This window comes from Centruroides vittatus, unplaced genomic scaffold (genome assembly GCF_030686945.1).
Source record: "Centruroides vittatus isolate TY-2023 unplaced genomic scaffold, ASM3068694v2 contig_1074, whole genome shotgun sequence".
Taxonomy (NCBI): Eukaryota; Metazoa; Arthropoda; class Arachnida; order Scorpiones; family Buthidae; genus Centruroides; species Centruroides vittatus.
Window position 1 is genome coordinate 453,654 of NW_027120692.1, and position 51,626 is coordinate 505,279.

The 51,626-nt window shown below is 30.8% G+C and overlaps 3 protein-coding genes across 3 annotated transcripts; 1 reads left to right on the forward strand and 2 right to left on the reverse strand.

Moving 5' to 3' along the window:
• Positions 1 to 9,815: 9,815 nt before the first annotated feature.
• On the forward strand, positions 9,816 to 21,943 carry LOC136973130 (beta-1,4-glucuronyltransferase 1-like). Its single transcript, XM_067267832.1, has 3 exons — positions 9,816 to 9,937; positions 19,613 to 20,739; positions 21,278 to 21,943. Exons 2-3 carry the CDS (start codon positions 19,645 to 19,647, stop codon positions 21,476 to 21,478), a joined length of 1,296 nt encoding a protein of 431 aa, XP_067123933.1. The 5' UTR covers positions 9,816 to 9,937; positions 19,613 to 19,644; the 3' UTR covers positions 21,479 to 21,943.
• Positions 21,944 to 29,446: 7,503 nt separating this feature from the next.
• Positions 29,447 to 31,168, reverse strand: LOC136973595 (structural maintenance of chromosomes protein 2-like). The gene has a single exon (XM_067268331.1). It carries the CDS (start codon positions 31,166 to 31,168, stop codon positions 29,447 to 29,449), a length of 1,722 nt encoding a protein of 573 aa, XP_067124432.1.
• A 12,424-nt stretch (positions 31,169 to 43,592) lies between these two features.
• Positions 43,593 to 51,227, reverse strand: LOC136973141 (neuferricin). The gene is made up of 4 exons (XM_067267840.1): positions 50,807 to 51,227; positions 50,537 to 50,677; positions 44,157 to 44,343; positions 43,593 to 44,068 (listed from the first exon to the last, which is right to left on the reverse strand). The coding sequence occupies exons 1-4, from the start codon at positions 51,120 to 51,122 to the stop codon at positions 43,864 to 43,866; spliced, it is 849 nt and encodes a 282-aa protein (XP_067123941.1). The 5' UTR covers positions 51,123 to 51,227; the 3' UTR covers positions 43,593 to 43,863.
• Positions 51,228 to 51,626: the final 399 nt, after the last annotated feature.

The window sequence follows — 51,626 nt, forward strand, 5'->3', positions numbered from 1 at the left end:
TACTTTTTGATCTCAGTTTATTGGATATTTTAATAATGATGTTTTTACTTACCATTTATAAGTTATAAGTTTTACATTAATACACAGTATATTACATTAAGTTATACATAAGTTAAAGTTGACAGCGAAGAAATGTGTTTAAGCTTGACTTTAACTACGGTGGTCGCCGTCTTTAATCTGTGAAGACTCGAATATAAGAATAACGAGATTCGATTTAAATTCTTTATTTATTCGCCAACCGATTTTCGAAAGTTAGGGTTAAATCAAACACAGAAACAAAAAACGGAAAAACACCCGACAAATTTTCTCGTAAAAATTAATCATAAACCTTCGTTCCCACCGTAATACTTCCTTGTAGAAGATGAGTTAACTGTTAAAAAATAATTATATCATGTAATTCATCATTGGTCAAAAAGGACTTCCACCCTTGACGTGCATCGTGAAATCTCGAACCCGAGATCCCGAAATAAAAGGAAAACGAACGATGACGCAAGAGAGAGATAAAAGTTTCAACAACTGTCAAGTGAGTGTGTGCGCCGTGGATTATCGTCTCCCGCCGTTGAAGCCGTCCATCTCATCCATCCTAATCCTTCGATTTGAACTTCAGTCAATTTGACTCTTATATTCAAACGAACTCTCGTTCTTCGGACTTTGTCAACAATCTCAGGATTACTAAGGTATTTATCCTACTCGCGATGTTTTATAAACTCTCTCTCTCCAGTCAATCGAGACGTGGTTCAATAATTCGATTCGATGATATAAATAATACCAATTATGTTAATTGATGTATTTCATATCAATCCCAAAATAAACTGGTATTTTTATTTAACTATAGAAGAGTGTGCGTTTCTTTTTCCATTATCATCATCCGGCATCCCACGATTCCGAAAATTACGCGTATCTATCCGCGAGACATTTGATAGATTGGTGTCAGTTCCTGACGTGAACAGGATCCTACGATCCTCATCCGTAAATAAACATTGACCGCTCGATCCCTGATGTGGGCCCGCAGGTTTTGAGGGCATAAATTTGAGAGTTAAAAGGGGGTTCATGACCCGCAAGTTCGATAGGAAATCGATCGGATGTTGATTACACTTCCGATCCGATCAGAAAGAGAAAACAAAAATCCAAGTCATCGCGATCAGATCAGAAAGAGAAAACAGAAGTCCCAGTCATCGCGAGTCAACAAAGTAGTCACCGAACAGTGAATAATAGACTGGCTCAATGCCAACAACGATTGGATAAAAACCTGATCGACTCTGGAAAGGACGCGATCATCCAGGAAGGTCTGAATCCAGTGTCTCCAGTCCTGGACATAAGACTGATTCCAGCTTACATAGTCCAGGAGGTCGTCGCATAGTGTCGCATACCACATATTGAGGTATATTGACTTTGTAAACTCTCTCCCACTAGAAGTTAGGCACGTGACCGCTTTATTGGTTAGAGCGCGATTAGCGATAGGGATATTTTATCCGCATTTTAGCAGTAATTATCTGTACATCTTTATTGTATGTGTATCTTTATTGTATGTTCGCTTTTGTTGTTTAATAAACCTTCATTGTTATTTGTCAAACCTGTCTCCTGTCAAAGTAAGGACGCCTGTCGACTTACTGACGCACCTCCCCACTCACTTTTTGCCCTCCTAGCCATCCAAAGACAACGAGGTCGGGTTTTACCAACCCGTGCAGCGTAAGTGGTCAGCGAGGTTTTTCCCTGACCCTCTGCTTATCTCACACTAGACTCATCGTCCTTTCGACAAACGAGGTCGGACCTCAAGGTCTTGTGCCGTTAAGAGGTAGAGAAGGTAAGAATTATCTTCCATCTCCTACCCTCGGTTAACCTCACAAATCTTTTTTATCCGATCTAAACGATCTTACCCTCCGTTCGGATTAATTTGATCGCGATCCAGTTGATCCTAGATACGCGGAACTATAGCGATTGATCAGATCGCTATAGTTCGTTTGTATACACTGTTTGAACTATCAGAGTAATCTTGGATCAGTTTGATTCAAAAAGTATGGGAGTCCCATGCACCCTAGTTGTGTGATTCATGGAACTCCCATTGTACGGAAGCTCGACAGTTTTTGCTGTTTTTCCCAAAGTGTGATTTGTGATTCAATGTCACGCTGAATTTCGTAACAAGTGAACTAGGGTTTTTATCGCCACTTTAATAATAAATATCTCCAAGTGGCGATTTTGGCACTATGCAAAGCGATTCCTGTATCTATACAAGCTGTTTAAAATAGAAAAGTAAACAATATATTAAAATTTGGCTATTCTATTTTGTATTAAGAAATGAATTAACAATATTTTAATTATCTTGAGTTATAAAATTACGTATTTTCTATGAAAATAAAATTTATTCCGCGGCGTAAAAATCTAAAACTCTGCGAAAAATGTTTTAAAATGATATACAGGTATACCTCGACTTACGTCCCTCTCGAGTTACGTCGTTCCCGATTTTACGTCGTTTGTCAAAAAAGTATATGGAAAAATAAAAATCAAGTTTAAGTCATTTTATTCGACTTTAAATCCGTTCGCCACAAATATTGAAGTCATAATATCACTATAGAAGCGTTAAAAGCATATAAAATCATGTTACTGTACAATAAATAAGAATAAAAGTATATAAAATCATATTAAAATACGTACAATTACAGTAAATGTTAAAATAATCATCATAAATCCTAGAGAACAAAATATGAAAACATCTGTGACTCTGTGTTGTCTTATTTAGCAGTCTTCAATAGCTCAATATTAGTGAGGTTGCAGTCGACGTTTACAACGCGAAAACGTGTACAACGGACGTTTATCGCTGCCTTCCCGTAAGCCTAGAAGTTTCACAATGACGTTTGGAACGTCGAGCACAATGATTCCACTGACGTTCTAATTACCATTGTCAAACTTCTAGGCTTATGGAAAGGCAGCGACGTACACGTTTTCGTGTTGATAACGTCAGTCGCAACCTTGCTATTAGCGTTTTTCACAGTAGTTCCGATATCTACTGTTTGGCGTCGTTGTCAGCGCCATCGTGATTCCCGCCAAATTGAAAACGTTTAGTTTACGCATACGCACGGTATACGTCTGCTTATCGCCTACTCTCTCATTCTCATTCATTTGAGACTTTATATTTTACTCCCAATGGTTCCTAAGAAACTTCCTAGTGCATGTGCTAAGCGTCATGCTATAACGCTGGACGATAAACTGGCTATGATAAAACGCCATGAAAAAGGTGAAAAGATTATATCGATTGCTCGATCTTTTGGAAGGAGTTGAACAACTGTATCGACGATTGTTAACAATAAGGATAAGATTTTGGCCACCAGTATCAAATCTGATCCCCAGGGATGAAGAATACTGTTATCAATAAGAAAAGAGGAAAAATCTTTGAAGAGATGGAACAACTTCTTTCTCTTTGGATTGATAGGTTGAATCATCAGCATGCTGCTGTTAGTCAAGAAGTCATTCAAGCGAAAGCATTATCTTTGTTTAAGGACCTGAAGAAAAAATACCCAGATGAGAAAGATGTAGAGTTTAAAGCGAGTCAAGGCTGGTTTACTGAGCTTTAAAGAACGAAGAAGTTATCACTCTATTAAAAAGCAAGGTGAAAGTGCATCAGCTGACGAACAAGCAGCAGCCGAATTTTTTAAAGCATTGGCTAAGATAATCGAAGAAAACGGGTTTCTTCCTGAACAGATTTTTAATGTCGACGAAACTGGATTATATTGGAATAAATTGCCAGATCGTTCTTTCATTTCCAAAGAAGAAAAATCAATTCCAGGCTACAAGGTCTCAAAAGAACGTGTGACAGTTATGTTAGGAGGTAATTGTGCTGGAGATTTTAAATTAAAACCATTGCTGGTGTATCATGCACACAACACCCGTGTCATGAAAAATGTAATGAAGTCATCTCTTTTTGTTATATGGATGGCTAATCCAAAAGCTTGGGTTACTGTTGTTATTTTTGAAGATTGGTTTTTTAATCATTTTATCCCGGCAACAGAGCACTATTGCAAGAAGAAGGGGATTCCTTTTAAGATATTATTAATAATTGATAATGCTCCTGGCCACCCAAAAAACATTGTAGATTTTCACCTCAACGTTACTGTCGTGTACCTGCCTCCGAACACAACGTCTCTTATACAACCAATGGATCAAGGAGTCATCGCAATCTTCAAGCGTTATTACATGAAGCGTACGTTGCGACAAGCAATAGCTGCAATTGATCTTGATAAGTCATGCACACTTCGTTACTTTTGGAAGCAGTATGTCATATATAAGGCTTGTAGAGAACATAGCAGCGGCATGGAAGGATGTTCAGAACACAGCTATGAATGGTGTGTAGAAAAATCTATGCCCGCAATTCGTGAATGATTTCAAGGAGATTGCTAATGTTGAAAAAAACAAAACGTTGGTGACCATGAGCAAAAAGCTGGAAATGGATTTGGAGGAGGAGATTTCATAGATTTATTTGAAAAAGATAAGCAGCCCCTAACGAACGAGGATTTGATAAAGCTCAACGAACAGCAAAAAAAAAAAAAAAAACAAGTAGTAGTCGAACCTGAGCCACGTAACTTTTCCCTAAAGAAAATGCAGGAAGCATTTGCTTTTATTGAATAAGGACTTCAAATCTTCGAAGATATGGACCCAAATGGTCAACGCTTTTCAAAAGTTATGCACGCTTGTCAGGAAGCTTTTGTTTCTTATCATTTAATCTTTGAAGAAAAGAAGAAGAACACAGCTCAAGGAACTCTTGACCAATTTCTAATTAAAAAGTGTATCGAACAACAGCCAGAATCAGCTGTTGATGCTGACGATTCACAGCCATCTACGTCCGCGATGTAAATAAACAAATTGAATGTAAATAAACTAATTTATGTTAAATTTGTCAATACTGTATTTTCTACTATCGCAAAATAATTTTAATAACAGCATTTGTTATTTAACCTTAAAAAATCATCTTATTTTATAATGTCTTGGAGCAAACCACATTTACAAATAAAGAGACCGCGATGTATTTTAAACATCGCCAAATTGTAAACATTTATATTTACAAGTATGTACGTACTGTACATGTATTCGTAAATTTAGATTACTTTTTTTCTGTAAAGTATATACTATATTAAAAACTAAAATTTATTTGTTTGCAAGCTCAAAATAGATTCTTATTAACCATATATTATTAAAAATGCATTTATAAATAAAATACAGAACTGGGAATGGTAATTTGTGGTTAGCCTAGTGACAAGTAAATTCGACTTACGTCGCCTCTCCTGGAACCAATTACCGACGTAAGTCGAGGTATACCTGTAATTCTAAAACTAAAAAATTGTCGTAGAGATCAATATAAACTGGAAATCATTTCAATTTGGAAGTATAGCTGTCGACGGACAGACACCGAGATGTCAGTTTCTGTGTCCGCGGACTCGATCTCTCGCTAGTTCACATTTCCACATCTGCAACTTATCGTAATAAGTTTGGTTATTAACTTATGGTAAAATTTGATAGAAAATTACTTTATTCTTTGCAGCACTGTACTTATTTTTTTAATACATTATGCCCCACTAGAGAGCATTCGTAAATTTTGGAGCAAGGACATTCACTTCTTCATATGGAAGCCCCATGCTGCATTCTGAAATCATGAGAAAGTAATGTGACTGACATGTAGCCTATACTATATTATTCGATAAAACGATAAAATTTATGATATAAATACAGTAAAATTTATATAATACTTGGAAACATTAAAATTCATTATGTTATGTTATAAAATTCTTATGATATGAAGGGGTGAAGAGATTCGAATACCATAGTCAATCTCCTGAGTTATCTTGTGACTCCAGATAAGGGAACAGAGATGATTCAGGCCGGACGAGGCGACTGCCTAAAGCGGCAAAATAAGCAGTCAAAAATGATAAAAGCAAAATAAATAAGAATAATAAGCTTCGACCAGTTTGCTTCGATATTGCCTAATTTTTGCCGGCCTTAACAGGCAAGCGACTTACATGGTGGCAGTGGGTGGTTATTCGCGTGGCGACAGGCTGGGTACTTATCTATAATGTGTTTTTTGAAATAATAGACTCATTGATTCTTCTCCAACAGACCTAGTCATCCACTACCCATCATCGATGTTCCCTCTAATTTCTTTTGTAAATGAACGGAACAGATACTTCTCTGAGCAAAAAAGAAATTTGCTGAGCAGATTCTGAGCAAAAAATTTTTCTGAGCATGTATATATAAAATCTTATTTTTTCCTATAAAGATTAAAATACAGTGGAACCGCGCTTAACGAGCATAATTCGTTCTATAGTCTTACTCGTAATGCGAAACATTCGTTAAGCGAAATAATTTTTTCCATAGAGATTGTAAAATACGATAATGTGTTCCACGCCAAAAAATGCTCAAATGTTTTATGTATAACGTTTATTCAAAAAAATAAATATCAATACATAAAAATTGTATAATATACACTGTAAGAAGCGTGAATCATCATCATCTTTTCTTCTAGCGCAGAATGAACTATCCTGGAATGAGAATTCGGTTTGAAGAAACAAAAAAAGAAAAAAAATCACAGCTAATATGTTTGATAAACACTCCAAACGATATACCAAATTCTTGGGTTATGTAAAGTCTATAATTAAATATTGGAAATTAATTAATTTGACTAGAGGTAGGCAGTTATGTTTCCATCTCGTATTAAATTTAATAATTATAAATAGTTAATTTTTAATTCAGACATTTCTAAAATTTAATTTGGAATCGGTCATTAAATTTAATGACCCAAGAATTTGGCATATCGTTGGGCGTGTTTATTATATAACAAGCTATGGTTGTTGATGTTTATAATGTGTGTGAACACAAGTTTGGAAAAATAAGTGATCACAAGCGACACTAACATACTAGCGGAACGAGTGCTAAACACAGACTGATGGAGCATGCCGCATGCGCACAATTCGGGACTTCCCCTTTCCTCATCACTCGTTAAGCGAAGCAAATTTTTACAATTTGTTTTGCTCATTAAGCGAAATACTCGTTGTGTGAGGTGCTCGTTAAGCGAGGTTTTACTGTAATTAATTATAAAGTAGAGATTAAAATTCATTTTAAAACATTCTTCCATACAAAATATTATCTTTTGTCAATGATTTAATTCATTTAATCGAAATATACGTAGCAATAATCATGTTGCAGACAGAGTGAGAAATAAGTAAACAAAAATTCAAATCAGTGTGCATGCTCGCCTGCGCGGCACATAAATTCTCGTCCGCAGCAACAATTTGAGCAGTGTGCGGCCGCGCAGCTTAGAGGGAACATTGCCCATCACGCAAACCACCAGCAGTACGGCCGAACCTTAAGGGAGCATGATGTAGCGCTCCTGAGGGTGCTGTCTTAATTAAAAGGACTCGACTTTATCATTAGTTTGCTGATGTTAGAGTTGCAAAGTTGTCGTGTAAGAATTTCTAAAGATTGTATAATAAAAATATTAAATAAGTGTTAATATTTTTAAGTGTTTACTTGTGATAAGATGCGATTAGTTGGACATGATCCTAGTCAGGGGAATTGCCTTCTTCAGTCAAGATGGCAACAGAATAGCCTAGCTAATTCTATTGTTATCCAGTTATTAGATTATTGTCCTTATGTTCTTCAATTCTTTCATGTAATGTATGAGCTATAGTACTGATGTAAAAAGTAATATTTGTTTCAGAACTTAAACAGATTTTATATAACCCGGAATTTTGTAAATATGTTAACGGATCTTTGTCGTTGCAAGAAAGTGTACGTAACTATAGCAAAGAGCATAAGGCGGTTTTTAAGCCCCCTTTTTACATGTCTTTGCGATCTTTCCTGAAAAATTGTCAAAGGAAGGTAAAGACTTGAGAAAGAAAGATGCTATTCTTCACGTTGTTGTGGAGATAATTAAACTTGCTCAGAGAAAATCTTGCATCTGAAACGACTTATTTGAGTTTATTTATTGGATCGTGTTAGTATATTTTCTGCAGAGATTTACACACAAGTGTAAACTCTAGGCAGGTGCAACAGTGTACAGGCAAAGGAGCGGGACGAAAGACCACGAAATGTAACTGAAAAAATTGTCAAACATACAGTAACAGTATTTTTGTTTACAAGTACTGTACATGTGAATGATCTTGTATATTTCTTAGGTACTCAAAATTATTTATAGAAAATTGTTTTATAATATTTATTTTGTTATTATTATTCCCCAAAATTTAAAGGACCCAAAAATAAAACCTTACACAGTGCAGATGAAAAGATAGTTATGCTACTTGCTGTATATGTGGGTGGAAAATAGTAGCGGTCTAATAAGTACCGTGTTGAAATGAGTTTGAAGGTGGTATGTGTAAAAATGCAAATGGTTTGTGGAAAACACCAGAGATCTAAGTGTCTTAGTATTAGAGCTGATAGACCAATTTTTTTCTCTTGCTTTACTATAAATTCTCTTTCATTGAAGATTGAATTGATGTAAGGAAAAAAAAAAAAAAAAAAAAAAAAAAATGAAATCTGTTTCTGATCCTGTCCACGCAATTAAAACACCATCAACATCTCGTAGATAAAGAATGGGAGGTTGATGGAAAGGTTTATAGAGTAAGTAATGTTAAATTCTCTTTATCATACATTATCACTTCAAAAAAATTGACAGAGTAGATTCCAATGGGACACCTTTAACTTATTTGTTTCTACTGTAATTTAAAGTAAGTAATTGAAACTAGATTATTTCTGAAGTATTTATTATAGTTTGTGCAGCGTAAAGATATAACCTATTTGCGATCAATAGTTGCAAAGAAGAAAGAACAGCATACTGAAGGATAAAGTGCACTTGAGCTGATTTTATAGAAAAGGATCGTCTTAAGTGTATATTTCTTATAATCTTTTTTCAATGATTAAATATTTAACGGAAAACTTAATACAAATTCAACTATAAAATTTTAATACATTGAAGTAACTTTTAAGTTTGATAATGCAAAACGCAAGTTTTATTAAAAATTCATTACACGATTTATTTATAAGTCTAATTAATCAATTAACTGTCAATTAAAGTTTATATAAGTATCGTAGGATAAAAATAAGAGATGGTTATAAAACATTGAAAAATACTTAAAATATTCTAAATATAGAATATACAATAAAAAATTACTGGAAAAAAAATTTCTTTCCAGTATCGAACTCTGAAGCGAACATTTTGATAAATAGTTTGTATTTATTTTATTAAGTAAATATGTTCTATGTTACTACCAAAATAATAACGATTTCGGTCATAAAATAAACAATTAAGAAATATGTAGTAATATTTTTATATCCAGTAGAGAAACGAATTGATAAATTGCCAAAAAGAATTTATGATCGTTAAATGGCAATACAGTATATATAGAGTATATATAATGAAAAAATTTTTCTAGAGATCTATATCTGGCACCGAATCAATATCTTTAAAAACTCTTTTAATGTATAAAAAATGTTGATTTTTATTTAAAAATTTTTATAATTAAATTTTAAAAAAAAATCATCTATTTTTCCAGCAAGTATATTAAAAAAAACAATACATTTTGTTGACGTCATCTTTGTAAAAATTCAAAATTAATTCAACTAGTTCAAGAGTTCAAAATAAACGTAGTCACTAAACCTTTTTTTCTTGTTTTTGTTTTAAGAAAAAAGCAGAATATAAAAAGTAGACGTGTTTTAAGGGATTTTTTGATATTAAAAAACGCGAATAGAATAGCCTACGTCATACTGCTTATTGTTTAGTCAGCTTCGAATTGCGCGCACGTAGGTGGCGCTGAGGGCGCGAAGGAAAACTTGTCGTCACGTGAATGATGTAGTAAAGCGGCGTGCAATGTAGCTTGCGGGTGGATGACGTTCTCTGTTATGCCAGCGGCGTGAAGCACGAGGAGTTACTACAATGTCTGAGCCGTAACAGTATAAAGTAAGCATTGTTTCTGTGCATTTTATTATATCTTTAATTATTATTTTTGTAACGACAGGAAAATTACATTTTTCGAATTTTGAAACTTGAGTTAACGCATGTATTCGTTTTCTGGTTTTGATTCTAGATAAATATAAATAAACACCGTAACTCACGTGCGTATTAAATGTTTTAATTAATTTTTAACGTGTAAAAGGATTTGTTTAAAACTGGTTTATCGATCAATTAAATTGTATCATTATTTTTTTGTATTGTGTGTGTTTTTTAGATTCGAACAATGAATTCTGTTCGTATAAATAATTATAAAACGATGTTTTAAAAATTTCTAAAATATATAGCCTTAGATAAATGATACATTTCTTGAAAAATGAAAAAAAAAAAAAAAAATGTATTTGTATAATGGAAATTCGATCTATCTTTTCTATCTCGATGCATTCTTCTAGTTAAATACATGAAAGATAGAATTATGCGAAGAATTTATTCTAGAACATTTTTATTTTAGTAAAGTTTTTCTAAAAATATATTTTTCAGAAAGAGTAAAATGATAATTTAGAATGTTATACCGTATAACGATGTACGAGACTGCTATATTTCTAAGGTCAAAGAAGTTCTTTTAATCGTTACGTAGCTATACAATAGACACATAACACTTAGCGTACCTTTGTACGCTATTAAGTACGCTAATAAAATAACGGAATTATCACGTAGTATAGATCCATTTTAAATTGAATCGTTTCTTTTTGGTTCTTTGCCAAAATATTCTGTATGCAGGCGTGACGCTTACACCCTTCCATTATGGTACCTCTCATCTTTTGTTACTCAGTTCTTCAGCTAAGCTGTATCTAATTTCACTAATAACACAACAAGGAAATAGATTTTTTAACAGTTTAAAATAGAACCGTGTGACCTATATGAAGTATCTATTCTAGTTCTGAGCGCCGGTAACCTTTAGAAAACTATTTATTAATATCTTGGTACGTTCTATTAGTTATTATTTGCTTTGTTATCTGCAGAATCCCGTTGACCCTATACGAAACTCGTTAGTTATTGGGTGTGTCTGGTAGATTTTAAACCTTTAAACTCTGTTCTATCAAGATGCTTTCTCGGTAAAGTATGGTGTAAGTAATGCTAAGAATTACTACAGTGTAAAGAACGACTCATCATTATTTTTTTATTCTTAGTTTTATATTTATCGACGTCAGGTTTAAATATTTGTTTATAGTGGTGAATGTCCGTTGATGATCACGCTCTACTTTTGTCTCGCAAACTTATTTTTTCCCCGTACGATTTATGCTGTCCACTGACTCGTTTCAAGACTTGTTTTTATAAAAACAGAAGGTCGCTCGGGTCTAATTACCCTACTGAATCAGAAACACAGCCATTTTTCTAAAAAAAGGAATCAGGTGTTTTGCGGTTAGTTTTCGTACTTAAAGGTAAAAGGTTTATTTACAAGCTTTTCTACGTGTTTAAATTTATAAGCGAGCTTCACACAATATCGAAATTAGTTTATTATTATGTTGTTTTGTTCATAACGAAATATTTATTGACGTAACAAAATATAAAAGGATCTGATTGCGGTTCTTTCGGTTAAACAAGATAAGGTTTGTTTCTAAATAATGTACGCAATCCATTGATTTACAACGTCGCGTCATCTGGAATATGTTTAAAGCATTTCCCGATCTCGTTAAAACAGCACCAGCAAATTTCTATTGATAGCTAGAGCTATCGATTTTTAGATAGCGTGTAGTAATATTATGACGAAATGTTGATCAGATACGCTCCTCCTTTCCCTCTTTTACGTTTAAAAAAATAAAAGTTTAAGTTTAAAAACTGTCATTTGTAAGTTTATAAATCAAATTTAAAATTGCTCTAGCTTGTTGAATCTGACCAATTGGACGATAGAATTGATATTTATTTTTTTATATCATCTAACGAGCTAATAAATAGTTAGAACATTATGAATTCACTGACCGTTTATACGTATGATGGCCTTGAATCTCTGTGGTATATCATTAAGTTTTGTTTAACGAGTGAAATAAAGTACAACTAACATTTCACTCTCGTTAATATGTCGTTTAGAAGTAGCACATAACATTAATCATAGCTATATCAATTATAATAAATTTTTAGTTTAGTTTTTTTTCGTACGAAAGACGTTTCTAAGAATTAAATGTGTATAATTTGAGATTCTTTGTAGTTCTTTGAACTTATTAAGAAACACTTGAGAAAATCCAACCCGATATAATACAATATACAAGTGTTGATTATCTGATTAAATAGCCATCATCTCGAAAGTTGTTAAAACGCTTATAATAGCTGCCACATCGAGGTGTTTGTTTAAACAGGACGGTGTTCTTAGCCTTGAACCTTACCACCTGTCTAAGGAAAGAAAGTGAAGTAGTCTTTCAAAGGACCTTGCTTGCTGTTACTTCGTAGCTTCTAGATGCCAATGACACATCACTACTATTTTCTAAGAAAGAACCTTGATCAAAATTGCGGTTTCATCGGCCGACATTGAAATGTCTAATTATACTTAAAAAAAAAAAAAAAAACTTGAGGTCGCATCTAACTGGATGTAACTATCCTGACTCATTACGTGGCTCTTTCACCGGTTTACTTGTAGTAAACTTGAGGTTTTCTTCTACAGAAATGGCTAATTAATCTCTTGTTTTTCGCGCTCGTCCAAGCATAAATGCGGTAGAATTAATTGCTTTTAAATTATAAAATCTATTTTATATTAACAATTCTTTGTCTCCATAGTTCACGAGAGTTTAATTAATTATATTTTTGCTGTTATTGTGTATATGATTATTTCAATGGTAGTTTTATTAATTTAATAAATAAAGGCTGAGTTTTGAATGCTTTCAAAGGATTCAAAAAGTTAATGTGAAGAGTAATAATAATTTATTGAAAATATATATTTAAAATATATATATAGAAAGTATTTTAATAATTATAATACACAGCACTTAGTTGTTTTCGAAATCATTTGTTTAATAATCTGCTCATCAATTGTTAATTATTTTCCTATCTGACAAACTCATCAAACGCCTGAATTTAATTAACATAATTAAATAAAATTAATAGAAGATAGTAAATATTCTGAAAGGGATTTCATTAAAAATATTCCTAAAAAGTGAGACAAGTGAAAGAAAAAACAACCAAGTATGAAGTATGTCTACTGTTGTAAATATATAATTTACTATAGCTTGATATCTCGAAATTGAACGTAATCATTGTTAATAAATTATGTGAATGTAAATATAATAAATGTTCGAAAATATAAATTTCAAGTTTATTTATTATATATAAAAAATCAGCATGACTTAGGGGAATAGAAGGCACTGTACCTTGACCTGATTATAAAGTTTATAGCAGTCACTCCCTTCGAAAGGTGCTTTTAAACTGATTTAATTTTTAATAGTAAAAACACATTTTAATGTAAGACGTTTTAAATTATTTCTCTGTTTAACAATTTAAGTGCGACTACGTTATAAAATTTATATATACCGGTAATTATGTAAGGTAGGGACCCCATTTTTGATCACCAAGTTTAGGTTATTATTTTGACCATAATATTAGATTTGCGGGCCATAATGAGATACCCTATTCAATTGAATAAATTCTAAGAAAAATAGAAAGATAACTTAGCAGCTCTATTTAAAATTTATTTTGTATTGTATACTAGTACTTTCTATATATTAACAGGACTTATTATACTGGAAAATATGGATCTGAATATCTGCATCCATATTTTCCAATATAATAAGTCCTGTTAATATATTGAAAGTACTAGTATACAAAATAAATTTTAAATAGAGTTAAGAAGGACACAAAGGCATAATAATTAATATCTTAGCAGCAATCACCGAATTTTTAAACAACACCCGCAGTAAAAAAACGATATGGAAAAGTTTTGTGGAAGTGAAGTATATATTTGTGTGTGAAGTGAACAGAGAACAATGTATGGGCTATGCAAATATGAGTATAAACCGTGACTATAGTATCCACGTAGATATGCAAATTTTAGAATTTTAATAAACACGTCAGTTGCGAGGATTCATCGATGACACGGATTCTATAAATAATCTACGAAATTTTGTTCTTTTGTGGTTACGTAATTATTATCCGTTCTACGTAAAAAATGTGTTTTAAATTATTACAATAATAATCGATTATACAAATCAACGTTTCGCAATCTATCTGTCATTCATATATATTTTTTACGCGAAGATTAGCATCAATATATTCAAAAATCGATAAGCAATTACACGTTAACTATTCTCACAAAACAATAAAGTAATAAAATAGTAAGCATGGAACTGTCTACGAATAAAGTAAATAAATAAAAGAAAAATAATCTGTAAAAAAAACGTGAAACATTTTTTTTTTCCGTGGAACACTTGGAGCAAGTTTGCGGAACTCCTGTGTTCCGCGAAACACTGATGTAGATAATGATTACGATATCATTTTAAGTCTTACTTGCTTCTTATAAATTATAATTCTTATTCTATAAAGTAATATTTGCTAGGTCTGTCTGACACGAAACGGAATAACAAGAGTAATTATTTAATAGGATAATTCGTTTATAAAATTATAAAGCGATGTTACAACAATTACTCTGACAGTGATGTACTTATAGTGAGAAATTAGTTGCCGGATTAGTGCTCGAAAAACACGTAAAATGAATTTTAAATGTCTGATAGTATCTGACGTAATTATCTGGGATAGGTAGAGTAAATTATTCACTGTATTCCATAAACATTAGTCCTGTTCTTGTAACTAAAAACTTTCATATTCTCCTATAACGTATGGTTATAACGCTTTAGTTTTCCAAATCGTTGAACAGAACAGTCTTTACACCCACGAGGAGACTTTATGTTGCGTTTACACAATAAATATCACTCAGATTAAATCTCTCGGTGAAATTAATTAGATCTGCGTCAGTATAAACGTGATTGTAATTGTAATGAAAATTTAAACAATGTGGTTGATCATCTTTCCACAGTTTTGTTAATTGATTTTCGTATTTAATGACATCGACTTAATCGACATTACAATTTTTATTGCGGGAAAATACAGTAGCCGTTTTGTCCTTTTTTATTTGATTCATATTATGTCGATTGTAAATAGTGTCCAAAAATTTTACATCAGTTGTTACGATAGCAGAAACAGGAACATTCTTATACCAATATTCAATAAATATTCGTATTTTTAACAATGAAGGAAAATAACTGTAATACTATTTAAATAATTAATCGTAAGCTGTGAAAGTATGTAATCGTTAGGCGAAACGGCTTTAATTTAGCCGAATAAACAAGCCAATGACATCGCCCGTTTTATTTGAAACGGACTATGCTTTTGGCTTGCTTATCCAACTGTATTAAAGCCGCTTTACCAGGCAACGTGCTCGATGTGTTAGACAATGGTATCATCCTTATTATGAGAATTTTTTTTAATTAAAAAATAAATATCGTAAGCAATAAATAACATAAAGGTTAAATATTACAAAATATTGAACGTTTATTCGATATTTTTGTTGCCAGTACAATGAAATCAACCTTCTTATTTACAACGAATCGTTATACTGTATTTCATTTACAATTTCGTACATACAAAATTATACTTTGAATGATATATTATACGTTTTTATTTTGTCACCGGATAAATGTTTATCTTCTTCAGTTCTTATATAAAGTTTCTTTTTTTTTTTTTTTTTTTTTTTGAAGTGTTTGGTGAAAGATACAATTGATAAACGATAGCATTTAACATTCTTTTTCTAGTTTTGTGATTGAAAAACGAATTTTCAAATGATAGAAGAATAACATTAGAGAAATATTATTGCTTAATTTAATTATATCAATAAATTAAGACAAATTAAGTATTAAATTGATTTTATTATTCTTTTAATGGTTATAAACCTCTGGAAGGAGGAAGTTTTTTTTTAATAAAAATCTTATCTAACGAATTAAACAGTTTATATATAAAAAAGAATTTAAAAAAAGTAGACCTATTTGTCGAATAAAAATAAATATTTAGTATTTTAATACAGAACGGTTTATTTAATGGAAAAGACATTTAATGGAAAAGCATTTGAAATAAATCTTTGTATATGGCAATTAGACGTAGTTCTATGAAGAAAAATGTCATAAATTATTAGAAATGTTTTTAGAACATTGGGAGAAATAGAGAGAAATGTATATATACTCTTACATCGTATAATATAATATTTTAAACAAATATACACAGATTATTGCATGATTTTTTAAACTATACATATAGACGTAATATAGAGCATTTGGCACGTGGGGCAGAGTTAAATATGGAGCCTTTCGGATAAGACTTTCATTAGTCTGTAACAAATTCATAAAGATCATTAAAAACACTTCTTATTAATACAATGCATATTGTATTTCAATACAGGAGAAAAAGTACTAAAATATTAAAAATTACAGCAATGTTTGATTAGTTTGTTTCGTTAAAAATATAAATATATATAGTAATTATAAATACAAAAAAATACTATAAATAATAATAGAACTTTTTATTATCCAGAATAAGTTTGACTTTTTGAGCCTTCGTTATTGCAAATTGGTGAATTATATCATTAAAATTAATAATTTTGGTAAAAATTTCCCTCAATCGATAACGAACTTAGTCTATAGTTAATCCTTCTTGCCTCATGGAAGATCTGAGGTAATTTTTTATTAACTTCAGTTTGCTAAAAGACCGCTCGCTCTCCCGATACAAGTACACGTGTAAGATAATTTTTCATACAATTTTCTATAAATTTATTGTAAAAATTTTGGAATTTTGGCGCCCCTCGTGTCCCTCTTCCCTGCTTTTCCTCAACCGTGATATTAAGTATTCTCAGTACTGTACTTAATTGCTTGCTGTTCTCACAATTAGTTGTATGTCCTTTCGTAATTAGTATAAAGTTGCTATTGAGAACAAATCACACAGGAACACTTCTTTGATGGAAAAAGTAGGTTTATTTTCTATAATTTCATTTCTGACTTAATTAATATATCTATATCCGTTCTAAATTATAGAAAATAAACCTACTTTTTCCATCAAAGAAGTGTTCCTGTGTGATTTCTCAATAGCAACTTTATGCCAATTTCAAAAGAACGTATAAATATTCACACTTTGCGTATAAAATTCAGATAAATTTATCAATATCGACTAATTGAAATACGTTTTATACAACTGTATCTGTCTAATTTGCTAGATAATTCTGAAACATTATTTTATAAATGTCAAATATTTAATCAATAATTTAAAAAAACGAAAAAATGTTTTTATAAAAGAAGTACACAGTAAAAACATTTAATAACTATCATATAAACTTCTATCGTTTTCTCATTTATAATTCTAATATTGTCTTTCCTGTCACTAAACAGGAAAATAATATGAAACGAATAATGCAAAATTTTTATAATTATATGAAAATCGACCGGTAATACCTTTAAAGAGAATAGAGTGGGAAGAGGTTAGCTCGTTGCGTGATGTCAGTTTTAGCATAAAAAGCAGAAGAATAAACCCAGTTCTAGTTTAAAATTTATATAATTTAGTCCTGTTCAATGGAATCTTTACTCCTATTCATTTCGCATAGAAAGTGTACATTGTAACATCAGTTTTAGAGTAAATAAGTTTAAAAAATGAAGTCAATTTGACATAAAAGCGTACACTTTCTGAACGAAACGAACAAGCCTTGTGATTTAGAACATTTTATACGTAAGAACCACGGTTTCGTAGTATTAAATATAAAACAATAGCATGATTTTAAACACATTTCAATTATTATTATTATTATTGAAATTACGCATGAAGTTTATTTGAGAACAGTTGAAGAAGAAATTTAAATGAAAGTCTCGAAATGCATTTTATATTGGATGAATTTTAGACAGTAAAGAAATTACACGAGTTGATAAACAAAGTAAACGATGGTTCAATTTGATATTTTAATTTGCCTTTTAAAGTCAACATTAATTAAAATACACGTTACTAACGAATCGAAGAATATTAAACACACGTAGAATTTTATATATTAAAGAAATGTTAACTTTCTCTTAAGACAATAACAAATATTCCTAATTTAGTTATCGATCGACGATAAAACAAACAATACTTCTATGTGTTACATAACCGTTACGTAACTTTCACACGGATAAACATTAATTCTAAGCATTAATGTTACGCTCTAATTCAAGAATTATTTATATTAAATTTTAAATATCTTAAATGTTCAAAATTGTAATTTTTTTTTTAATATTCAAAATTTTTAAAATATCGCTATTAAATTCTCTAAAGAGTATAGATAACTTCAAGTGTAAACCCACATTTTTAAGTATAGAGATGTCACCATTTTTTAAAATAAAATTGTACGGAAACAATAATTTTTATTAAGAAAAATAACATAAAAATGCAAGTAATAACAATTAAATAGTTGTAAATTTAATAGTAATGTTTGCCATTATTGAAATAACTTATTAAATTGTTTAAATTAACAAATTTTTGAATTTTTTGGAAATTTTTATTAAATTTTGCAGTGTTTTTTTTGTAATCTTATAAGTTATAATGTACTGAAAAATTTAATATAAAGGTTGCAGCAGATATTTTAAATTCAGAAGTAATGAATAAAGTAGCACTCTCATGCTAATACTGCAATATTTGTACACATATTTGAAATTTTGCCAAAAAGTTTCGATGCTGATTATTAGGATGTAAAAAATGGGAAAACGTTTTGGGTGTGTGAGCGTCAGAATAGTCACGATAAAAATGCGTGACGTAAAAAAAAACAACCGGGAAGTTTATTGTTGCCGATTTGAAAACGTGTATCTTTCCGTCAACTTTTTTTCTCTTTATTGGCGATTTCAAAATTCCATACCTCTACAATATTTTATTTATCCGTTTAAATTATCGATTGCACTACATTTTTAATCAAATTATCTGCTTGTAACTTAGTGTCATTGTTTATAATACACTAAAAATCTCATTCATTTACTGCTAGACAAAAAATTCTGCGTGTTTGCATTTATTTATTTTTATTAATGATTAAGCATAGAAATACTAACGAATGATCTGGTTTAAATATTAACTTAGACACTCATACAAGTATAATATAATATCAATAACTGTAACTTCAATTTAGTAAAGTTTTACTTATTAGTTTTCAATTTTATTACTATTATTTATTTGGTCGAGGTGGTTAAATCTTCGTAGTCTAATAATAAATTATATACGAATACAAAGAATTAAAAAAATTTGGGAAAATGAGATTTTTTTTTTATTACACATGAAAAAGTGGAACAGGTTCTTGTTTAGAGTTAATGTACCAGAGACGATTCGTTCGTTGAACTGGATTCAAGAAATGACGACAAATAATAGCATGCCTTCTTTTTCTAGCTTGCCTTGTATTTTTACATTAATTAAAGGTTTATTCGCTACTATGTAATTCTTTTGGATATTTCACTTAATCGATTTCGCGTATTAATTTAATACGATTCGTTATTAGACATTTCTTGTCTTGTAATTGAGAGAAACTAATAATTGTCTTCCATCGCATTTCGGTTTCGGGACGAATTTAAAATACATTGTAAATGATATTGCTTAATGTAAGTTACGTTAATGTTACATTTACACTAGTAATATACTTTTACACTTTATTTTCAGATTTTTTATGGAAAAATTTACCGAATATTCCGATGGCCTTCGAAAGACTAACACGTTGTTTTCTTCTTCTACTTTTCCTCGGCGGATTAATTCTCGTTGTAAATCTCTTTAATATGCAAACTATCCCACTTCAAATGAGCAAAAATTTCTTTAAAGGAATTTTATATTCTGATGAAGACATAATTATTCAAATGAAAAAAGATCAACCTATTTTAGATCCGGTATTGACGACGACGACGACGACGACTCCTCAACCTAATATTACTTTTTCTATTAGCAACGTAAACAACGAAAGTATAGAAACACATGGAAAATATATTGTTCTATCCAATTATATCCGTGCTATTAATCGTCCTTCCTATAATTCTACCGTTACTCTATGCACTCAAGGTACATACGACTTTTTGATTCACGTAGCCATGCTGTGTTCTCGTTGGCAAGCTCCAGTTTCCGTAGCAGTATACGCACCAGGCGAAGACTTCGTTTCGGCTCATCTCACTATAGCCTATTTATGGCAGTGTGGCCCTCCTTGCATCGCCCAAAATGTCACATGGCATATGATATACGATGTTGATTTCCCGCCAACAAATCAATCCGTGAAACCAATAAATTGTTCCGATTCGTTAAACCTGACCTCGAGCTTTAAAAAAGATAAAAAACTCTTATATCCCATCAACGTAGCTAGAAATGTAGCCAGACTAAAAGCAGAAACTCATTATGTCTTCCCTTCTGATATAGAATTATACCCGAGTATGGGGATAGTGCCTCGATTTTTGCATATGATTAAAACTTTGAACAAATCTGACTCATTGCGTGTATATGCCATTCCAGTTTTCGAAGTAAAGAAAAACTCAGAATTGCCAAGTGTCAAATCCGAACTGGTACGAATGATGTCGAATGGAAAAGCTGTGTTTTTTCATAAGTATATTTGTGACGCTTGCCAAAGATTCCCTAAAAGAGATAATTGGTTAAAGGACTTGCCACCGAATGATACGTTAGATGTGTTTTTCGTAACGAAACGAAATTCGTCTCTGTCATCGTGGGAACCGATATACATCTGTACTAATCGTGAACCACTATATGACGAAAGATTATCTTGGGAAGGAAAGAAAGACAAAATGTCACAAGTAAGTAATTATCTTTCTAGGAAAAAATTGTTTATAGTTAATGCCTTGTAGCTGAATACTAAAATACTGATTTCTTCATAACTTTTTTTTTCATTTGGCAGTAATGTATTTTCAAAACTTTTCTGTTTCCCTCGTCGCATTTGGTAATAGCATTGTATATCTGATCAAAATAATCGTAAATTGTTTCCAGAATATATAATAGTATATTTTGCAATTAGTTTATAATATAGGCGATTATGGCATGAATGGAAGTTTGGCCCACTCGAGCGGACGCGTGTGGCCAAACTTCCATTCGTGCCATAATCGCTAATTATAAACGAATTGTCATACTGTATTTTGTAGTTAGACTACACCTATAACACTATACTTATGGAAATCAAAATTATGTATAAACACAGTGTTTGTGTCAACCGTGCCACAAACACTGTGTTTATACACTATGATTTTGTGTTCCATAAGTATAGTGTTATAGGTGTAATTAACCACAAAATGTTTATATATATATATATATTTGTATATTCAATTTTCCTGTTTTCAGATGTACGAGTTGTGCCTGATGGGTTACGATGTGTACATATTAAACAATGCCTTTTTGGTTCACGCACCCGGTATTAAAATGGGAGCTTCGGTCAGAACGGATCATAAACGAAGAATAAAATACGTGAAGGAAAACAATAAAATCCACGAAACTATATTGAATACTTTAAGAAAGAAATACCAAAATCGACATCATTGTTAACGTTTTGCACTCGATTATTAATAACAATGGAAAATTAGGAATTTCAGTAATTTATTATACAAAAACTTCACGAAACTCCGACTACGATGTCTTCTGTCCTCTTGTATATATTAACTTTTATATTAAAAGACTCTATTTTTATGTTTTATCTGATACAGTTGAGAAAAGTTTGGAAGAATTTATTGTAACGTCGTATTTATATATTTATTGTATTTACTATATAAAAGGATTGTTGGCGTAAAATTGTTCGAAATGATACAAAACTAGTGTTTTTATTGGAATATATTTATTTTATGATAAAGTTTTGTCAGAAATCGACTTAGCAATTGATTTATGATAATTATGTTTTAATTTATTAATATAAGAATCAGTTGTTAAGTTGATTTGATTGCGTGTTAAAATGTTTTATTGTACATAAAAACATTTTAATATTTATGAGAATAAATTAAGAATTGAGCATGAAAACGTTTTAGTGATTTGTATTATCAGATTAATTTGCAACAATTTTTAGTGTTTTTTACACGCGTGACATTTTACTACCTTGTTTTTTTTATTTATGGCTGATTTATTTACATTTAATTAATGTTTTTCTCCTGTTATCAGCAGCAAAGTCTAAAGGAAAGTTTATAGGTTACGAGATGTCTACTCCACTAAACAATTAAATCACTAGTTTTTGTATATACTAAATTATTTTTCAGCTTCCTATAAATGTATGCTCTAAATGATGACTGTAAATAATTTTAATAAGCTATGACTCAGAAAACTAGTTACGATTTTATCGTAGAAATAAATAATTTATTGCAGTTGTTTCAATCAATGCGCTTTGTTATACGACTAGTATCGGTCTTACTTGCTGCAGATCGGTATGATCACAGGGTGTTTAATCTTTACCTAAATATAATTAATTTTATGGAACTGAAATAAATACTAATCAAATATTTTTCAATTAAATTCTTTATTTAAATAACGGTGAAGTTTTCAAACCAGCGCATTTAACTTTTGTTGGAATTTACATTTAATTAATCACCTTAAACGTTAAAAAATTGTATTTAAAAATTAAAAACATATTAAAACTTGTTATATTTATTTGAAATAATTAGTAATTAATAGTCGAAATGCATTAGTACATCGAAAGGTACACCAAAGTACAGTACATCAAGGTACAAAAGTACATCAAAAGGTGCGATAACTTCTTTTACAGAAGAAATGTTGGACTCAAGTTCAACGTCTGAATCTACAATTTTTAAGTTTTAAAATGTGTTTTCCTCGAATTAATTTTAAAATATGAAATTTTATTTATTTTAAAAAGAATACGTTTTTCACTATGACATGGTGATAATAATCATCGAAAACTAATACTTCAATCTCTATAAAAACCGATGTACGTCGTAATAATCTATTATATATTGTACCGGTGCATACAGTATCTATTGTTGGTCAGCTTTTCATTTTGATCAATAAATCGCATTTACTTTAAAAAAATATAATGAAGTTTCGTTACTTTCCCGCTGTTACTTTAACAGCCAGGTTTTAAAGGTAAACTGTGGCAATCGACTAAATTTTGTCCCTCAGTTTTTGCATTTTTTCGACTTTTTAAGGTCTCCTGATTACAGAATTGATGCTATTACATTCTAGAGACTATAAGGGCCAAAAGGGACGGGAGGACAGAGAGAGAGGGAGTCATATCTCGAGTGAGGTCAGAAGTAATGAAAATTTTATTCGTTATTGGCATTTACAATTGCCAATTGTAAATCCTCCTCCTTTTTTAAATTTTAAGAAATTATAATTGAAAATTATCAGACTTCTTTCCTGGTACCCTTAACCTCCTGTCCAACTATCAGGAAACTCGTTCAATACCCTTTTCCAACTTTTCTTGTTTACTATATTAGTTGTTTTATTTTATTTTTTACATATGAATATAGTAATAAACATTACTCAAAGAAAGTAAAAATGTAATCTCTGTGTGCCAAGACATATTTTGTATTAGACGGCGCTATGTACTGTTGGCTCGTTTTACATGTTTTTGGTCATAGGTCACGATCTTGTTTGGTCTGTTACGTCTGTGTGTGGCATGTCGTCTCCTCTCATCCAGCTTTTCTTCGTGTTACATCTAACTGTGCATTTCTGTGCCGTTAGATTCGTTTATTTGCTTCATTTCTGACGAATTTATATGATAATTGATTAATATTTAACTTCTAACTTTGTGTTTACTCTTTGTATAGAGGCTATTATTTCTGTATATGAATATTTTGAAACTAAACTAGAACATAAAGCGAGACAGTTTTGACATACATGATTACTTTATTAGATATATTTTTAATAGTTTAATACTCTTTAAATTTTAAAAATTACGAAGTTCAACTTATTTAATTACTGTATAAGAATCCGAAAACACAATAATCCGTGACTTGCTTGTAAAATTATATACTGTACAGTTTTTATTTTATAAATTTTTAGTATCTACTTACAAATAGAATTTGATTTGCTCATTGAACCAGTGTTTTTAATTTGATTTTCAATGCAGTTTTATAGATTCGTTTTCTGCTTCAACTGATTTAATGCACTAATTACACCTATTCAAATTGGTTGAATTTATCTTATTTAACTGAAAATAACTACTTTTCCCACTTACTTTTATTAATGAAAGTGAGATGTAATTAGCGTGAAAAAAAAACTTTAAACGTCGATATAATTTATTATATTATTTATTTTCTGATGAGAAAATTATTTAAAATTTTTAAAGATGCTTATTATTTATTGCTAATAAAAATATAAAAATATTCCACTTAATTTATTCGGAAAAAATTCAAAATTGACAAATATAATAATAGCATAATTCAGATTTGATTTTGGAAAATGAAGTCGGGGATTTAAAATATTATATGATATAAATTTAAACTTAAAACTAAGATGGCATTTATTAAGTGATTTTTTTTTCTGTTATTTTCCAATTTTTAAATCATTTTTCTTGATTTTCAAAGCATTATTCAGTAATGCTAATGCAATTAAAATAACATAAACGTCGTGACGGCCGGATGACCGAAGCGTTAAAGCTGTATTCAGACAGGCATAAATAATGTAATGTGTGACGTAACGTGGTTTTGTTATATCGCAGAAAGCCATTTCAGGGACGACAACGCTGTTACGTTAGAATCGATCGATTTTGACTTAAGGAATCTTACGTTCAGCCAATCAAAATTGCGCTATCATCAGGATGGAAAAAATGGCGGAACGTATGTTGAAAGAGGAAAATGTAATTATATGTTGAAGTAGAAAAATATCCCGTTTTATAGTCTTGGAGAAAAAGATCATTAAAATGTTCCTACTTGATTGGTTAACCGTAAAAGTTCGTTTGCCCATATAAACAATTGCACGTAACATAATGGAAGGGAAAGACGTACCATGATGTAATATAAGGTAAGAAGTGCCTATCACAGGGATGGCGAACCTTTTTGAGTCCGCGTGCCATATTGTAAGCATACTTAGCTTTAAAGATGTTAATGCGTGCCAAAGTCTTACATTTCGAATAATGATATTTAAAGGCCGGATGGGCGAGCGGTCAAGGTGACAGCCTACCGCTCTGGGGACCCGGGTTCGAATCCGAACGGGTCGAATAATCCCCAGGAATTTTTCGGGGGGTGGTCCGTTCGGATATGTCGGGCCCCGTCCCTCACCATCCGGTCGCCCCATTGTGGGCCTGGCCGAACCCGTAATGGGCCTACTAAAAGAGGCCCTCGTAGTACCCACAGGGCGGAAAGAGTTTAAAAAAAAGATATTTAAAGAAATTAAACAAATACGCTTTAATTCGAATAAATGTGAAAAATCTAATTGAAAAAAGGATGATCAGGTGATAAACAGAAAGGATGATTGAAAAGGACAGAAATCATATGATACATTACGTGCCACTTTGGGCATGCGTGCCATAGGTTCACCACCCCTGGCCTATCAAAACCAGCTTAAGGTGCCAGCCTGCTACTATGGGAAACCGGGATCGAATTTGAACGAGTAATCCCGGAAATTTTCACAAGGGCAGTCTTTTCCGGATAAATCAGGCTCCTTCCCTCACCACCATGCCGCCATGATAGGTCTAGAGAAAGAGCAACAGGGCAAAAAGAGTAGACGGCCGGATGACCGAGCGGTCAAGGTGGCAGCGTACCGCTCTGGGGGACCCGGGATCGAATCCGATCGGGTCGAATAATCCCCAGGAATTTTTCGGGGGGTGGTCCGTTCGGATATGTCGGGCCCCGTCCCTCACCACCCGGTCGCCCCATTGTGGGCCTGGCCGAACCCATAATGGGCCTACTAAAAGAGGCCCTCTTAGTGCCCACAGGGCGGAAAGAGTTTCTGAGAACAATTTATAAATTTCCTTTCGATTCTTTTTGTATGTCTTATGCTAGATCATCTTGGCTATATTTTATTTTAATATTACAAATTTCAGATTTCAGTTTTAAATCATCCTATAAAGAGCCAATTCAAGTTCAATTCTTCTCCATAAATGGATGAAACTGATACGGAACAGTTGCAAGTTTAGTCTGAATGTTGTTGGGCGATTTTGACAAAACGGAGGTGTGTCTCATTAAAATTTAAATATTAAAAATCACTGATAAGGTTTTTACATGTAAACATTTCTTTCGAATAGTTCACTACGTTATTAAGTTGATGCGAGGATTGCACTTAAGAAGAATGGACTGCAAGAATGTTTTAATAAGTAGTAGGAACGTTGGCAGAAGTGTGTAGCTATAAAACTGTTTATTCTGAAGGCAGTTTTCTGTAAATACTCGAACAATTAAGTTAATAAAACATATTAAACATGGACATGTAAAGAGGACGTATTTGCTAGCAATGTAATAGTTTAAATCTTAGGTAGACTGGCTGAAGGGCAGTTCTGGCGATTGCCAGAAGGGCCGGTGCCAAAATGGACCGGTACTTTAGAAATTGTATACGTGAAAGCGTTGTTTGTTGAAATTTCTAAGTATTATTTATTAGTTATATTCAAATATAAATACTTCTTGGGGGCTGTACTAGCCACTGGAGGTACGGATGAACTTTCAGTGAAGCTTGATAATTCTGTTTTGAGTGAATTCAAAACCCATAAGAAGCCGAAATATGACAATTTTAAAGAAGTGGTTATTTGTGAATAGACTTTCCTTGATTTTAATTGTGTGTTTATTAATAATTGCTGGGATTGAGTCCAATCCAGGCCCTTTCCCTCGATCTCCACAACAAATACGTCAAGAAGATATGCAAAGGGGACGAGGCAGACCTTGCAAGAATAAGCTTAAAGGAAAAGAAAGGCAATTGAGCGATACAACTAGTGAAGATTATCAATTAGAAGATGTTTTTAATAGCAAGTTCAAATGCATTTAGGGCCACAAGTTCAGGAAGAGTCACAATTTACATTGAAAGCAATATACGAGCTAATTCAAGATAAGTTCTCTCTTCTTCATACGGAACTACAAGGAATTAGAGCAGAAGCCATTGCTTTGAAAGAAGAAAATAAATATTTGAATGGAGAATTGTCAAAACTATCCCAAAAAGTAGAAGAATTAGAGGAAATATCTAATGATAATTGCCAATTGAAAGGTATGTTAGAATTTGAAATAGACCAGCTAGCTAACGTGAGAAATAATAATAACATTATAGTTATAAACTTTCCGTTCAACTCGACTGATCATGTAAAAGAAATTAATCAGTTTATAAAAAAGGACTTGGGAATAATTAATAGTCACATAGAAGGAGTGGTTAGATTAACCAACAGTGAAATCAAATCCATAGTGAAAATATTATTGGGGTCCGTATATGATAGGAATCTGATTATTAAAGAATTCTGGAAAAAGAAAGGCGACTTCATAATAAATAAAGTGAAGGAAAAGATAATAATTACTTCGGATTTATGCATGAGATCCAGAATGAGAAGAAAAAAATTATTAGCAATAATTAAAGAAGAAAAACACAATGGAAATAGAATTATTATATTAAAGACAACATAAAATATACATATGATATTAATCTAGATAAAGTAGTCCAATTGAATGATTTTCCGAGAAGGAATTGATCGTCATCATAGTTCTGATTATGGCTAGATAGAAGAAATAATAGTTAGTTTGAATGTGTAAATGCTAAAACTATGGTAATAGAAAAATTGAAACAGATTTGGCCTACATTTATTCCTTATGATAATCATTATTAAAGATTTTCTAAGTTAGGGGATCGAAAAAATATCAACTATTCCACCGAAGTCATTATATCAAGTACATAATTGATATATTTCTCCTGAATTCTGCCTATGTTAAGATTGTTCTAATCTGTCAAAATCTTGTGTGGTATAATATAATTTCAGAACCTTATATAGCAACTGATATATGTTTCAGAATTTTTTACCATTAAATTTCTCCACCTGGCTAAGATTTAATAATAAGAAGATAATTCAATAATAATAATAATTACCTTGCAGTTGGTGCTATCCTAGATGTAGGGGTTTTTATCCCCCAAAAATTATAAGTGTCGTTTTATAGCGAGGCACTAGTGTTTCGAAATAGATATAACCTCCGTGCGACGAACAAGATCAACAATGAAATACTAAGCATTTTGTATGTGGAAAAATTACAATTTGAAGATAATTTGTATAATTTAAAAATTTTTTGTAGTTATGTAATATGATATAATATATCAAATACATATGTTTGCAGTATTGCAAATATATATCAATGTTGAACAAATTAGATATCATTATAAGATGTCAATATTTTATAATTATTAAATAACAAAATCAACTATGTTGGTATCAACTGATTCTCCCCCTTGTAACAGGTATATCCTATTACAATAAACTTTACTACTACTACTACTACTACTACTACTACTACTACTACTACTACTAAATACTTCTTTATTCAAATGTAATTGATTATAGAAATGTTTTTCAGTTAATTTTATTTTACCACCCCCTTTACCGAATTTTTTAGAATATTAATATCATATACTAGTTAGTTGAGTGGGCTAGTGATCTTGATGTCAGACTGAAAAGCATGTCCCAGTTTGCTGCTATTTAAAGTATCTATTTTTTACGTGTTTCAATTGCACACTAGATGTCAAAGGTTAGCAGGTAAACAATACTGAATGAATTACATAAGTTGTTAATTAAACATTCAAGTTTTACTTATAGTGATTGTTTCGACCTTTTATTTAAACCGGAATTAACAGAACTAGAATTTCCACTTCTTTCAGTCTTTATTTCACTTCTGTCTAGAATTTCAACTTCTTTATTTACTCTGCTTTAATATTATCAATCGTCCATCCGTGGTCTTTTATAACTCTTTCCGCTTTGTGGGCACTAAGAGGGCCTCTTTCTAACAAGCCCATTATGGATGGATTCGCCCAGGCCCACAATGGGGAGGGTTGGGAGGGACGGGGCCCGACATATCCGGACGGACCACCTCGAAAAATTCCTGGAGATTTTTCGACCCAGTCCGGATTCGATTCCGGGTCCCCAAAGCGGTAGGCTGCCACCTTGACCTCTCGGTCATCCGGCCAAAATTAAAGTCTGAATGATATTTCAAATCATAATGGTATTAGGGTTACTCGCTTCTTAAAAATTACATATATTACATCTTCATTACATTTTTCTAATCAAGGAAATAATTTCAAATTTCGAATATTTTTCTCTGAAAGCTAAAATTGCCGTAAGTCCCCCTAACGTAAGAGAATTATTCTGATTTTATTTAATAATTAGTTTTGTAGTGATCAATCGCATTAAGCTTTAAGTAAACACTGAAAGTTTTATATTAAAACATTTTTATAAAACTTAATTTTGCATTAATTTATATAATTATATAAATACTGTAAATAATATGCAGTATTCTTATTTTCTAACTTATCATTTTAAATATAGTAATTTCAATATAATTTTATTCTTGTCTTTATGTGTATAATTGAACTTACATCTTTTAAATATTTTTAGAAAATGTATTATTTTTTCATACTCTTCATTGTAACCTTTTCATCAAAATTAGCATAAACTCGATCTTGTGAAGATTTGTGTCCTATATATTGATTTTGAAACATTGAAATGTTTAAAGATTTCCGCGTGTTTTGGAATTTTCCTGACGAATGTGAACTTTCGGAAAAAGTATTTCGTCCACTTAATGTATACACTTGTTCGGTTGTAGCATCGCTTTTTACGAAACATTGTGAAATTTGTAGACGTTCGTTCTCGTGGATAATTTCTTCAAATGAAGAACGTTCATAAGATTTCTGCTTCGGTTTTCTCTTCGTCCTTAAGATATTTGCCATGATTTCTTTTGTTTCCGCTATAATATCAAAAAGTCGGTCAATCTTTTTGTCCCAGATATCCCTGCGCAAATTACTGTGAGTGATGTTTCTTTCCATCTTCATTTCCGAGTTTATCCACGACTTCAAATCATTAATTTCTTTATTTGCCATTAAAACTCGTTTCTTATTTTTATTTAATGACCCAGTAATATCTTTCATCGTTATTTTCCATTCTGAAGATTTCGATTCTTTGCGTATTTTACGTTTCCTGTTATTAAAATTTCGAAGAACATCTTCGAAGTCTTCTTTTAAAACAATAAAAAAATTCAGCATTTCTTCAGTTTTTTCATATAAAACATTAATAGAATTATCAAGAATCTGTATAGATCTTTCATTATCAATATTGTTTTTATCAATTTTTAAATTATTTCGATTTTCAATTTCAAAATATATCTCTGATGTCCATCCACAAATAACGGTAAGAATAGTCTTCATTTTTTGGAAACAGATGCCAAGCTCCTTAACCTTCTTGAATGACAAGTGTAATTTATCTTCTAAAACAATTTTGCTGCAATTTGCTTTTTTCTTCAATTCGTCAATACATTCTTTCAATGATATATTTTCGTTTTTGCTATCTTTTATCACATCGTTTAGAACTCTGTCTTCTTTGTCGTAACGTTTACACGTTTCTTCAATGTTTTTCTTCAGAGAGAGAATTTGCATGATCAAATCTTCATGACGAGAATATAATGTCTTCACTTCTTTTATGAGATGATTTTTATTTGTCTTAAGTTTACTTAGATATTCGTTTGTTACATATTTAATCGTCTCTCTTTGCAAACTATCATACTTTTCAATTAATCCATTAATAATATTTTTCAAATATTTCTTTTCATTCGATAATTGCTTAATTTGTTGTAGAAGGATATTATATTCTTTCTTCCCTTTTTTATGTTCCAGAATTTTTAAATTTAACCATTTTTTGAAGTATAAAAGTTCCGATGAAAACTGCATTCCTCTTATTTTATTCATCATTTCTAAAATAGTCGATTTTGGATTATCATTGGAAGTTAGAGGAAATGATAAACCATTGTTTATTAAATTGTTCTCGCTTAACGAATCGATATTTTTAAAGCATCCTTTCGAATATTCGCCATAAATCCACACTTTTTCGCTTTTTAATAATTTGTTTTTATGTCCATAAACCATGGTAATATCTAACATTTTTTTCTGATACATTTCTTTTGGAAATATGTTTACATCTGTTTCAGTTAATGAATTTGATGGAATTTCATTAAATTTCTGTAGTGTTTGCCAGTCTTCAGTTTCGTTACAATTCGTTACAAACTCGAAATCGTCCGTAATTTTAGGAAATTTCAATGATCGTTTGCTTTCATCACTTAAGTTTGAGTTCTGCATTTCAGACCAATCGTTTAGTTCGTCTTCCGAATCGTTTAGTTCGTCTCCGAATCGGACCATGTTATACTCGAAGAATAATTCACTATCATGCTCGATGATTTTTTAATTGGACAGTTACCTGAAATATTTTTTTCATTTTCCAACTTTGCAGTTTGCTTTATTGAATCGTTTTGAAATGATTTACAGTTTATTGATAAATTGTTCGGAATAAGCAATTTCGATCTCTCAAATAATTCATTTTCAAAACCAAGTCTGCTAGGCGGATAATTAGTTAAAATACTTGCCCTTGAATCATTACGTGAAATTCTAACGCCATTTTCTAAAAATTTCGAAGATTCTCCGGGATAAATATTTAAATTCTGGTTAGAATTTGATGACTTTTCTTTTAAAGAATATGATGATTCTGTATAATTGATTCTTGTATCTGATAGATGATCAGAAAAATTTATTCCTTTTTTACCATTGTCAACTGATTCAATATTGAATGAATTGATGTTTGCATTCTCTAGCAAACTAATATTTTCCGAATCTTTCGTAAAATTTCTATTACTTATTCGATTATCATCTTTCTTCTTCGATTTTATATCAGAGATCATTTTCAAGCTGAAAAAAATCCATGAAATTATAACAACTCTAAAATAAGCTGAAGAAATATCATCATATTCTAAGTTGCCTGCATCATCTACAGTATCATATTAACCGGAGAAGCATATAATGGTCAACTAACTTCTTCAGCTAATTAATAATTGTAATTGTTTCGTAATTTAAATTGTTATTTTTGTTTTATTATGTTATTAATTGTCATATTTAATGATTTAATCATAATACTGTAGTAATATTAGTAATAGCCATTAATTAACTAATTGATTGCCTGATGAATTTCTTACAGCCATAAGGAATTCATTTTCAAATTCGGTCACGAGGCCTGTGAATTTTATATAGTCGTTCGGCTTGGCGCTTCGTTTTCTATCTCTTGCCTATCCTTGCATAAATTTGTCTATATTGTAATCCCAGGGTAAAAACGAGAACCAGATATAAGTCCATAATGCGCTGCAGCCAAATCAGTGACATATAACAGGGAATGCGACCTTTTTTTGCTTGCGTGTCATGTTTGCTACATGACACGCGAGTCCGCGTGCCATGTAGCAAGCATGCTTGTCTTTAAAAATGTTTATGAGTGCCAAAGTTTTTTACTTCGATTAACGATATTCAAAGAAATTAAACGAATATTCTTTAATTAGAATACAATTTTAGAAGATGATTGAAAAATATTTGTGATAAACCGAAATTGCATATTACGTTACGTGCCAGATGTTTTTTCCTAGATGCAACTTTGGGTACATCTGCCATAGAATCGCCACCCGACATATAAATACTAGATCACGAGTCAGATAAAAGTTAACGTAGAAACTAGCGCCGCCATCTGAAGCCAAAGAAAGTAGGCGCTGCCATGACAGTCTAAGGCAAAAAGTGCATAATCTGTGAACGGATTGTTGTGTACTGACTTATTTATTGTAGCTATTTCTGGCGTAATTGCTATTTAGACTTTGGATTTGTCACAGGAGCATAACAGGAGTACCACCGAGTTGCTGTGCAGTTAATTGTACACCAAGGTATAAAAAGGATCCGGTATCACGTTTCACCGGTTGCTCTTAGGCATAATTGCTCTGATACTATATCGTGGGTTGGCGATCAAAATCTCCTAACTCCTTCTGAAGAAATTTTTCTGGAGAAACATTAAAGTTTCTTCAGAAGTTCGTTATTACCTTGCGTTGATTATTATTATTTACATAAAAGCACACATGATAACATGAACAGCCCAGGATATCTTTAATTAAAATTGAATTATAACTATTTACAAAAATATAAACCTGAGACCTGAACCAGTAATATATTGTGCTAAAGGACAAGGTAGTTGTGATCAAAATTGTAACCATTGTTTTTAGTTTTAAAGGACGCCGAATCCTCAAATAAAAGGTCGGCGTTTCGATCAATTTTAACTTTGTGTGAAGATTTTTTGGGATACTACAGATTACCACCTATGGAATTTCGGGACTTTGAGTATATATCTGAACTGAGGGGACCGAGACGAGTTCAACGATACCCTACTTTTGGACCAGAGACGGAAAATAAGAAAGTTATCATAGCTTTTTAAGTTGTCATACTTTTTTAATGCTTTCATGCAGACGACACGGTAGTTGCTAGTGCTGCCATCTCGCGGGTAAAGTCTGCAAATAAATTTAAAAAAGTACTCTGAAAGGCAAGAAATTGCACGAACAGTCGAATGCCACTTCCTTTTTTTTCTTTTGTTCAAGAACTACTATGAATCAATAACTAGTGACGTTAAACAATCGGCGGCCTGCCGGCGGCTCCCATCCCGGGGGAGTCCGTCGGGAGCACGAACAGGCTAACGCCAGTTCCTTTTTTCAAGCATCGTGACTCCCGATCGCGATAGCGCGGTCAGCTCGTAGTACTAGCAGACCGCGAGCGATAGCGACACTGAGGAACAAGGTCGACGAGCGCGAGGGTGTGCAAAAAAAACTTAACTCAAACTGTAGACGATATGTGTGCTCGTGGATCAACATCTGCCACTGTTGAAGGTATATATGGCCGCCTTGCCGGACTGCCTGTTAAACACGCGATAGGCTTAGCGGAGAGAGCGACGCGACTCTCGACCATTGCGCGATCGCCGAAAAAAGTATGATAACTTTCTTATTTTTTTGCCTCCGGCCTAAAAGTAGGGTATTGTTGAACTCGTCTCGGTCCTCTGAGTTCAAATATATATTCAAAGTCCCGAAATTCCATAGGTGGTAATCTATAGTACAGCCGATTTGTTTATAATTTACCATTTGTTCTAATGAAGTTTATTCAAGCCAATACACTGTTACTTCTGTCGTGGAGTAAAAAAGGATGTAGGATAGACTCGAAAATTTTATGTTTTTGTAAATAGTCATAATTCAATTTTTATTATTATTTACTTATGTTTTGAACGCGGTTTGACTCGAAACCTACGAGAGTTTTACGGATCATGGGTAACGTGTTTTGTTAGTTACCAAAGCTGTAATTCAAATTTGAGCAATCTTTAATAGTAAATACCAGTAGTTGCATAAAAGTCTCTAATAGCTGGAAAGTATATAAATTAAAAACAATATACCATGCACACAAAATTTCCAGCAAATAATATGAGTTTGAATTAAATACAAAAACCAGAACGTTTTCGATCTCTTTTAGGGGCCTGCATCAAGTCAGTTTTTAATTTACCAGTAGTTAAATTAATATTCATATCCGCTGAACATTGCCAAATTAAGGAATACAAATACAAGAAATACTGTATATACCAGGCGGTCCTCGATTTACAAACACGATTAGTTTGTGGAGTTTTGTTGTAAACGGAGGAATGCCTGCACTGAATAATATACAACCGTTCATAGGGCTGTCCGTAAATGACGTTCCACGTTGGAACGGAGAGAAGGGGATTGAGCTTCAGTGGAAATCCGTATATTGCATTAAAATTTATAGAGTTTATACATTTTATATTTATTTCAAAATTTCGGGTATATTTCATTTCTACTTCGGGTATCTATCATTCATAAAGTAAAAAGGTTTAAGGAGGGTTGAGTTTTTGTTGGACGTCCGAAGAGGGAAGAGAGTTACAGAAACTGAAAAACTGGGACAAGAGGGGCAGGGGGAATAAAAATTTCAAGGAAAATGAGGATGTAATTTATGGATAGCCCATATGAATATTTTCAAATGCTGTAACCCATCAATAAACGTAATTTATTGACCTTTAAAATGAACAAGTGTGGTGTACGTTTGTCTTACAGAAACACCACGATAAGTCTGATTATCTGATGGGGTGGGTCAGGCGTTTGAGCTTCATCTTGTTGCTGAACACTCCGCTCATCGTATGTATTGTAGTGTTTTTACTGCTATTACTTTTGCTTCTCGTCACTCCGCGCGATTAAAAACGAATGAGACGAACAGTAACAAAACTAAGTTTATTTTCTGCTCGCGTAACAGTTACATGACTCGACGATGTGGCTAACAAAAGGCAACTGACTGTCCAAAAGGTCCCACAGGGTGAGTTCGGTCCCGTTCCAGGAAGTAATAACTCTTACCACCTGGAGTTCATTACGACTGTTAAGATGTGGAGGGTGACGTTCCCCACAGTATCATCAATTCGTTTGGGTATCATCATCTATGTTAGCCAAAGATGTTCGCTTTAGTGGTGTTCGTGGCAATACTAGCTGTCTCTGTAGATGCCGAGGAAAATCAATGTTTGTAGGAATTGATGTTTTATGCAAATAAGTGTATAGATTCTGTACGTAGAAAGTCAGGTTTAAAGTGCTGACTGCAAAGAACACTACCCTGTTTCCCCGAAAATAAGACAGTGTCTTATATTAATTTTTGCTCCCAAAGATGCGCTAGGTCTTATTTTCGAGGAAACACGGTACTATTGCTTGGTTTCCATTTGTCACGGCCAGAGCCGTAACTAGGGTATGGCCAACGTGGCCCCCGCCATAGGCGCCGATTTAATAAAGGCGCCAACGAGAAGGTTTCGGAATAATATGTATTCGAAATTAATAACACAAAAAAAGTCTATATTTATATTTATATAGTATTTATGATCTGTAATTTCTACAAACATATATTTCAAAAATAAACCACCATTTTTATTTTTATTTAATAACAAAAATTAAAAAGGCGCCATTTTTTTCTTTGCCATAGGCGTCCAAAATCTTAGTTACGGCACTGGTCACGGCATATCACTCTGTTAACTACCGATCGAAGCATTGCTTATTTTTAGAAAACCTGACAAGAAAATATCCATTATTTGATCATTTTATGTACAGTACAAAAAAGGATATATCATCGGTCTGTGATCAAAACCTTGTAACTCGAATATTTACTCAAATTTGAATTACAGCTTTAGTTGGATAACGAAACACGTTTCCCGTGATACGTAAAACTCTCGCAGGTCTTAAGTCCAACCTAGTTCAATGCATAAATAAATAAAAATCAACATAGGTAATAATAGACTTCTGAAGGAAGTTTAATGTTTCTCTAGAAATATTTCTTCAGGAGTTATGAGATTTTGATCGCCAACCGACGATATAGTATCAGAGCAACTAGGTCTGTGTCTAACTTATCAGTGAGACGTACCGGATCCTTTTTTATACCTTGGTGTACAATTTACTGCACAGCAACTCGGTGGTATTCTTGTTATGCTCCTGTGATAATTCCCGCACACTTCGAGTCTAAATAAATACTTATTGTAGCTATTTCTTGCGTAATCGCTAGTCAGAACACAACAATACGTTCACAGCATATGCACTTTTTGCCTTAGACTGTCATGGAGGCGCCTACTTTTTTTGGCTTCAGACGGCGGCGCTAACTTTTATCCGATTCGGGGTCTAGTAGTTATATGTCGTTGAGTCAAATGAAAAAATCGAGTTTGACCCAAATTTTTATACGTAGTACTTTACATTTAAAAATATTTATTTACATTAGATATCGCTAATATTTTCAAATAAACTTAAGTCTATTGACAATTTCTGTTTGTTAATTTGTTGTGAAACCATGTTGTATTATCTTAGAAGTGTTGAACACGAGATCGTGTTAGTAACAATCACATGTCTTTAATTTAAAGGTAAAAGTAGTAGTCAAATGACACATACGAATCACAAAAATTGTCAAGTAAATAATTTTACAAATAATTTATTAATACTTATCTTATGATTGGTGGAATTTTGATATAAATTAAATTTTAAGATATGGTAGAATTTATTTTAATACAGAATTATTAAGGCATCAACAATATGGAATTCAAAGCAAAAATCATATAGTAACAACATATCTACAAAATAAAATTTCCCTTTCTCCATTTTACGATAAAAAATTTATTTTAGATAATGGAATAGATGCACTATCATTTGGGCACTACAATTTTTACTTTTAATTTTGCAGATTCCTCATCATTTCCACAATATGGCTTTATAATAGTATAACTACATTTTCTTTTGTATACTAATACATAGTATTTGTAGTAAAACTTACTCGTGTTTAAAACAAACATGTAATAAAGCGGCATCATTAAAATTACCAAATAATAAAATATACGAATGTAAATTTTTTGTAATAAATGATAAAATAACATTACCAATATTTAACAAATATTTCATAAAATGTAATTGTATGAAATGTAATATATAATAAATGTTTATAAATGTAATAATAAATATTTTATTTTCTAGAAATTGTATATTTTAAAAAATTAAGCGAGGCTGCTAAAATTCCCACTAAAGCTTCAGAGGGAGCAGCAGGATATGACATTTTTTGTGTCAAGGGCTTTGAAATAAACTCGAATGAACAAAAAATTATTTTTATTGATCTGGCCATCGAAATACCTAATAATAAATGTTATATCAGATTGGCTCCAAAATCTTCTTTGTCACTAGATAACATAATAATAAATGCAGGCATCATCGATTCCGACTATCGTGGAAATATTGGGGTGATGATGTACAACTTTGGCCCCAAAAATATTGTTATTGAACGTGGAACTGCCATTGCACAAATTATCTTCGAAAAAATCTCACACCCAGTATTTTTAGAAATGGAATCATTAAGCGAGACAGACAGAAATGAACAAGGGTTTGGCGACTGTACCTTTTCTCAAAAAATAAATTTTGATGATTGTAAAGAAATTCTGTTGTCTGATTCTGATACTGAAGACTATAATATTACTAAAAAAGTAGTTTTTGAAGACGAAATTACTGTATCTGAAAAAAAAGAAAATTTTGGAACTCATAATGATCATAACTACTTGTAACAAAAATTAAATATTTGATATTATTTTGTAATGTACTCAAATATAATATATGTAATCCTCATTTTATACTCAAGAATGTACACTCTTATATGTATACATAATATGTACTTGAATAAAGCAGCAAATAATACAAAATGTTTTATTTCTTTATAGACGCTACACAACCCCAAATTGACTGGAAAGCTTTCTCATCTTCGGCCATAGACGAAAACGTTATTCGTCAATTTCAAAACTATGTCCACTGGGATACAATTAGTCGACGACGTAATTTATCTGAAGAGTTTATTAGGGAATTCGCGAATAAATTAAATTGGGACCACATATGGAAAAATTACAAATTTCTACCCTCATTTATTATGGACCATATTAACTATGCAAAATGGGATTTAATATGTCAATATCAGATATTAAATGATCATTTCCTTACAACTTTTTTCGACCATCTTGATTGGAATAAAGTAGCCGAACACCAAATTCTTTCGGATGCTTTTATTATTGGCTACGTACATAAATTTGATATTAAAAAACTCTTAAAATACCAACAACTTAAAAACCTCAACTTTACGTCAAATACAAGACTTCCTAAACTGGAATTTTGTTTCCCGTTATCAAAAGCTTGACCAAGAGTTCATTGACGAATTTCAATGTCAGCTTTCTTTCGGGGCGTGTTCCAGACTGCAGGTGTGTTGGTGATTTTTTTTGCAGAGTGCCTGGTTTGACTTCGGAATGGATAGATTGAGTTATATTATAAAGTTTCAAGTTACGATAAATTCTCAAGAAAATTTATTATCTGAGAAATTAATCAAGACATTACTATTAATCGCGGGAATCGAAACAAATCCCGGTCCTTTTCTTCCCCAAACTAATCAAGCAATTATGCAAAAGAGGGGGCGAGGAAGACCTCGCAAGGAAAACACTAACGTTGTTGAGGAGGATAATCAACTGGTGAAATTATCGGGAGAGGAATATCTACTAGAGGAAGAGGATAAAGGATCCTTTAGCACTGCAAGAAATTCAACTATTAAAGACTTTTTTGAACCGGCAACAAAATCTGACCTACAACGTGGCGATGAGTCTAGATATACATTAAAATCAATCTACGAATTGATCCAGGATAAGTTTTCTCTGTTAAACTTAGAAATCCAATCGATAAAATCTGAAATTAACAAGATGAAAGAAGACAACCTCAATGCTAAAGAAGAGATGAAGATAATTGGCCAAAAAATTCACGATCTGGAAGCAAGGTCAAACTCTACCAACAACTTAAAAGGTATAGTCGAATTTGAATTTGATAGATCATTAAACGAGACCACAAAAAATAACTTAATTATTTTTAATTACCCATTTCAATCTGTGGATGTACACGTACTTGATGAAGTTAAATCATTTATCAAAGAAGATCTAGGACTTAACAACGTAGAAATAGTAGGCTTAGAACATCTAAAAAATAATAAAAATAAGCAAATAATAAAAGTCATGATGGAAACAGTCAAAGCTAGAAATTTAGTACTTAAAAAATTTTGGTTACTAAGACCGAATATCGTGGATGAAACAAAGAAAAGAATAATAGTAACAGCAGACTTATGTCTAAGATCCAGAATCAGAAGAAAACAGATATTATCTAAGGTTAAGTTAGAAAAATTAGCCAACAACAAAATACTAGTTAGAGATGACTACTTTATTAAGGACGATATAATGTATACTTATGATATTAACTCTAAAGAAATAATACAACTAAACCATTTTTTAGAAATAGCCTCAAATTAATTTTAGAAATGATAGAAGATAAAAACAAAGTAAACCTGGTTTCGTGTGAGTTTGAACAGGAAATAGATAACATTAAAATTTTGGAGTTGATTTGGTTGTGTCGGATAAATTAGAGAGAGAAATAGGTTTGAGAAAGTCAAACTGTGACACCAAAAATTTATTGATTAACTTCTGAAACATTCAAGATCTTGGGGATAGACTATATAATCCCGCTGTTAGAGAATTTATAAACTCGAATTCAATTATTGGAAGTACAGAAACATGGACGACACACTTGTCTGAAGCAGAAAGTAACTATTTAGAACACGAAAATAGAATAATCATAAGTATAGCCCAGCGGAAAAGTAGGTTTGGTCGGTCTTCTCGTTGAATAAGTTTAAAATGGAATAAACTACTACCTAAATTCTACATTTTTGTGAGTGTTTCAAAGCAAAAGAAATTTCCCAAAATTTAGAAATAAGTATATTAGCTAATTTTCCAATGAAAGTGAACTATATGAGATCTTCGATAGAGCGAATAAGAATAATATATTTAAGTTATATAATTACGTGAACCAAAATTCTAAAAGTTGGAACAATTTTAATGTTTAAGTCAATACGATATGTACTAAGTGTATGTTCTAACGATCATTCCTAAAGAAAAAATATATAAACTACTAGGGATAGTAACCCAATAATATATATTAAAGGGTGAAATTATATTTGCTATACTGTACACTTTAATTAAGTTACTGTTTAATTTTATAAATCTCTGATACATAGGCAGCTGAAATAGTGCTATTTAAATTTACTCTTTGTTGGACTATTTTGTTAAGCTCCAAACCACGTCCCTTGTAACAGGCGAAAGCCTTCTACGTTAATAAAGGTTAATAATAATAATAATAAGCTTTCTTGGTGTTACATTATAAAATATCAAAAATTAGATCGTAATTACATCGTTACCCATCGTGAAAATTTATACCTATACTTAATGGCAGAATTGTGTCTTGGTTTAGAAAAACTAAAAGAAAAAGTGGACACACTTAAATTGTAAAATTTAAATGATTTCTCTGTATTAATGAAAGTAAAAATAAAAAATCTTTCTAAATACTTTCAGTGTCGCATTATTTCAAAAATTATTAATAACATAGAATAATTGCAAAAACACTAAACTTATTACTTATAAAACTTATTTACCTAAAAATTACTTATAAATACAACAAATTGAATTTACTTGACAATTTTTGTGATTCGTATGTGTCATTTGACTACTACTGTCGTGAGTTAGCGCCTCGTCAATTGGCTGGTCACGTACTTTTTCGGGTTTTCTTCACGTTTGGGCCAGTTTCTCGTAGAAAGACTGCGGGAGGCATCCCTTCGCGCGTCGTGTCGCTTTGCGGGATACAAACGTTACACAGGATATACCTTGCGGGATACAAATATATGTTACACAGTATGTTATTAATATTCCGTAATACTGCTTTCGAAAAATAAATAGGTTTTTCATCTATTTAATAAAGTATCATTACAGCTGACCAGTTTTTTCTGTTACAGGCAGCACAGCACTTAAAGAAAGAAAAAGGATCTTACTTGACTCTTTTCCCTTAATACTAAGATTACTTTGTATTAAGCTGGGCCAGAACCAAAACCGGGTAACGAGGGCCGAGACGACGTATTTAGGGAGGTTCCTCGAAAAATTTTTGGGAATTTTCGACCCGTCTAAATTCGTTTCCCGGGTTCTCATAGTAGTAGGCTGGCACCTTATACTGCTCGGCCATACGACAGCATGGATTTAAAAATCCAGCGAATTGCATAACTTTCCAGGCGAAAAAATATTAGCAAAATTAAAAAGCGTGTGGCGCCATTTATTTTGCGATTAATTATTAAAAATTAATTTTTATATAAAATTATAATACAAAAAGACTTAATTTTGAGAATAGAAACGAGTTTTATTTGGTAAAGTAAAACTGTACGAATAAACAAAATTTCATCACATCTCAAAAAGCTTCCAAGTTGTTCCACCAACTTAACATTTCCCGAACCAACGATCCGAAAATTTCTACATTTCTCCCTAACACACAAACCTTCCTGTAAAATTTCAGAAATTTTCGGCAAAAGCCACAAGCGTTATTAAGCTTCGAATTGGGTGAACAAAATCGTACCCCCAACACAGGAAAGAAACTAACTTTATTTTCGCATTTCTCGACGTTTCGAGGTCCCGAGTAAAAAAAAAAAATGTAAAAAACTTGGGGATAGTCATTTTTGGCCGATTATACACATGATAGGAAAAGTATGATAAACAACCGGAAAAGTAGAATTCCTCGGATTATTCTCCCGGATTTGATGCGATTTCTCATAGTACTATGCTAATACTTTGACCAGCTCGGCCATCAGGCCATCTTAAATTAAAAACAGTACAAATATGAGGAACTTTTAAAATTATATTTGAATTAAATTATTTAACTTCAAAAATAAAAAAAATCTACAAAATGTTTCAAATGATGAAACACTTCAGATCATGGAATTTTTCTATTATTTTTTGATATTAATTTTATGACCAAAATACTCTGTCCATTTAATATGCAACTTTAATTACATTCAAATTTATTTTTATGTTTTCCTTTAAAATAATAAAACAGAACATAAATATGTATTTAGATCTTTATTGAAAAGAGAAAAATTCATTTCATCACTTAAACTTTACAAACATTAATACAAACGAAATTTTATTGTATAAAATATAAATTCTAATAATCAACAAAACTCGGATTTAGAATTTTGTCAGAAAGTAACTAACATTTATTAAAAATCATGTCTTTAAAATAATATATATTATGAATTTTCAGACTATAAAAATATTTGGTATATGAATAAATAAAATAATTAAGAACACTTTCTTGGGAGTACAATAACTTAATCATTCTCATCCATCTTTCATTCTGCAGTGATTAATGAATATAACTGATATATTCTTTAAAAAGAAACGTGAATAATTCACCCCAAATCACATCTCTAGATCCTTTTGTGTTTGAGAAATTTTATAGATTGATAATGCATATGGAACACACAAATTTTGAATGTTTAAAAATTTGTCACTTTTAATTTTATCTTATAATACTTTAATATATCAGTTTGAGGAAATTGAATAGAGTATTAAAATATAATTGATCAAATTTGATAAAGTTTCTATTATACTGTTAAATATACTGTTAAAAAAATATTAATTTTAAATTTTTATTTAGACATTCAAAAATATTAAATTTATTTGATATTTTCAAAATATGTTTACAGAATGGAATTTTAGATTAAAATATTTAAATAGATAACTTTGTTATAACTTTAAAGAATTTTCTTTAAAATTTATCATTTGATTCAAATTATAAAACTCTGAATTAAGTTATATTTACTAACTTGTAATTTGGTTAAATTGTTTAATTTTTTAAAATTCATGTAAAATTAGTTAAACAATACAGTTTTTAAAAAACATAAGCTTAACATTGAGTAATGTTAAAAAGAAATTTTTGAAAAGCATGTTTTAAATATTATATTGACAAATATTTTTGATAAATTCCATGTAGAGAAACTTTTTTGATCTTTACAATTGGCATAAAATTTGTTCTTATAATGAAAAATAGCCAAATATGTAAATCAAATATTTAACTTTTATTATGTAATCAATGTGAATACAAAACATTAACAAAGCCTCTAAATAAAATTATTATTTAAAAAAGAAAAAAAATCTATAAATTTCATTTTACATGTATTAAATCTTTAAAAAAAAAAAAACATTTAATATTAAAATCAAATTATCAAAAGAAACAATACAGTTATAACAAGTTTAAAATTTTAAACCTGACTTTCCATCATTAAAATGATGTATTTATATAATAAGTTATTTATTGTTATATTAATTCAAAATAAACACTTCAGAAAATTGTTATTCAAGCAATGTGACCTATTTATAATAAATCATCTAAAAGTGTTTATAATCGAGATTTCATAAGGACTTGTTTATTGTGACTGTAAAAGCCTAGTTTAAACTTTCTTAAATATTTAACCATAACCAAAATATCACAGATCACAGCAATTTGTGTTAATTAAATTACCCGTTATATAGTTCAATCTTTCCACGAGCAAGAAGTTGAATCTGGAGCACAATTTGCATATACTTTCAAATTGGGATTATCTAAGTCTCCTCTATCATCAATATTTTTTGAACTTCCAGAAGGAGAACCCGAATCTTTTACACAAGCACACCTCTCCTGCTGACCAGGTTTAAAAAGCTTTCTTGGGACCCCAACCCAATCTCTCTCAACACCTCCACTAAAAATTTTAAAAAAATTTAATAAATTATTTATACATTTAACTTTATCTCTAATATAAAGTTTTAGCAAACAAAACAGCAAAATACCTTTTATTTGTACACCAAACTCTGGTACCTTTCTCTCTACTCCATTCAGAATTACAAGGTGGAAATAGCTTCTTTTCTTTGTCTGAATTTACTTTATCCTGTTTAGCTTGTTCAATAGCTTGTCTTGTAGATTTATATTCCTCAGTTGGATTTCCATTTTTATCATAATATCTTCCAATCAATTTACCTGGGGAAAAAAAAACCATTTAGCAGAAAACTAAGTTTTAATTTTACAAAATAATCTTTGATAATCTAAATAATTCATTACATTTTTATAATGAAAAATGACATTTGTAAACAATAATACAGTTTGTACATAAAACACAACACATGTAAAAGAATAGTGAAATAACTTTTATAGAATGCATTGGGATAAAGATACATTTCACATGAAATTTCATTTTAAATTTCATTTTAAAATGAAATTTCATTTTTTCATTTTAAATTTTTGATTTTAAAATGAAATTTCATGAAATTTTAATTATACTACTCTGCTTTTTCAAAGTTCCAAAGTTCTATCGCCTTAAGTTTTATTTTAAGGTGATAGAACTTTGGTTTGTGAATTTAAATTGCATGGACACAGCTGATTTCTATACAATAAACTAAAATAAAGAAAAAAGTCAATTACATGGTTAATTTTTTTAATTTTGAAAAATGAAAATAGTAAAAAAATTTCAAAATTATACAAATCATGGAGAAAAATATGACTAAACATTTTTCTGAATATTTCCCCTTGTGAAACAATTCAAAGCATATTTTTAAATTTATTAAAGGAATAATATAAATAATATGTTACTGTGAAAGACTGAAAATAGAGAATGTCGACACATACAAGAGACCATTGGTGAAGACCGAATATTTGGTTATATTATTAATGTTACATTAGGTTAGGGTACGGTAGGTAACAAATGTCCCTCGGAGAAGCAGCTGCAACTAATTCGAGAAATGGAAGGCAAAGCTAGACATGCTGTAATTACAACAAAAATTCTTCCACGACTAAATGCTAGGAACAATATTTTTATTCAACATTCATATCAGTGCATGCTGAATGTTGGTGCAAATAAGAAATAATGATATTTAGCAAATATTTTGTACATACACAAAACAACTGTGTGAATGCTGACATTCACCGGTGAATCTAGACATTCGCCAGATTTCGGTCTTTCACAGTAACATGTTATGTTATAACCGATGAATTAGCATAAATAATTTATTATATTTATATAAAAATATTTCAGACTTTTATAACTTATGTAATTACAAACTTACAAAAACAAATTTATTTGAAACAATGTAGTGCAAATATTAAGCTTTTACCATGAAATTATCAATAAAATTTAGGTCAATTGAAAAGTGGAAAAGAATTCTTTCAAGGTTTTTCATTTTATCTGAAGAATCTATATGCTTGATACAAAAATATTTGATATGTGAATAAAGTTTCAAATTTTCAGAATTCAATGTATATGCAAATTTTATTTATTGCTTTTAAATTAATTTCTAATTGGAAACAATATTTTTTTATAAAAAAATATACGATAACTGCTTTCAATGATTTCTTTTTACTATTCTATTTAAATACTTTCAGGAAACAGCTAATATAACAATACAAATTCAAGGCAGACAGGCTGGAAAAAAAATAATGTATATAAAAGATTTCCTATACAAATCATGCATTTTTTATATTTTTATTTTAACAGCAGATCAGTTATTTTTATAAAGCATTTTTCATTTGTTCATGCATTAATACAAATTTTATTCTATCCCAATGTATATACAGTATATACGTAAGTACCCATTAAAATGATAAAATACATATCATATTGTAATAATAAAATCATTAGTGTCTGTATATGATTTTATGATCACAATATATAACAGTGCATGTAAAATTTGATATTTAATTTTTTTCGTTAAAAAATTGCTCTTAAGGTAAATATTCAGTTTCAAATTCATACATACACACATATACATATAGGTCTATATAAATTCTAGTTTATTAAAGTATCTTAATAATCCTTTATTTAACACACATGAAGTGAGAAATCTTTATTAATTGTAAAAGCCTAATGAGTAAGAAGAAACAAATTTCAGATATTTCAAACAGAACAAACATAAAATTAATAATTTAGTCATATAAATATATTACTATTTTACCATTGCATTTGTAAAAAAAATTAAACTACAAATCTACAGTATAAACAGAAAGAATTTTTTTTTTTTAAATTTGTTGCAATTTATTAATATATAGTTACAGTTGAGTCCTGCTAACTCAACTTAACATGGACTGAGAAGGTGACAAGTTACCAAAAGCAAAGTGTTTTACAGCATGGTGATGATCTAGTTTAAATAGTAACATTTTTGTAAAATTTGTGCAAATTCATATATGCATTTACTATACCAATAGTAATAATTTTTATTTGTAGTTAGCTAATATTAATTTTAAAAAATATTGGCTATATAATGGCTACTTTTGAGTTAGTGACATTCACACCATGGAATTTTGCAATCACATGTTGGAAAAAGAGTTATATTCTTTGTTAACGTGGGGAATGATGCTATTAAACAACTGTTGTCAGTGAAGAACAATAACTTATTTGATTCCAGTGCGACATTATAGAGGAAAAACATTTTCATGTCATTTAAAAAATGTACTTTAATGTTTTACAGAGTATCAAGTAAGAGTTGAATTTCTGGGACTCTACTGTGATAAACATATGCAAATTTATCAATTGAGAAATTTTGTAATTTAGATAATAGGATATTGAGTCTATCTATCTAGGTTATAATATTTTATTATTTCAAAAATATTAAGAGATTAATCAATATAAACAAGACAAAAATAAATTAATTCAAAAAATTTTTTGTTGTAATGTAGCAGCAGCAAAATTTTTCAAACAACAGATATGTTGTACTCTGTACATTTTGTGTATTGGGATTTGCATTATATCATAATTTGGTATAATGCTTAAAAGAAAACAGATTTATTATAACAGACCAAAAAATGAACTAATTAGGTCTGTCTCACATTTTCTTAAATTGGATAATTTTGAATAACAAATATTGAAAATGCATTAACATTTCTTTGAACTTAATAATAATAATAAGTGATTTTGATATGAATATGTCAGGTTAAGTGAGATATACTTAGTTAACACCGGTGTCTGTGTACTATGCCGGACCAAAGTCAAGGCATAGTAACCAAAACAGAAATTAAAGAAGTGTATCAGTGTGTGTGTCTATATTCAGGAATTTTCTCACAATATGACATGTATTCAATATAGTGGCCTTCTGTAGTGTGATGTATGTGTTTCTATTCAATTGTAATGTGCCCAGGCTTTGTGTAGTGTGTGTGGTATGACGCCTGTAGAGAGAGAACAACAGGTACAATAAGCACCCTATCCATCCTCCACAGATGCCTTATTTCCTGGGCAAGTTCTGTGTACTTGCTAATTTTTTCAGTGCATGCATTTTGTATATTGTGAGTGTTTGGAATGGATATGTCTATAATGTACAGTAGTGAACCGAAAATCGGAATCAATTGGGGACTGGGGTTGTTCAGATTAGGGATTTGTTCCGATTACGGTTTATGTACGAAAAAATATATTAACCTGTCCGATGTTCAAATTTTTCTCCGTTGCGTGTCGCTTCACGTTGAATTTTTCTCCGTTGCGTGTCACTTCGTGTTGAATTTTCATCGATTTTAAGCCTAACAAAAACTTTTATAATAATAATCGAGGCTACTGTATCGTTAAAAATTATTTCTGCATTTTGTACAAACAAAATAAATATATTGAAGAATATAAAAACATGAAAATTATACTTTAGAAGTAAATTTAGTATCAAAAACGTTCGATTCAGCATGACACAGTCTGACTAAAAATCGTGCCGATTACCGGCAATTCCAATTACCGGGGTTCCGATTTTTGGTTCACTACTGTACGTGATTTTATTGTGTTTGTCAATGAGTGTGATGTCTGGTCTGTTGTGGTAAATTGTTTTATCTGTGATTATGGCTCTGTCGTAGTACATTTTGTGCTTGTTGTTTTCCAATACTGTCTGTGGGATGTATTTGTAGTATGGTTCGTGGATGTCTACTAATTTGTGTTTCTTTGCAAGCTGTTGGTGTATTATATTTGCTACTTGATTATGTCTGTGTAAATAATCTGTCTGTGCCAAGAGCTTGCAACCAGAGGTGATGTGTTGTATAGTCTCTGGCATGATGTGACATTATTATTATTATTAGTGTATATTATTAATAATATTATTATTATCAGTTTTTTTAAGTATGTGTGTGGTTACCAATATAAAATCTAAAAGATCCAAGACAACCTGAGAAACAAGAAACTTCTCATAAAACATGGTAAATAAATAAATACTGTATTTTACGGACTATAAGACGCACCTTAATTTTTAAGCAATTTTTAAAAAAAATACCTATAAGACGCTACAGACTATAAAACACATCTGAATTTTGGAGGCAATTTTTCGAAGAAAAAAAATGCGTCTTATAGTCCGTAAAATACGGTATATTATATATATATTATATAATTTAAGCCATAGCCTTAATTATACATTAAAGTAAATCTAAACAATTTCAATTTTTATCATTATTAATAACCAAAATGAATTATTTTTTTATTCCTTTGTTATATCACAACCTATTTACAAAGAAAGACATACAGCTGGAAGAGTAAATACAGCAGATTCCCATTTTTAAGAGTTGCAGTGATTTTATATTATAAATATTTAAAATACAATGTTTAAATATTGTATTTTTTAGTTGGCAATTTATATTTCATATAATATATTATTTCCAGGAACATAATCTCATATTGACTTGTGAGATGATATTGTAAAAATATGATACTGAGTTTAACAAAAATTACAACAGCTTACTTATAATGAATTTCAGAAACGAAATTAGATCATATGAGCAGAAATTTACTGTGAAGAATTAAAATTTTGTTTACATCCTTTCAAACAGCTTGGTTAATATTAATATAAAATCAAGAGCATAATAATATGAATTCAAATAAGCTGCATTTAAAGCATGATATAAAAACACAATTTTTTGTTAACTCTAATCCTTCAAGTATTACTGGAATTATTTATATAGTATTATGAAACCTATATAGACAAGGCTAATAATTATAGTAAAAATACACTGTCTTAAATGCCAAAGACAGTTTTTTATAAAAGTTTTTAGTTTATTTAAAGCTTTCATGTAAAATTTTTTCCCTATTGTCTGACAGAATAAAAGAAAATACAGAAATTCAAAATTACAAATTTCAATAAGATTTTAAGTATAAAAAGGTTTCCCCTGTACTATTAAATAAATAATATTAATTTTTAAGTATGTTCCATTTCTAAATTCTATTCCATTCTATTACAGTTCAATTCTTTTACATAACAGAGTATCAAAATTTCATTGGTATCAAAAGTTTTATCAAATTATTCCATTCAAAATGAAATTGTAATACTGTATAATGTTTGAATATAGTTTAAACCATAATATTGTAATATATTATAAGATTAAAAACCTAATTGTTAGGAAATCTTGTCTATGTAGCCAATAAATCAATCTTATCTCTAAATTATTAAATGAACAATAACAATTTTAATTTTAAAAATCATAGAAATCATCATAAATAGCCAAAAGTAAAATGATGTTTCACTTTTGTGGAGTTTTCTTTCAAATAATTTTAAACAAATTAAGTTTTAATGCTTCATTAGGATAAAATTTATATGGAAAATAAAAGTTTCAATGCTTCAACTATAAATATTTTGTAATCAACCCACCCATTCAAAATTACTTTGTTTAACTCATTATGCAATGACAAGTGTTTATGCTTTCAGTATTATATCTATAGTGTTGAAGGATAAAAGGCTAATTATAATTTCAAAACCAAGTAAGATAAGATACCAAATAAATTAAGTAAACTTAAATTAGTAACTATTAATATAAATTTGTAATTTTGTATTACAGGTTTTATTAATATTTTCAATGACACACAACTTTAAATGATGATTGCAATTTTACATTTATGGCATGTAATGGGAGAGAAGCAATTTCCAATGCCAAAATTTCTATTTTTATAAGTTACAGATGGTCTAAATCCACATTTGGCACAAATACTTCAGGAGTTATTTTTGATTCATACATAACTAATAACAAATAATTGGAATTACATATCTCAATACATTTCTTAGTTTAAACAAAGCATTTTTATATGATGAAACATACATCCACATAATGTAAATAAATAACTAAAAAGTGAAAACATAAAAAGACTTCTATTGTAGATATGTGTTATGTTTGAGTTCAATAGGTCAGAAGTAAAATATTCAAAAAAGAAAATCAACTTTTCGTTGAAACTCACCAACATATATATATTCTTCTTCATAAAAATGCAACCAGTCATCTATTCCTAGTAACGCAGAACTTTCCAATCCATCAATATTATCAACCAGACCTTGATCCGAGAAATCTCCCGTTACATAGGCTCTAGTGGCATCACGACCTACCATAAATTTATAATGCTTTCAGTCTTTACTTAGAATAATTAAATTCTACATCATACACATATAACTTATAGAATTTAAATACATAATTGATGCCAAGAATGATATGTTCTCACCTATTTACTCACCTGCAAAAAATGAATAGCCTCCTCCAGGTCTGTAGTGTTGAGCTCCTTTTTCCACATCAAATACCTTTCCAAGTATGGCTAAATATAGTCCTGGGCTGCTTCCACTTCCATCGTATTTACTCAGTTCATCCACAGTAAATATTCTTTCTCCACTCGGTATAGATTGAGGTTCACTCGAAGACCGAAAATAATCCAAAGTGGAATATTCGAGGAATTTCACTACTTGAACATAAGCAACGTGTGGTGAAAGATACACAATTGCAATACCTATGCCGGCAATTAGAACAGTTAACGCGACAAAAGATTTAGCACCCATAATTAATACTTTTCGATTCGTTCTTAAAATATATGCGACAAATCTTCTCAGACAAAATTACTAGCAATCATGACGTACCACGATTTTATAAACACTTCGCTACTTTTTAAAGTAATAGGCAACATCGCCCTCTGTCGTCGAAATTATGCGTTATTTAATTATATAAACGTTTTAAATAAAATGTTATCAAAATTTAATATTTTATTACCGTTTATCGGCAAAGGACATAATATACTTCTTTATATTTTTAATAAAATAACAGCAAATAAAAAAATAAACAAATAGTTGTCAAAAACTTTCTATGATAGCAATGCAGAAGACTTGTGAAATTTATTTAAATCATCCATAGCTGTTTTGCAGTTATAATATGGAAATGTCGGCTTATATCGAATCGGGGTGAATGGAAGGAGATATATATTTTATTGTAATTCAATTCTACTTACAGTAGAAATCGGTTTAAAAGTTTTTTAAGGAAACATCAGTCACAACAATGAAAGAAACAAA

What these genes read in the sequence shown, in the direction of transcription:
- LOC136973130 (XM_067267832.1), top strand. Translation starts at nt 19,645, where the DNA reads ATGGCCTTCGAAAGACTAACACGTTGTTTTCTTCTTCTACTTTTCCTC. An exon ending in AGAAAGACAAAATGTCACAA is followed by an intron (nt 20,740 to 21,277) that starts GTAAGTAATTAT and finishes TCCTGTTTTCAG; the next exon opens with ATGTACGAGTTGTGCCTGAT.
- LOC136973595 (XM_067268331.1), bottom strand. Translation starts at nt 31,168, where the DNA reads ATGCAGAACTCAAACTTAAGTGATGAAAGCAAACGATCATTGAAATTT.
- LOC136973141 (XM_067267840.1), bottom strand. Translation starts at nt 51,122, where the DNA reads ATGGGTGCTAAATCTTTTGTCGCGTTAACTGTTCTAATTGCCGGCATA. An exon ending in AGGCTATTCATTTTTTGCAG is followed by an intron (nt 50,678 to 50,806) that starts GTGAGTAAATAG and finishes AATTTATGGTAG; the next exon opens with GTCGTGATGCCACTAGAGCC. An exon ending in AGAAGAATATATATATGTTG is followed by an intron (nt 44,344 to 50,536) that starts GTGAGTTTCAAC and finishes TTTTTTCCCCAG; the next exon opens with GTAAATTGATTGGAAGATAT.